General features: G+C 32.2%; 6 protein-coding genes across 7 annotated transcripts in view; all 6 read left to right on the top strand.

Annotated features, from left to right (window-relative positions):
- The window catches only part of LOC143082782 (fatty acid-binding protein type 2-like), a 4628-nt gene extending 3402 nt beyond the window's left edge, over positions 1-1226 (top strand). The window contains exons 3-4 of the mRNA XM_076258636.1: positions 128-241; positions 987-1226. Of these exons, the coding sequence (XP_076114751.1) occupies positions 128-241; positions 987-1043 (171 nt within the window). The 3' untranslated portion in view covers positions 1044-1226. The remainder of the gene's footprint in view (positions 1-127; positions 242-986) is intronic.
- A 9779-nt stretch (positions 1227-11005) lies between these two features.
- Positions 11006-17673, top strand: LOC143082783 (fatty acid-binding protein 1, liver-like). The gene is made up of 4 exons (XM_076258637.1): positions 11006-11228; positions 14562-14737; positions 16281-16394; positions 17448-17673. The coding sequence occupies exons 1-4, from the start codon at positions 11153-11155 to the stop codon at positions 17499-17501; spliced, it is 420 nt and encodes a 139-aa protein (XP_076114752.1). The 5' UTR covers positions 11006-11152; the 3' UTR covers positions 17502-17673.
- A 2749-nt stretch (positions 17674-20422) lies between these two features.
- LOC143082784 (gastrotropin-like) lies at positions 20423-27236 on the top strand. The gene is made up of 4 exons (XM_076258638.1): positions 20423-20582; positions 23824-23999; positions 25603-25719; positions 27057-27236. The coding sequence occupies exons 1-4, from the start codon at positions 20507-20509 to the stop codon at positions 27111-27113; spliced, it is 426 nt and encodes a 141-aa protein (XP_076114753.1). The 5' UTR covers positions 20423-20506; the 3' UTR covers positions 27114-27236.
- A 6680-nt stretch (positions 27237-33916) lies between these two features.
- Positions 33917-37490, top strand: LOC143082785 (fatty acid-binding protein 1-like). The gene is made up of 4 exons (XM_076258639.1): positions 33917-34189; positions 35075-35250; positions 36161-36277; positions 37071-37490. Exons 1-4 carry the CDS (start codon positions 34114-34116, stop codon positions 37122-37124), a joined length of 423 nt encoding a protein of 140 aa, XP_076114754.1. The 5' UTR covers positions 33917-34113; the 3' UTR covers positions 37125-37490.
- A 4473-nt stretch (positions 37491-41963) lies between these two features.
- LOC143082786 (uncharacterized) lies at positions 41964-52047 on the top strand. Of its 2 annotated transcripts, XM_076258640.1 has the most exons (5): positions 41964-42342; positions 46105-46275; positions 47322-47454; positions 49311-49628; positions 51848-52047. In XM_076258640.1, exons 1-5 carry the CDS (start codon positions 42026-42028, stop codon positions 52025-52027), a joined length of 1119 nt encoding a protein of 372 aa, XP_076114755.1. In that variant the 5' UTR covers positions 41964-42025; the 3' UTR covers positions 52028-52047. The 2 variants fall into 2 exon arrangements, with proteins under 2 accessions (XP_076114755.1, XP_076114756.1); XM_076258641.1 differs by lacking the exon at positions 46105-46275 and having other exon boundaries at positions 41968-42342.
- Positions 52048-58860: 6813 nt separating this feature from the next.
- LOC143082787 (fatty acid-binding protein, liver-like) lies at positions 58861-64860 on the top strand. Its single transcript, XM_076258642.1, has 4 exons — positions 58861-59022; positions 60903-61078; positions 63024-63137; positions 64643-64860. Exons 1-4 carry the CDS (start codon positions 58947-58949, stop codon positions 64691-64693), a joined length of 417 nt encoding a protein of 138 aa, XP_076114757.1. The 5' UTR covers positions 58861-58946; the 3' UTR covers positions 64694-64860.
- Positions 64861-72089: the final 7229 nt, after the last annotated feature.

Here is a 72089-nt window from a genome sequence, read left to right on the forward strand (position 1 = left end):
TAATTTTAATGAAAAAGTCAACGCTGAATTTTCAAAAAATTATCGTATCTTATATATGCTCTTAAAATAAGTTTTGTTTGGTGTTAGAAGTAAAATAATGTTTTTTTGTCTTTTTATTGATTTCAAGTATACAATCACCGTCGATTCTGATACAAAAATGACAGAAGTGGAATCGGGTGAAGCCACTGGTTGGAAGACATTGACAGTAACACGGGTAGTTACTGGCAAGAACATGCTAGAGGTATAGTATTTTGGTTTCATAACCTATGATATGTCACAAATATCGTTAAAATAAAAATAAATTAGTAAATGAAGGATTTAAATAATAATACGAGGAGATTTTATTGGTTTTCCTACTGTGTTTCTAACACTGTATCGGTACCGTTGTTTGGAGTGTATCAGACCCGAGGGGTAGCAATCGTTTTATATGTCATTGCTTCGACAGTGTAATGAATATTTTTAATATATTCATGTATTTTGCCTGTAAATTACTAGTTCATAAAATTATCATATCATTTTGCTTGAATTAATGTCTTTTTCCATAGATGAATTGTCTGTACTCTTTAGGTCCTTTTTGGTTTATATGCTCTCCATCGGTTTTGCTTTTTAAATTTTGTTCTCGGTCGTACCTTATCAAACTTATTCCATAGGTTTGCGAATGATACAACAGTTATCATAAAAAATTTATCAACGAAACACTGTTAGGGACATACTTAAATCATAATTCCTCATTTCCATTTGATATTTCTAAATTCTATGTTGAGTAAATATGGAACGGAAATATTTTATTTTGAAACAGAGAAATGTCAAGTTGTAACTGAGAAATGTAAATTTTGAAATTAGAAATTTTAACAACAGAATGTCCCTACTGGTTTTTCGTAGAAATATAATTCTAAACCCGTCATCGTTTTCATTTGACTGTTTTTTTAAGCAAACAATTATCATTTTCTACACAATCAATAAATATTTTTATTATTGCTTTCCAGACAATCAAACTGGAAGATGGTACAGCAATGACAATGTCGTTAATCAAAGTATCCTAAAGTAAGATAGACCAGGACATGTTATAAGACGGCTGTTTTGACATTATAGGTTAATAAGTTGTTGAAAAAATTGAATAAAAGAACAAACTTGTCCTACGATTATTGTATATATTACTATGCATTATGATTTTAGCTACATGTATTCTATTTATGTAAACAAAATTAAATATATATCTTTTGTCATTATAGCTTTTCACGTTTCTTCGTATTTATACATCTCTGGATTTTAAATGTTTAGATTTGAGCATTCCTGGTGAAGGTAATTCCGGAAAAGCGCTTCATAGGCACGATATTTATTACGTGTTTTGTTATACCCCCGCTTTAAAAAAGGGGGGGTATACTGTTTTACCTCTGTCTGTCCGTCCGTCCGTCCGTCCATCAGTCCGTCAGTCCGTCCATCAGTCCGTCAGTCAGTCCGTCCCATGAAACTTTCGTCACATTTTTCTCAGGAACTACATATCCACCCTTTCTGTAATTTGGTATCAACATTTATATATGTCAGCCATACCGTGTGATGCGTTTTCAGATTCATCACTTGACAACTTCCTGTTTACCGAACACTTGTCTGATTTTACACATGATAGCCAAGTTGAAAATTTTCGTCACATTTTTCTCAGGAACTACAATACAAGGATTTCTGAAATTTGGTTTCAGGATTTATATAAGTCAGCTATACCGTGTGATGCGTTTTCAGATTCATCACTCGACAACTTCCTGTTTACCGAACACTTGTATGATTTTACACATGATAGCCAAGTTGAAAATTTTCGTCACATTTTTCTCAGGAACTACAATACAAGGATTTCTGAAATTTGGTTTCAGGATTTATATAAGTCAGCTATACCGTGTGATGCGTTTTCAGATTCATCACTCGACAACTTCCTGTTTACCGAACACTTGTATGATTTTACACATGATAGCCAAGTTGAAAATTTTCGTCACATTTTTCAAAGGAACTACAATACAAGGATTTCTGAAATTTGGTTTCAGGATTTATATAAGTCAACTATACCGTGTGATGCGTTTTCAAATTCATCACTCGACAACTTCCTGTTTACCGAACACTTGCATATTTTTACACTATTAATATTATCCACTTGCGGCGGGGGTATCATCAGTGAGCAGTAGCTCGCAGTTTCACTTGTTTATTCTTTAAGAAATTATACATTTATTTAGTACACTTACAATTTGTTGCTGTACTTTAAAAATGATTTCATACAACAACGCCATATACATGTACATTGTACAGTAGAGGATTGATTGATTGGTTGTTGGTTGCTTAACGTCCAGTGGCAAGTATTTCATGCATGTTCAGGACGAGAAAATTTAAAGTAAATAAGAATTAAGGTCCTGTAATAGAGGCCGTCCAGAATGAAGGTCGGGGGAACTGCCATGGAAAAATGAGGGTAAAATTGATAGGGACAGAAATTAAGCCTTGCAGCAGGCCACCAACGAACCCCTCAGAGAGTTGTTGCAAGGGTTATTAACGTGCAAAGTGCAAAGATTGTGGCACTCTCGAGGCATCAGAGTTAAAGGCCCTATTCTGACTGCACGTGACTGCATACTTGTACATCCCTCACAGTCAAACGGACAACCAACTTTGTCGAGGGTTTTCAAACCGGTCGGAGGAAGACCAGTGGTGACCATTTTTCTAGTCCCTAGTCACTCTTGAGCATAACAGTAGAGGAAGCCATGACCTTCATGCAATAACAAAATAGATTATGCAGAAAAGAATCATTTTAATATTGCTTCAAACTATCCATGAACGAATGATTTTTATCCCCCAAAATGCCAGACACAGTGACTGAACAATATCTTTATGGTTATAACCTTCATCAGTAAGAAGATATGGTGTGATTGCCAATGAGACAACTCCCACAAGAGACCAAATGACACAGAAATTAAATAGGTCACTGTGCGGCCTTCAACATAGAGCAAAGTCAATACCGCATAGTCATCTATAGAAGGCCATGAAATTACAAATGTAAAACAATTCAAACGAGAAACTGACGGCATGATTTATATACAAAAAAAAAAAGAACGAAAAACAAATATGATTTATACGATTGAAAATATTGCACATACGTCAATATGACAGCAGCCGATCAATAAAATTCCTCAAAGATATATTTAAGAATTGAATGCTTCTTTTTGTAAATTTATTGGGGTGTAAAAGCGTTGACCGAAGTACATTTTGTATGAAGCGCGGAAGCGCTTCATTCTAAAAATATGCGCACGGTCAACGCTTTTACAACCCTATAAAGTTACAAAAAGAAGCATTCAATACTTATAATTAATTGTTTTAGCTATGATCATGAAAAGCCGAATTTTATATATTTTTTTATTTAATTCACCTGTGCACTTTATTGTTTTACCACGCATATTATGAATGAAAAGTTGTATTGAGCAATGCAACTACTTACGGAATAACACGTGATGTGCAGTTAGCCAATCAGAATAAAGTATTATAATGAAACATACATCTAATGTAATTATTTTGTGATAAAATCAAGAACAGACGAACTTTATCGATGAACAAAACTATACAAAATTTGTTGAGCTATTCATCGTCCCGCTTTTATAAGACTTTTTTTGTAGCATACCGATTATCATGATGTCCTAAACTTCAAGTCCTAAAAAAAGTTTACATATCCAGTTTAGATAGTACTATTTCTGTGCCAATTTTTCGTGTTTTTCGATGTATAAATGTTTTTTGAAATGTCAATGTATACATGTTTAAATAAGCTCACAAATTTGTCATAGTGGACAGGGGTCACTTCATATCAAAATTTATAGTTTCAAGCCTTGAACTTTAATGCACAGGTACAAAACATAACAATGATAAAAACCTGTGCAACTACTAAGTTAACAAGGCGAAAAAAAAAATCGAATCGTGAAGCCAGTAAACAGTATTTTTTTAATCTGAGCATGCAAATTGAAGATTATGTTATATATTTTACATTAAACATATTCGCAGAACAAAAACATGTATTATGAGAGTCCCTTACTTTTTATTAGTCGACAGTTTTCCAATTAATTCCACGTGTTTTCAAGTGATAGTAACCTCGTAGTAGCCCACAATGAATTGTGGTTCATTGAGTCGGTTGGTAAGTTTTCAAGGCCATATTGGCCTTGTGTTTTGGAAATTACTATGCGAATATATTCTGAGGTCAGGAAATCTAGAGTTCTCGACCTGATAAAGGGTCTACATGTATAATGACGTATGTACCATCATGAAGAGTTTTTAAATTTATTTGATATATAATATCTAACTATATTACAAAGATTCACGAGAGCTATATTCCTATTGATCAGAAGAAGGAAAAATGCATTTCTGAAACTAAAATTGTATAAAGCCTATTGACTTCACCAGTTAGGTATTTTAATACGTGCATGAAGGATCATTTGTTTAACAAAACAGTAAAGAAATAAATGTTACGGTTGGATCGTCAGAGATTTATAAAACTTGATTTACTGTGTACACAGGTTAAAATCTGATAACTCGATGTCATTAAAAAAGTGTCATAAATGTACTAAAATGGATTGGTAAATATGTTTTGTCTAATTTTACACATTACCAAACTCATTTACCGTCGGTAATGTAAAATATCTTTCACAAAAGCAGACTGAAACAAAATGCCAAAATATTTGTTAACCGCACCAATGTTCAAACAAGAGTAAACACTTCCTTCTCCAAAAGTGCAACCATTCGCGTTGCTCGTGTCTTAAATAATAAGTACAGCTGGTGTTTAGTCATTAGTACGTTCCCTTGAGTTGGCGAATATACATGTATTTAACTATTATATGTAAATGCAACTATAATAATCAAATCCTTTTTAGACCGAAAAAAACTGAAGAAAAATACAAAGTGAAAAATTTACCATTGTCTATTTAGAATCAAATTATTCGATATTTATTCTATCGTTGAAATAATGAATATATTGAAATTATTTTTTAAACTGGGTTGTTTAAATACGACAGTCAATATTGCATTAAGAGAAATTTTATGTTTAACATTACTTTTGACCATGTGTAAAAGTTGCCTTGTTGGAGACACCGTACCTTCAAGGTCTAGCACCATGTCTTTAACATTGGACCACCTCGATTTAGCTTTCTTTTTGACTGACACAGCAATTAAACACTAGTATTTAATCAATATATCAATCAATCTTAGCTACTGTTTTCGAATAGTCAATGCTGTATACAACATTCTATAAATAGTTAACGTTACCAGGAGATCTAACATTAACACTACTATTGGCCCAGACAGTCAATAAGTACGATACTGTCTGCAAAATAAAACAATGCTCAATGAATTGTCGGTAATCCAATTTTATAATATGCCAGGTCATCGATTGTAAATTAAATACTTCAAACAAAACGATTGTGGTCGATTTAATGTTAAAGAAAACAGAAAACCTTGAAGTTATATTGTGTGTATTCGCCAAGTTTTCCGTTAATTTAAACATGTGAAATGCAACTAATATAAATTTTTCAAGATTAAGTGTCATATCAATGTCAGCTAATAGGTTATTTATGGAATGACTGTTTTTTTTTCTTCTTTATCTATGAAGAAATAACATAAAAAATGTGGCAGAGGCGGATTTAGGGGGGGGGCAGGGGGCCCGGGTCCCCCCTTTTTGGGAAAAAATTTGGTTGCTTACATAGGGAATCACTGAAGCGTGACTGGAGCGGGCCCCCTCTTAGGTCAGTCAGTGGGCCCCCACTTATGAAAATTTCTGGATCCGCCACTGTGTGGTGCACACTGAATAACCCGCGTACAGTTATTTCTAAATTCCATTTTAAACCATAGTAAATCATGAAAAAATATTGATGATGTCACGGTCACATGACTAAATTATGTCTATGAGCTTACAATTAAAAAACGTCAGTCAATCAGAAGACGCGTTACATCAAAATTTAAATTATTAAAGTTTAACTTAGTAATTTCAATGCAAAAGACAGTTTTAAAAGCCACGAAACTCAACATTTTGAAATTGAAAATCTCTGCATTTATAGGCAATGTCCATGTAATATCTAAAAGAGGAGCGAAAGATACCAGTGTCACATTTAAACGCATAAATCGAAAATAAACTGACAACGCTATGGAAAAGACAAACAGACGAACAATAGTTCACACGAAACACAACACAGACAAATAAATATTAAGCAACACGAACCCCACCAAAAAACTTGAGTAGATCTCAAGTGCACCGGAAGGGTAAGTAAATACCGCTCCACATGCAGCACCCATTGCGTTGCTCATATCAGTTCTAACCCGATATTAAGTCTAATTATGCAGGTCAAAAAATTGAAAAATGAACGGGATTGAAGTTGCGACATAAGGAACATATCCGATATCATCTGTAATACGTATGTTCCATAACGGTCAACCTATTCGTGATGGCGTCCGTAAAATTTTCGGAGGGAAGATTCCAACTTAATGGACACATGACTTTACAGAGAAATTTAAAAAAAAACTGCATGACGACTTCAATGTAAATTTGACATAAACCCAATGTTCTAAACAATGCACAAAGTGAGGAAGAAGTTTCAGAAATGGTCAATGGAATACAACTTTCGAAAGCGTTCCAAAAAAAACAACCCAAACAATATGCGACATGCTGACGAAACGAATTGCAATGCATATAAAAAAAATTAATCGCATTTATTATTAATATGGCGGCCGGTTAATATAGATCTGAGAGTTCTCGAGGTTACTGACAGTTAATTAAAAGAATCCGAACTGTAAAAATATAAGGGCATACACTACATGCAAGGCGACACATTCTACTGCATCCACACGAGTAACAAACCCTGCAGTAAATATACTAGATATATAATATAATTTATTTGCCTCCTATTGGAGAGTATGAAACAAAGCAAAGACAATTGCAATTAATCATATACAGACAACACGAGTTATGATTTACACAGAGACATTCAATAAAGACGGGATCACGACGAAAAGTTCAATTATTCACATATGTTCTTTACAGTTTGAAGATTGTTTATGTACTACTAGCAGCAGTTGCGGTTCTGTAACAATTTACAAGAATTGTAAATAAAGTTCACACACATGAAGTTAAACTGTTCACGTTCTTCATTCTTTAGATCAAAATCGGTGTCACAGGCAAGAATACAATTAACCAATTTATTGTCAGTCATATTTCCTAAGTGAACACTAAATGTAATCGAGTTTATGTCTATAACACTCCTCCAAATTTGATCTCGAGCATCAATTGTATAGTCACATGATAGTATTGCATGAGTACAAGGATCATCAAAAAGTTTACCACATTTATCGCATAATATTCTGTTGTTTTGTAAGTTCTCGCGTATAAGACAGCACGTTGATGTTACAAAATGGGCCTGTCTGTGCTTCAGTGCGTGACGTAGTGCTACTCTCCACGCCGCATGCGGTACACAAAACGAGTGAATTCTATCTGGCAAAAACACGAAAATGGAAAGTATAAAATATGATAGCATGAAATGAAACCATTTAGCTTTTTTTGCATTTTCGACTTCGTGTTTTCGCCCGATAGAATATGAACATGTAAATACGCAAAATGGCAATACTCAGCAATGTTATTTGCAATTGAAGATTAAATATTGCCTCTGGGGTGTGATTTTATCCGAACGGTGCCAAAAAGGACTATTGGGTAATGTTGCAAGCCATTTTCTGCTTTTTTTGTTCAAGGGTTTTGAAAGAGTGTCGTGTAGCTACATATTACATTTATTACATATCTATCATCGCAAAGGTATACTAACTAGTACAAATAAATCAATGTATATCTTTTTGAAGTCATAATCCTTGGTTTTAATTTAATAAATGCCAATAAACAATGCAGGAGATCTTAGATTAAATGTAACGTTGCCAAGATCTCTCTAGGAAAATGTGCACTGAATTACATGCTATCGACTTGGGACAGACATATAAAGAGTATAACGGGGTTAAACAAGTTTGTGAACGATCCTTCTTCTCATGATCTAGGGCAATGGTGTAATTGTATATCATACTAACACATTCTTGTACCTTTGGTAACTATGTTCTTGCAATTGTTTTCATGGTAAAAACAAATGAACTAATGTAGAACATTCCACTATTCTAACATTACTTTATGTGAGAACTGAACCATTTTTGATCAGTAGAAACAATGAAGATTATCCTCTGTCCCTACATTTTAGAAGAGTCTATAATAAAAAAAAAAAAACATACCAATATTTATTATAACATATTGCCTTTCTTCTTTACAAAATATGAGACGGTAGTATAAAGTTTAGCGTTTTTCAGTTGACAAAACAACATGGTAACTTACATGTAACCAATATAAGATCGTGCAAAAAGAATTTAAAAGAGATACTTTTGTTTAAACGGATCGCAGTGTTCGCTAGTCAGCTTTTATGATCACCAATCTTAATTACTACTTTACTATCAACAGGATACGTGTTCTCTATTGTGACAGTGATATAGGGCTTCAATACTGCAGCACCTACACGACTTATATCATTTAACTTTTATGATAGTTGTTGTCTATACCTTAATCTAATGAGTAGATGTGGTATAATTGACAATGCGACAAGTAAAGAAACCAAAAAGATCAAGGAACAGAGAGATGTATGAAATTGTAAAAGAGTAATATAGATGTTGCCAATTGTCGTCAGATTTCCCCTTGGTATCTGCCGCCTCATAAGACTCCGAGTTACTTAACACCTATAGCATGCAGTGTAGCTAAGTATGTACCAGTAGTACCAACACAGAATAAGTAGATATACGTGTTTGCTGTCTTCCTCCTCAACACATACTACTAACAAACTTAAAAAGGACCGAACTGATAAAGCAATTCATGCGCCAGACATACCACTACTATGATCGAGTTAAAGACATCATGTAAGCAAATAACTTATTATTGTGCGGATTATGTCGTCGGAGTACCAGTGATACCTGGAAAGCAATTTCACTTTTTGATAATCATTATTGAATAAATAGTACCGGTTAATATAGACATAGATGTAATACACATTACATCTATGATTTAGATTAAACGCTAAACATCAACAGTCGGTCATGCAATCATGCAGTTCTCGCCATATTCTAATCTATCTATATATATGTTACAGGCATTTTCTAAATTTAGGCATTTTGTAAAATGACTGAAATTTTTAGGCATTTTCTAAAATGCCTTGATGATTTAGGCATTTTACAAATTGACTATTTTTTTCAGGCATTTTATAAAATGCCTGAAAAAATTGTAAGGCATTTTACAAAATGCCTAAACGACTAAAACTGAATTGAATGTACTCAAAATTTAACGACTAGAAATATCAAATAGATAATTTTATTCTATCATAAAATATTGCAAGAAATTTAAACAGTAAAAGTTTAATAATTGTAATTAAATCATTTACATTAACACTGAAGATGACAATTATTTGTTGCTACATGTAATGTTTGGATGACAGCGACTGTTACACATTTGTCCTGACTTTTTGCAAAGACAACGTTTAGTGTTACATCTAGCACTACAGCCACATTTTGTGTAAGTTTGACCATCACACAAAGAAACTTTACTGACAGCTTTTCTAAAGGATATTTCATTATCATAATTTACACATTGAATAGCAATAAAGTTACTGTCAGATAGTTCAAACTGACTCCTGGTGTCCACGTACTATTCCATCTTAAATTCCAAGTTTATAACCATGCGCTTCCTTTCCAGTAACAACAGCCATAAGGTTACGCGGGTCTCCATTTTATCTCTTCCACCATGTCCAGTATTCAAATGTGCTCTCATTATAATGCTGTATATTTCCTCTGCATATTCATAATATAGGATAGGATCTGTCAATGACTGTTGCTTTTTAATCAATTTTTCTACATCACCACAGTGTACCACATCAAATCAGCAATTTCAAAGTATATGAATTTGTTAATTTGTAACTTTTCAATAGTGGCCTTATACAATTAGCATACAAGAATAATTTAGTAGCAGAAAAAAAGAAAGAAAAACAAAAAGTCTCAATGTTTTGATGTTTTGTCAATGAATTGGTGCATGCTAAATTTCCAGTGGCAAATATTTCATTCATATTCAATAGGCCTATGAGGCAATCTAATGAGAGTTGTCTCATTGGCAATCATACCACATCTTCTTATTTATAATTAATGTTATTAGAAGTTTTCATATGTGATCATGTACTTTTTTTACTTTTTTAAGTTATAGCTCAACAGAAGAAATGCACCTACCTTTGCATATGATAATAATCCGAAGAATGTCCTTTTAATCCATTCTTAATTTTGTTCAAAATAGTTTCATATTTTTCTCTGTTCCATATAATACTTTTCTGATTAGAATCAGAGTTTTCAATTAATTGGTTTGTAAATCTTTGTTCTGGTGTAAGAACAACATACCCTTCTGCCATGATGAAAAGAAGATTATTAATGAATTACAGAGTGAGTACTTACTCAAAGTTGTTGCTCTATGGAGTTTCTAATTATAGACACTAAAACTAGTAGAACATAAAAACTTTACCTTCAGGCTACATTTTTAAAGAATAATCTTAAATTTATTTTAATCAACACTTTTTTGTAGCTTTACAATATATTTTTATCATCTAATTCATGTATTGCATATTTACACAATTTGCCTGAAACAAATCAGACATTTTGTGAAATTTTCATTAAAAATTTCAGGCATTTTACAAAATGACTAGGTTTTTTTAGGCATTTTTAAAATGCCTGTCAACTTTAGGCATTTTAGAAAATGCCTAAAAATTCAGTCATTTTACAAAATGCCTAAATTTAGAAAATGCCTGTAACATATATATATATTTTATCTATTTTTTTTTTTATCTATATACATATAAGAAAAGATAGATAAAAAATATACACACATGGTTAATCATGTTTTCAAAATATCATATGTTGGATACTTATAAATCATCAAGTATTGTGACTCAGATTCGTGTATATCATGTATAATTATGTCCAAACTCATGTATTTATACATGTGCTAATATATCAATATTTACCATGATATCATGTAGGGTAAACTAACTACACCATGTACACATATTAAATCTGCTACAGATAATCTCAAGAAATAACAATTATGTCTAAATTTCTGGGGAAATGGAAAGGAGATGGAAGTTCGTTTGTAAATTTTGAAGCATTCGCCAAGGCGTCAGGTAAATTTTATTATCATAAACCACCACTGTCTTGACTATTTGACTCTTTTAAGTAAGCACACATTTATACATTTTCAACTTGATTACTATTCTAATAAAGATGTAGTACACACTTAAGTCTTATAACATGTGTAAACTTATGAAACTAACCGCCATAGCGAAACAACTTTTTATGGTGAAAGTTATTTCTGATTAAATTATTGTATTGTCTGCTAGGCTGTTTTATAAGGGCAAGTAAGCTATAGTATATAATATAATTAGTATTGTTGATATACTGACAGACTTTAAAAGCGTAGTACTTATTAGTATGTACTAGATTATCATTTTTAATTCTCATTTTTAAATATGCAATTTTTGTTAAACAAATGTATGAAAATAAATTGCTTTCATTACTTCTGTGTCCTAAAAAACGTTTACATACAGTTCGAAAGTTGAAGTGATTACTGAGAGTGATTACGTCATATTTTACATTCAAATCATGCAGTATGCACTGAAATTCTGGTTTCCCTTATCAATAGATGTGTCACCGTCGAATGCAATTGTCATCGTAGCTATTTATTAGAGTACAGTTATATTATGTTGTGCGTACTATATATTTACTACGTTCATTCATTCATTCATTCGTTCGTTCGTTCGTTCGTTCGTTCGTTCGTTCGTTCGTTCGTTCGTTCATTCATTCAATCATTCATTCATTGACGGACAGTTTGAAAAAGACTTACAAAAAAAAATTATTATGGCGTTCATTATCACTGGACTAGTATATATTTGTTTAGGGGCCAGCTGAAGGACGCCTCCGGGTGCGGGAATTTCTCGCTACATTGAAGACCTGTTGGTGACCCTCTGCTGTTGTTTTTTATTTGGGCGGGTTGTTGTCTCTTTGACACATTCACCATTTCCATTCTCAATTTTATTTATTTTAATATACTACTCTGCACGAAGTTATTATGCATGCAACCCCGCCACTTTTTCTAGCACTATATATACAGTGAACTCGTACTAATGCGAGTTTCACACACTTTAGCACGCATGCTACATAAAGGACTGCCTGTAACCAACACAAAAATGATTGTCAGAAAGTTCGACTAATATTGTGTTTGACATGTTTTGGGTTCCTTTTTGTACCTTCTGATTTTGTCTTTGCCCCACCCATTTCGATGTGCTTTGGCAATTATGCCTCTTACACTTTAGGGCTTTAAATGTTTTTCTGTAGTCGATTCTTTGGTATTTCAGTTAATGGGAAAAGTTTTCCCATGCATTCTGCAAGTTGTGGCCGTTATTATGTCTTACAAATGGCGTTTCGTGATCAAATTATATTAACGTGGCGTTGTATTGATCTGGTCATTGATGGTCATCATCAAATCCCGTCTGCTTATATCGTTGTACAGTAAGACGAGTTTCTGACGTCAAATCAATGCCTACAACACGTTCACGTTTTCCGACTGCCTACAATATAGTATAGGCTGATTCAGATTTTCGTTGCTCAATCTCTGCAATAAGAAGATGCAACATTTTAAAACTGATTTAAGTGTGAGTATGAATTGAAAGAATTGTTTCACGAAGAAAAAATCATTAAAAAATACATTTAGGGGTTTAAAGTTTCGCTTTAAAAAAATCGTGCGACTTCAATAATCCGGTATGATGAATAAAACTTAGGAAAGTCAAAAAGGAACAAATTACACCAATATGTCGTTATTTATATATTAGATACCCTACGCTAATTATCCTCTTTAATAACATTTTAATTATAATAGTTAAATCGCTGAAATATGTACCATCTTCTAAATCATTGAAAACTATCATCTTGCATCGACAATACTATATTGGCTTTGATCAGATACCCAGATCTGGCTAACGCCTTCATATATGCGTACACATAATGAATTAATTAATAAATATTGATAGGTTTACGGTCTTATAATGCTATAACGTTGTCAGCGTTGTCTTCGTCGTTGTAGTCGCCGTCTTCGCCCATAGATATTTGGTTTCCAGACAATAACTTGAGATTAATTGTATGGATCTGTGTGAAATTGTATAATACGGTTCAATATTACAAAAAGAAGGATGGGAATGATATTTTTGTTTATTGTGATAACTGTTAGGGAAAAAGAAATCTAAAATGTGCCAGAATCAAGCATTTTTCAGAACAATTACTTGAATGTGTATGAGTGTGGATCTCTATGAAACTGTACGACAAGTTCCAATACTTCAAAATAAAGGTAGGGCCTCAAGACCGAGATGTCTAAGTAGAAACTACTGTTATCACTAGCCAGTCAACTCTGAGGATGTGAGTTCGAACCCTGCTCGTGCGGGTACACTCAACTCCAATCTTAATTGACTATATCGAATTTCGGTTGTTTTCTCCGGGCACTATACGGCTTCTCCACCAAAAATAAAAAAATGGCCGCCGCGAAATAGCCATAAGGCGGTGTTTAAAAGTGGCGTTAAAATTAAAAAAAAATCAAATCAAATCAAATAAAAAAAAAAGTTTTTTTTTTTATTTTGGGTTATGAATGATTGGGGCAAATATGATCAAGCTGCCCTGATGGAGCATTTTTTGCTCACGATGCCTTGAGTTAATTTAATATTAAATAGTAGAGCACATCATGAAATCCTTCAAGGGCATCTTAAAACCAAGAACAGTTACAACTACCTCAGATGATTTTGGCAGCTTTTCGTTTCGCATGATTATAGATTATTAAAATATCATTGAAATCATTTACATGAATAGGAGAGAGAAAGCTGTAATTTTAGAACGCTTACATGCTTAAAAATTCGCTGTATCATTCAAATCATTATAATATAGGAATGCTAGAAGGGAATGTCAGTCTACTTGCTGGATTTTGCGGAATAATATACTAAATCAATCAATTTATCGAAAAAGTAATTAGAAATGCTACATTGTAATTTTTTAATAAAAATAATTCTGCTTTGCAACCATATCTTTAAACTGAAAGCGGAGTTATCGTGGAAATATAATTATGTAAGTTGAGGGTGTGTTACATAATCTTTGGAATAGTTATCACAAATGATGTGAATGAAGAAGTAGACTAGTGTAGATGATGGGATTTATGCAGAAAATTATACCCCCATGCTGAACGAAATATTCAAAAGCAAAAAAAGTGAATAGTATGCTGAAATATTGTAAAGAAAATTTGTTCGAATTGTTTTGAATCTTGATCGAACGGAAAAAAAATGATAAAGTATGTTGAAAATGTAATAATGACTTATGTTTTCTGCAATAATTACAAGATCTTTAATAATAGAATATACTATTTACTTTTATTTTTGTCATCCTATGTAATTATCTATCATCAGTTCTTTTTCCATTTACAGGTCTACCCGACGAAGTATACGAAAAACTAAAACAAGGCACGTATTCTTTAGAATTCAGTAGGAATGGTGATACCTGGTCTTATGAGGTTGTATCATCAATTTTACCAACAAAGACATACACATTTCAGCCTGGAATAGAAGTTAACACTACAGATCTGTTTGGAAAGGCCTCAAAGGTCAGTTATAATATACATCTTCCAGCGAGATTGTAAAACTTTAATTTTTGTCCTTTAAAAATTAAAAAAAGACGATTATATATCGAGAATCAAAAGTCAAAACACATCTCATATCAATAATGACCGTTAATAACCTACGGTTAGAAGCGGGTCAAGCCGCAACTAAAGCATTACTGTGTCTTTTGATGCATTTATTAATGTTTGTATAACAAGTAATCGAGCAAATTGATGTCTTTAATGCTCTTGCCTTTCTAAAGGTCCAAGCAATTTGGTAACTTTGACGATGATGATTTTAATGACGAGGTATATTGGTGTTTCTCTAATTCTATGGAAATATATTCCTTTCCGAAAGCATTGTATGAAAAAAAAACATGTGGTCACCGGTGATCTCAGAAGATGATTCGCTGAGTCAAACGGTCATAACCTTTCTCAGCCCTATGAAATGATCAAAATGTTCTAACAGGTGTTAATGAAATTGACAACTTCGTGGAAAATGGAAGGCACTCGAAAGAGATTTTGGTTTAGAAAAAAATGATTTTTTTCTTTTAATTATTAGAGAAACAGATTATTACATAATAACGTGTGGAGTATCGGATTTATCAAATCTCGATAGTTAAATTATAACCTCGCCGAGGCTCGGACTTTAAAATTGATAATTTAACTATCTCGATTGGATAAATCCGATAATCCACTTGTATCAATGTAATAATCTATATTTAACATCCCGTTAAATATATATATACATATTATATATATATATATATTTAACGGGATGTTAAATATAGATTATTACATTGATACAAGTGGATTACAATGTAGCATTTCTAATATACATATTATATATGTGATAAAAATATGAACCCCACTAAGAACCAGACTGCAAAGCTAAATGGCTGAGGTCAACTTTGAATATATAAGTTCACAAATTAACTTTCCGAGAGATGAGATAATACCTTAAATAGCATATTTTCGAATGAATTATAGAAGGTGGGTAGGAGAAGGGGATTTTTTGGCAGGAAACTAATTAAATTTCATACTTCTTTCTGTAAGAAGAATTGACCTGGTAATATTAACGAATATAATTAAGAAAACATATTTTGGAAATACATACCGTGATATATGATATGACGGGTTCCACACTTGTAGATGGATCTGAATACATACCCTTTCGGAGCATCTGATTTGGTTTTAAGGGTTCGTGAAGCTCATATTTAGGTCTTTATGTCCTGTTTTGTGTACGATTGTTTGTATTTTGTATTTTGGATCTTTTTCGTTTTTGCTATGGCGTTGTCAGTTTATTATGTATCGCCTCTATTGTGATAAATTTCGAATGCATATATGTATTTTTTACTCTTTTTAAATAAATTGTACCAAAAATCTGCGGTATACATTTAAGTGTCAGTCCAAATTTTATGTCGACCTGTTGCCAGTAAAATTCTTCATGAAGTTAATCATTTACATGTATATTGTAAGTTTTCATGTATTTAGTATATCAGCTATATGTTCGCGTATATGATTAATTTGTATTTTTTACATTTTCTAGTTCACTGCTGTTTTTGACTCAGACAGTAAAATGACCTTGCAAGAACAGACTGAAATGATGGACTGGAAGAACATTACAGTTACCAGGGAGATAAAAGACGACGTGATGCTGATGGTGCGTCATTAATAGTCGAATTGCAAACTGATTCGGACACATATCTATAATACTAAAATTACGAGGTCCAATTTGTCAGCCGTCATCACGTTAAAACGACGAATCACAGAATTCAACTTTATATATAACTAATATAGTACAAAGGTGTAGATTAAAAATTACACCACTCCAGGCCCTTTTGTTTTCCACGTAATTAATATTGCCAATAATTAAGAACTTCCGGGTCGAGTCCGCTACCGATACCAATAGTATATTCACCTGTTACCTATTACCTTATCTGTACGTTCCGCATCTGACAGGCGCACCACCAAACGTTGTATTCAGGACTAATATGCTATATACACGGGTCATAACCACAGGGTTGACACTACTAAATTGTCAAATTGTTACCTATTGTAGTATTTTAATCAGTAAGACTTTCTAAGATAACAATACGAATACTAAAAATCTGGACTAAAAATAAGGCGTATAGGTACAGTTTTCAATTTGTTAGTGGACATGACGTAAAACAGCAAAGCAAAGAATTCAACTTTATTTATAACTTATATAGGACAATGCTGTTGATTAAAAAATACTCCATTCCAGGACCTTTTGTTTTCAAAATAATTAATATTACCCATAACTGATAAGTTCCAGTTCAACGGGTTCAAACAGAAAGACTTGAAAGCAGAGAAAAACTGTGTATCTTATAATCGACGTGACTTTATCAGATGACAATACTAATACTAAAATAAGGCTTGCGCATAGTTGTATACTTTAATTCAGTCACGGACCCGTGATATCACGGGTGTGTTCTAGTAATCTATAAAGTGCTATTATAATTTTGTAATGGGTTGTTTGGATTTTGAATGCAGGGTTATTATCTTAATAATTGTACATTCTTTTCCAACGGTATCATTGATGTTATTCTACTAACAGGTTTAACCTTTGCTGAGCATAACATAAACATTACCACTATAGCATTTACCTTAATCAGTAAGTAACAATTCAGAAGGATAAATGCATTAAATTAAATTACAAATATATCATAAAGGTGCCTTTTTTTTATTGCAGGAAGTAGAATTGGAAAACGGAGTAAAGATGTCACAAGAATTCACAAGATGCTAGCATTTATATACAAAGAACAAACCTAAAATTCAGAGACTTGATTGTTGTAAAGTTATAGAGAGAGTGTTTATGTGGTGGATACACTAATAATCAGATTGAGTGACAGACAAAGAAGAAATCAATTGCTATGTGTTTTAAACTGCTAGCTAACTTATTAAACGTTTCTGTCAAATTTATTTTCTTTCTTAATTTTTAATGCTGATATAGTAACACAAACTTTAATAATTCTTTGGTATATGTATTCCTTATAAGGTTTACATCGTGATCATCTTGAAAATATTGTAACTACGATAACAATATAACTACGATGACACTTGACGTAATCAAATGACTTCATTCCATCAACGACCAGAGGAGTTGGTATAAATAACTGGTATAGGTTAACCTGTACGATGTGTCAGTGGTCTCAAATCTCTAGCGACACATTTTCGTGGTATATCTTTTAAGTAAATATTTGTCTGATCTGTTATTTAGGTGATCGTGTCCTTTTCTCGATAGTATACCGCTGTTCAAAAGTCGTATTCGATTGAGAGAAAACAAATCCGGGCTACAAACTAAAACCGAGAGAAACACATAAACTACATGAGGAAACAAACGGCACAACAGAAACGCTAAAGTTCAGCAAAAACAAACGCCAACATACATAGAAACTAACTATTTCTGTCATATTTCTGATTCGTTATTGGACATTAAAAAAAATTGGTAGGTTAAAATTGATTTTATGGTTAGCCGCAAATATGATAATGCTATCGCTTAAATGACAACGCTTTGTGACAGGAATACAGCACAGAGAAACGCAAGAAAAACTAAGCAGAGAAAAGCATATATAAATAACAAAATGTAAACCACAAAATAACAAGGAACATCTTCCACCAACGACAGCACAGGAAAAAAAAACACAGTGACGTATTTTTGCCATGAATATATTATCTTGAAGTTCATACAATTATTTTCACAATATCAGTCCAAACAATTATCATGATTATGACAGTATTGAAAGGCTATTTTAAACAAATGCTTTGGCCACGTCTTAATTATTTAGACTAACACAATACTTTATCTATGAACAAATACAAATTAACTCGACTGTGCTTACAAATAAGACATAATTATGTGAAATGTACCGAAAATACAGAATTCAAACCACAAACGATAAGACATTGCACAATATCTAATCGAACTCACAACAGAAACATCATTAATAAATACATGAATGTTGGATGTTTCAATACCAAAACACGTCGTATAATTCTGCAAATCGACACTCGGCAAAACAATCATATTCGGGAATATGTCACGTTCACGAATATGTTGGAGATGTGTATGAGTAAGAAGCACACACCGTGTCTGAAGTTCATATAGTGTAAACATGAACGAGCATAACGTATTAATTGAGATATGTGATCAGAATACGATGGATCAGAGAGTAAGTTTCTGCTGAGAAATGGGAAATTGATAATTGGGAAGTTAAAATCATCCCGTTTGTCATAAATTTTAGTGTGAAGTCGTCCACCTGTGTCAATATTGATGAAAAGATCAAGAAATGAAGCAGTCCTTCCAGTGTCAGTAGTGTCCTTAGCTACAAATACACTGGGACAAATGAGATTCCGACTGAAATATGGGTTATTCAGTGATAGGACATCATCAGTATATCTGAAAGTAAAATTAAAGAATTTTACAAGGTGCATTGTAAATATGAATATGTAATACATTTATAGCAGAAGACTCTTATATGCTCTTCACCTTCTTACTTTATTTGGACACTATATTTTTTCTATTCGAGGTAATTGCAATCCTCGTATCTATAATGAGTTCATTTGAATATCGTATATTAGTCCAGCATCAACTACATTTAGCGTAAAATTCAAATGAAAAACCAAAACAAGAGACATTTTCATCAACTCCAAGGTAAATTTAAAAAGGGGATGTCCATAACACATGACAACATTAAACCAACAAAACGTCTAGGAAATAACTGTCAGATCCCTGACTCATTACGACGAAAATGGTACATGAAGATGAAACCCGCTTTTCTAACTAGCAAAACCTGCCACTTGTATGCCGGTTGTTGATATTTAAGTTATGTTAGCAACATAGTGTGATCTACATTAACAGACATAATTGGTAAACATGACAACAGTTTTGATACAGCAACTAAAAATGTATATCCACGTCCACTTGTATTTTTGTGCATCTGTTCGTTCTTATGTTGTACTGTTATACCACTGTCCCAGGTTAGGGGGAGGGTTTGGATCCCGCTAACATGTTTAACCACGCCACATTAATTATGTATGTGCCTGTCCCAAGTCAGGAGCCTGTAATTCAGTGGTTGTCGTTTGTTAATGTGTTACATATTTGTTTTTCGTTCAATTTTTTTTTTTATATATATATATATATAAATAAGGCCGTTAGTTCTCTCGTTTGAATTGTTTTACATTGTCTTATCGGGGCCTTTTATAGCTGACTATGCGGTATGGGCTTTGCTCATTGTTGAAGGCCGTACGGTGACCTATAGTTGTTAATGTCTGTGTCATTTTGGTCTTTTGTGGATAGTTGTCTCATTGGCAATCATACCACATCTTCTTTTTTTCATATAAACATGCGTCACTGATGTACAACACAAAAGACCAAAAACAATTATAAAATAAACATTATAAAACATTAATTAAAATAAAAATACAAGGGTATACAAAATGAAACTATAACCATATTAAAACGAATTGCAATAAGCAACCTGAAAAAAAAACCGTTACAATATCTCCGACCTTACATTACAGAACATTTTCTATTTTAAGTTTTCTATTTTACACGACATGTAGTTTCAATTCGTGATCTATTTTTACAATTAGTGTGTTATTTGATAATTTTATACATAAATTATAGTTTAACCAATGAATCTCAAGTATGTGGGTAACTTGTAATCATCAACAAAATAAGCACCACGTAGACAGGTTAAGGTCATATTATTGTATTTTGTATTGATAACGGTTTTTTTTAACATCAACATGGCGAAATTTATTGGAAAATGGAAAGGTGAAAGTAGTGCATTCAAAAATTATGATAATTTTTCAAAAGCATCAGGTAAGCCTTCTTTACGTTAATGTAATATAAATATAAGATCCACTTAAAGTTGGTAAAGATATACACACACTATATCTTGAACATGTTGAAATACAATAAAAACTAAATGCTTATTGTTATATTTTTAGCACTACATTGATTTGTAACACACTGCATTGTTTTAATATTCATCTGCATCATATTATATCATAATATTAAGTTAATGGGTATTATTTTGATATGCATATATATTTTATTGTATGCACTGACTGTTACTTTCTCATGTTTATTATTATCTGTATAGTACTGATTGTTACTTTCTCATGTTTATTATTACCTGTATAGTACTAACGGTTACTTTTCCATGTTTATTATTACCTGTATAGTACTGACGGCTACTTTCTCATGTTTATTATTACCTGTATAGTACTGACGGATACTTTCTCATGTTTATTATTACCTGTATAGTACTGACGGTTACTTTCTCATGTTTATTATTACCTGTATAGTACTAACGGTTACTTTCCCATGTTTATTATTACCTGTATAGTACTGACGGCTACTTTCCCATGTTTATTATTACCTGTATAGTACTGACGGCTACTTTCTCATGTTTATTATTACCTGTATAGTACTGACGGCTATTTTCTCATGTCTATTATTACCAGTATAGTACTGATTGTTACTTTCTCATGTTTATTATTACCTGTGTAGTACTAACGGTTACTTTCTCATGTTTATTATTACCTGTATAGTACTGACGGTTACTTTCTCATGTTTATTATTACCTGTATAGTACTGACGGCTACTTTCTCATGTTTATTATTACCTGTATAGTACTGACGGCTACTTTCTCATGTTTATTATTACCTGTATAGTACTGACTGTTACTTTCTCATGTTTATTATTACCTGTATAGTACTGACGGCTACTTTCTCATGTTTATTATTACCTGTATAGTACTGACGGCTACTTTCTCATGGTTATTATTACCTGTAAAGTACTAACGGTTACTTTCCCATGTTTATTATTACCTGTATAGTACTGACGGCTACTTTCTCATGTTTATTATTACCTGTATAGTACTGACGGCTACTTTCTCATGTTTATTATTACCTGTATAGTACTGATTGTTACTTTCTCATGTTAATTATTACCTGTGTAGTACTAACGGTTACTTTCTCATGTTAATTATTACCTGTATAGTACTGACGGTTACTTTCTCGTGTTTATTATTACCTGTATAGTACTGATTGTTACTTTCTCATGTTTATTATTACCTGTGTAGTACTAACGGTTATTTTCTCATGTTTATTATTACCTGTATAGTACTGATTGTTACTTTCTCATGTTTATTATTACCTGTGTAGTACTAACGGCTACTTTCTCATGTTTATTATTACCTGTATAGTACTGACGGTTACTTTCTCATGTTTATTATTACCTGTATAGTACTGACGGCTACTTTCTCATGTTTATTATTACCTGTATAGTACTGACTGTTACTTTCTCATGTTTATTATTACCTGTATAGTACTGACGGCTACTTTCTCATGTTTATTATTACCTGTATAGTACTGACGGCTACTTTCTCATGTTTATTATTACCTGTATAGTACTGACTGTTACTTTCTCATGTTTATTATTACCTGTATAGTACTGACGGCTACTTTCTCATGTTTATTATTACCTGTATAGTACTGACTGATACTTTCTCATGTTTATTATTACCTGTATAGTACTCACTGTTACTTTCTCGTGTTTTCTAAGATATGTGCATTTATGAATTAAATAGCATTTCTTTTTATTCAAAGGACTTTAATCGAATCGAGAAACATAATTATTAACAATATATTATACCTTGTGAGTCAGTATCCAAGTAGATATGTATATATCAAGATTGTTGTACTCTTATATGTATATATCAAGTTTGTTATACTCGTATATGTATCATATGTACAATGTAACTATGTTTTTTTTATGAAAACAAGGGATATTATATAGATTGATAGTCAATGCTAAAAATTTTTAAATGCCCACGTAAATGTACTATGTTTTTTTTTTGTTCAACTTCTGATTTAGAATTTTTCAAACACCCTGTTTGTAATTAAGGAAAAAAGAGGACTCTTCTTATGGTGTCATAAAATACGAATATTGTTGAAAGATAACTTTAGTAACTCCATTCTGATGGTCATCGGAATATAGGGAATACCACTTCCATTTTGTCAATATAACGAAATTATCAACAACTGTCATACAAGTGGGAGATTTTTGCTAGCTATAAACCTTGATTTAAGCCACCATTTACTCCGGAAAATGCCTGTTCCAGGTCAGGAATATGACATTTGTTTGTCACGTGTTCCGTTGATTGATAACGTTTGATTTTTTCAGTCTTTCCTTTATATACCTATAAGTTTGGTATGTTTGTTTTTACTTTATTCCTCAACTATTTCTTTTATTCTTTTCGATTTGTAACTCTCAACAGTTGTTGTAGGGTTCATATTACTAATATTTTTGGACACGATCATCTCTAAAGAGATTATTAATTTAGAACTGAAGACTAATATACGGTATAAAAACGAGTACCGTTAAATGTTTATCCAAAAGGTTGTGTTTTTGTTTAGGCAACATGTTCTGTGATGTTTACCTTTCGTGTTGTTTCTGTAAAAACTAGTGCCCATGCTGGTGCACAGTGCTTGTTTCGTTAAAGGAAAACTATGTGTGGTTATTTTTATATTAAAACAGTGATAGAATCCATGCCTATATAGCAAATAAAGTTCTATAATTGATTAGTAGAGTCTGTTAAACGGCTATTTGGGACCGTTGAATCCAAGTTGACGGGTTCTACGTTTCAAAACATATATAGATTTCTATTCTGGTCCAATTCCTGTAAAATATTCAAAGTATTGAACGCCGACTGCGACTGCTAAGTAATTACCAACGACTCTAAAGGCCAATTGTTCTATAGCAGTTTAGTTAAACATTTTGAAAACTGATTCATATTCAATTTGACATCATGGACGCAATAAAGGTCAATTGATATATTGCAGTTTAATTAAACATTTTGAATACTGATTCATATTCAATTTGACAACATGGACCGAACCAAAACCCAGAATTATTACTCCATACAAAAATAAAACAAGTCTACTTAAAAGCCCCTTTTTGATATCGGCAATTACCACTGTATGAAATCGTTATTCATCAATTAAATCATGTTATTCATTATTTGAAGATAATTATTCATTATTTATAATTACAGGCATGCCTGATGAAATGATTGAAAAGTTAAGAAATTCTACAATTTATGTTGAATTCAAGCAGGATGGTGATGTTTGGACATTGGACTTCGGCAGTAATGTTGGACCAGACAAATCATATAAGTTCAAGTCAGGAGAAGAAGTTACAACAACTGACCCTTGGGGAAAAGGATTGAAGGTAACACATAATACAAATTCAAAACATAGCATATAGTTTGGTATACACATTGAATTGGCTATAAATCAATGGTTAAAAATCTTAAAATTTTAAAAATTAATACAATAATTATTCAAAATACCGATTACAAATATGTTGGTAATTAAAACAAACGTTAAGCAAAACGATTTTTGTCGTCACGTGTACCATGTTTTCATTAAAATTCTGGTTTAAAGTGAAATATTACAGTTTTGATATTTGTATGTATACCTATATGCCTCTTTTTTAATGTTTTTATGTTGTATTTAGTGTTCTATTGTTGGTCTTTTCTTATTTAGCCATTGTAACTTCGACTTATTGGCTCTATGCTATATGATTATTATTGTTTATCGTGTTGGCTAACTTGGACATATAAAAGATATATACAAAATTGTCTGTTTATCATATATGTTCTAGATAAAACTAATCATTCGACGGGTTTATTTGTTACTGATGCATTCAACATTTAAATTAGTAGTACGTTGATTTCCATTTATTCCTTTTTTTTCAGTATAAAAACACCCTCAACTTAATGCATCAAAATGCATTATAAAGTATCTAACATGTGTTATAGAATTAAGTCAAGCAATAATTTCCGGTATTTTTTTAATTGCATTTCCTTCCACTTTAGAATAATGATATATTTGTAAGTGTCGGACTATTCGATTTGATGTAGCTATTTTTAATAAAATGATTAAGGATGTTCACGTGTTGCAAATGTTTAGTTCAAATTAACAAAATGTGAAGTACTTATGTGTCTTGTTTAAATAACGTATAGTCTTGTAGGCAATATATGTCATGATTGTATAAATTAATTAATAAATTCCGAAGGTAAGGTAAAGAATCTTTGTTCCACGCCTCACCTTTAGAGTACAAGTCAATCCTAACTAAAAAGTCTATCTAAATATTCAAATAAGTTATCAAACGCAAAGAAAAGGGTTTCACACATGGTCTATACAAATAATCTCATCACAGATACCAGGATTAAAATTTTGTTTTTGCGATACTGATCAGTGACTCTCGAATGATAAAAATAAAAGGCTAAATAAGTTCAAAAGCATCAAGGACCAAAAATTCCGAAAATTTCGGCGAAATACTGCTAAGGTATTCTATTCCAGAAGGGAGAGGGTTAAAAACAAATTGTCTTGTCTTCAAGTACCTATGACTTTTGATCCCTTTCCTGAATTTCTTCAGTCATTAGATATTTTGCAAAATTTCATCAAACAACAGTTTACATATATACATGTATTTCAATCACGCTCTAACATGTCTAAATGCACGCGATTTTGCGAGTGTGTTGTAGTATGTATAATGTAAATTAACTCATCAGAGATACCAGGATAAAATTTTGTATTTACGCCAGACGCGCGTTTCGTCAACAAACGACTCATCAGTGACACTCGAATCCAAAAAAGTTAAATTCCTAAACGTTTTGCCAAATACAGCTAATGTAATCTATTCATGAGGTAGAAAAGCCTTAGTATTTCAAAAATTCAAAAGTTTTTTTTAATTTATAAATATGCCAATTTCAATGATAATTCATGTCAAACATTTCTTATGGTTTATTTTTAATTTTACATTTTAGTTTACATTTACAATTGATTCGGATGAAAAGATTACTCAAGTAGAACAGTTGGAATCGATGGGTTGGAAAACTTGTACTGTCATAAAAGTAATGCAAGGAGACGACAAGTTTTCTGAGGTAAATAAATGTACACCTTACTACTTAGTAAAATGGACAAATGAAAAAAAAAAAAACATTAAAAGAAATGCAGATGTATTATATCACTCCAAGCAAAATTTGATGAAAACTATGTGCGTCAGGATTTTAATACAACAAAAAATGTTTTTATTATACTAGCAAAGCCCGGAATATGTAAACAAAAATACTCAAATCAATAACGATTCTGAAAAATCCTGATCGAAACACAATTAAAAAAAGTTGGAGTATTTAAAACTTAAGATTATGAATAGAAAATCAAGTGTACATACATCTGAACTATAAAATATACATATGAAACTTCAACAAAATTCGATTGTGAACTGAGAAAATAATATTGTTGATCAATCCAAACACCTGAAATAACACTATGCATATGTCCCGGGGAGTAGATTTGTAAATACAGGGATGATGTACAACGATTATCAATCCACCGTTAACGCAAGCAACGACAAAATACCAAAACGAATTACTAAAAGGGAACACATATATATGTTTTTCGTTCATTCTTTTTATATGAATAAGGTTGTTAGTTTTTTCGTTTGAATTGTTTTACACTGTCATTTAGGGGCATTTTATACCTGACTATGCGGTATGGGCTTTGCTCATTATTGAAAGCTGTACGGTGACCTATAGTTGTTAATTTCTGTGTCATTTTGGTCTCCTGTGGAGAGTTGTCTCATTGGCAATCATACCACATCTTTTTTATAACAAGATAATATAAAGTCACGTATATGTCATACTGAGACTTTTGTATATTTTGGGTGCATTTTGATTTTTTTTCTTATATCAATTTGTGTGTAAGCTTGTGTTTTCTGTAGACTGATAACGTAAATATTAAAACACTCTTTTTCCAGCATTGAAAGAACTAGACAGCTCTATTTTGAAACAAATACACAAACTAAAGGAGTAGTGTTGCTCCTGTTTACGCGCGTCACCCAATAAATGGGTAAATATTTACGTTTGAATAACAATGTTGTTTAAAGGTTTATTTTGAAATCACAAATTTTATCACAATGTACTCAGATAATCAACACACTAGTATCTTGAGTCCTAATTTGCCAGATTTATTCAATGAATTTTTTTTGACAATCTACAATAATTGACTATTTAAAGAAGAATAAAAGTTATTTTGTAAATGCAGTGTTGAGTGTATGAGAAATATATGTAGGTCACTATGTCCATGTCTAACATTCGTGTTTACCGTGACCTATATTAAGAGAGTAAAATAAGAGGTAAGCCTAACCAGGCTCTTGTTAACATTTGATTAAAAAAAAATGAAAAAAAATGTAGGATTTCTTTTTTATATATTTTCTTAGAGATTAACGCTTGAAGACGGTACTGAAATGACATGCGAGTTTACCAGAATTTCGTAGGGAGATGGAACCAGTTATCTTGTGTCACCAGGGGATAAATGCAATAGACATGTTTAGGAAACCGGAAATGCTTTATGTACTATTTGAATTATTTAACCAATATAAATAAAATGTGATATTCTTTTGAGTAAATTTATATACATTTCGAGACCATATCAGAGGTTCTAGTCAGGTAATTAAAAAGGGTTTGCCTGACTTGTGACCAGAAGATTTTGGGATATGACTAAAGGACCAATACACCTTATCGCTATTCCCGGCTGACCCGGCCGCTTGAATTTTTGACGTCGTACAACAATCACTTTTCCATTGTGAAGTCAGATATTTTGTTTTATGACGTCAAAATTTTACGGGAACCTGTGTGATATCCAGTAATGGCTAACACATACCGATAATGTGTATATGATGTTTTTACATTTGATGTCTGTAATGTGTCATCGCATCACGTCTGCCGTCTTTATTTATATAACTTTGAAAAAACTTAATTGGTCAATTAGACAAAGTTTCATACTCACGCATTCATTCAACTGTTTCCATGTGCAACCTTCATCCCATTGCGTATACAACCTTTCTGTATTTTACACGTGAGTATAAACATTTTCGTGCGGTTTTGTAAACTGTTATAATAAATGTTGACGATTATTTCGAGAGAAGATACAGTGTGTGGAAGAAATCGTTTTTGAACCGATATATAGAAACGAACCGATAGTTAATTGTTTTACTTTTGTATCTTTCAACTCACTTGTGAATTGGTGTTAAAGTTATACAATAATTGATGAGGACCAATTAGTGCATTCTTCAAATTTTAACTGACATAATTGCATCAATTTCCACTTTGCCCCATAAATGATATATATTAGTCACCTTTCAATGTAAGCAAGCCCCTCCCCCTTTCCCATGCAATTAAATGTAGTCGGTAAGTTTTTTTTAAACATACTTTTCCGTTCCGTTGATAGTTTTCATTTCGGGTTTTATTTAAACAGGAATGCATGTCCAATCCAGTCATATCATTGAGTACAACAGACGCATATAATAAAAACATCTGTTAAAATTTATTATTTAAGCAATACGTTCCGTTTGCCTTAATATTTTGCAATTAATAACTTATGATTCCTCTTTAAGAAAAAAAAAAAAAATATTTAGTCATGCCGGATCATGATTCACTTATGTCCATTTTATTTTTGTACAGTCTTGTCGGCATTTTTTACGAGGATCGTCTACAATGCTTGTACTTGAAGTATTTATATCGAGATTTGTTTATAATTCATATTTGGGTTTCTTTTCTTTCAATACTATGAATTTACTCTACAATATGTAAATACGGCATGATGTGTACACAAGTTGTGTTGGTGTTTATACCCCAGGAACAGATTACCTTGGCTTTATTTGGCAAACTTTCCAGAATTGTTGGTCCTCAATGCTCTTCACTTTCGTACTTTATTTGGCCTTTTAACTGTTTTTGTTTCGAGCGCCACTCCAATCATAGTATTTGTTTATGGCATACATAGCAGGAGACGCTTACCCTGACAACGCACACGGTCTCGATCCATTTGAATGTAATCCAATTCCCTCAGTTTTTGTTTTCTTTCTTAGATTTGTCTCTACATAAGGTAGATTCATGTTATACCGCCATCTTGCATTATACAATCTCAGTACACAATCAGTCTAGTTCTTTGCCAAATCTGCGAATTTGCATACAGATGTGCAATTTTTTAGTACAAAATTAAAAATGGACTGATAGGGATTTTTTTGTAGCAAGAAAACAAGTTTGATGACATCATGTTTTCTTTTTATTTTCTTAAAACATATTACTAAACCCATCTTCTCTCAATTTATTTCAAAATACAATCTCATAAATTTCTTTTTATGCACATAAATGTGTGTTTTCATGATCATTCTAAGCAAATTTAGACAATTGTCAACGACTCATATCGTCAAAAATAACACGGTGACAAATCAATTTCATTATAATTTTGAAAAGAGCATAGTAAAATCTTCATTTTTGCAAGGTATAAGAAAATTCTATCTCAAGAAGCATATACCTATCATCTACCTTAATCGATTTATAATATTTGCGAACATCGGTCAACTATTGCGGCCTTTAAAATTTGTCAACAGGTATCAGTGTGACTGGTTTTTAAAAAATAATATTATTCAAACTTTTTTTAGTTTATTCTTTTTTTATAAGTTCAATGGTGTTGTGAATGAAAAGAACACTATATAACTATCAGCGTCAGAATCGCACCTCTATATACATCTGCATTAAGAAGGCAAAAATCCAATGCACGAGTACTGAACCACGTCACGATTCATACGTTATGACTTTAGAAAAGTATACTACTGTTGCCTTTATACGACCAAAAGGAACACAATAGCATAATGACAATACCGCATACGATAAACATCTTGTAAAATATAAATGCAGGGGTATACCATACGATCGAATAAATGAGGGCACAGTTGAGACGAAAACACATTATAAAGTCTCTTTTTCATTTATCTTTTAACATCGATTCGGATGTTAAAATAACTCAAATCGACAAATCGGAGTTATTTGGTTAGAAAACCTCTAAATGTCACTTAAGAAGTAAAATTGAATTGAGTTTCTTTTAGGTACATTCTATTAAAGAGCGAAAGATACCGAAAAGAAATTCAAACTCATAGATCGAAAACAACCTGACAACGGGATGGGTATAAAAAAAAAAGGCACAGACAAATTATAGTACAAAAGCTTAGACACAACATAGAAAACAAAAGACTAAGCAACATGAACCCCACCAAAATCTGGGGGTGATATCAAGTATTCCGGAAGGGTAAGCACGTGTATCAATACAAATTATATACAACATATTGTTGATCAGAGTTGCACTGGTAGATGGTACCAAAATGATGTGCAATTTTACGAGTATTTCATAAAAAGATGAAACCAATATCTACGTCAACTTTAAATATATTCAGTTGATGGATAAAGGAGGCATTCACAGTTTCAACAAGAGGGAATACATTGTGTTATACTGAGGCTATTAAGCCCAAATCGATTTATCAATATTTGATGTGCCAAATCATGTATAATATATCATAATAAGAATCAAAGAGATTTCTTCTTTTAAAGTAAAATTAACATATTCACTGTTTTTAAAGGATAGCAGTTGCATTCAAATTGTGACACGTCGTTGGTTTTATTACATGTAGTGTTAGGAAGGTTTGAACTTAAATAATGTCATGATTTAGGACTATAACTGAACTTCAAATAAAAAGAAACACTCCCTTATATTTCAACAGCATTAGTTAATAATAATAACATAGCATCAAAAACTATTATCCCTACTGCTGCACTAGATTTAACTAGTTTGAGACAAATCTATGTTTCTGTGGAGTGTCAAAAGTTTTGAACATCGACATCGAGTGTCTTATGTAATTTATGTATCTAAATAATTCAATTGTATTTTAATTTAGTGTTATTGGCAGATCTTTAAAACGTAACATATTTGATTTTTTAACATCTTTAATGAGTTGTCACAATGTGGTGAATTAAATCATGGCATATTGTAAAATTAGTGGGGGATGATTTAAATTTTTTGTTTGAAAAGTCTGATTTAGTACAAATGGATAAAACGGTTCTGTGACTATATCTATAGCATGTGAAATCAAGAAGGACTACTTCGGATAATAAAAGTCAAAGTCACGATAACTTGTCTGGCACAAAAAAAATCAAATTTTGAAAGTAAACAAATCTGCCATAACATTACTTAGGTATAAAATAGGTTTCTAGGGATTAATAACAAATTTTCAAAATTGTTCAGTTACCATGGCAAATTCTTGATTTTCTTTGTCTTTTAATATCATTAAGTATAGTTTGAATTTTGTAGATTAAAAAAATATATACACACACTAAACAAACAATATTTGTAAGTGGGGAATTATAAAAATGAGTTGCTTCTTGATTGTGTACAATGTTTTAAAAGAAAAATTGTGTGTACATACTGACTTGAAATCTTTTTTTTTTCTTAATGGCGGTCAGTTTTTATGGGTGGAGTAAGACGGAGTGCCCGGAGAAAACCATCGACCTTCGATAGGAAAACGGACCTAGTTAATTAAGACTGGAGTCGAGTGCACTCACACCATGGAAGTACTGATTGGTTAATCGAATTTTAGCAAATCTACATGGACGAATTGAATCCATTCGGTACATAAATTGAGACCCGTGCCATATTGGCAATGACATATGTTACATAGTTACGAACACAACTATCGGTATTAAGAAGCCTTACTTTAAATGGAACATTTGTTAGTTTATCCCCAATTAAATAACAACATATGGAGTTATTGTATGCACATTGTTGGCCTTCGGCTGTTGTCTGCTCTATGGTCGGGTTGATGTCGCTTTGACACATTCCCCATTTCCTTTCTAAATTTTACAGTCTATATTAAAGCTTATATTCCTTTTTTAATCAATCTTTAGCTTTGTCTTAAAAACTGAATTAAATTTCCACAGTGGAGAAATAATGTCAGAGTTTGTTTATTCGGCAACCATTGTTAAATTTATCTCTAGCGTAAACATAAGAAGCACTGCTGTATTTGAATACCGAAAATTACATAATTTTTATTTAATCTTACTTACACATATATTATACATGTACAGGATCAAAGTACCTTTAATAGTTTACTAGTCCACAAATATTGAAAATAAAATGTATATATAATGATAGTACGTTTTAGTATTATACTAAGGTCAAGTTACTATTTAATGGCCACGTCACAGATGTTTGTCCAAGACTGTTCTAGCTGCTACATGTATTAAACTTAAATAAAAAAAACACAAAGGTTACTGGTTCGATTCCCGTTTGGGATGAAAATTTCAGGAACTCAATTTTCGGCTCTCCCTTGACACCATCTGCGAGTATGGTCTTGAGGAAACGATGATAGTCCGTCGGAAGGGGACGATAAATGGCTTACCCGTGTTAAGAGAGAGCCATATCTCTTGCACGTTAAAGACACCCTTGTAGATTTCGAAAAAGAGTAGGCTAATGCCGCTACAAGGCAGCACTCGCACCCGCAAAGTGGAAAGGGATAAATATAAGTTGCAAAACTTGTTTCCCAATCCACTATAAATAAATATGTTTAAACTAAATGTTTAAACTAAACTTAAATTGAAAATCGAAACAAATAACGATTTATTTATCTTTCTTTTTATTATCTGAAATATTAATGGAGAAAAAGGTGTCAGCTCTTTACAAAATCATCAAATCTCCAATTATCAATGCAAAGTAATCTGTAACGTAGCTTGTAATGTAAAACATTTTAAAAACTTGTGTTTAAACCCGTTTGTGTATTGTTGGTCTCGAGGAGCAAACCTATTGAAAATAATTCCATATTCGTTTTAAGTTGCGATCATTTGTTTAATACCGCAACAGCAAATCGCTGGTGATATGTCAGTCCTCGTGGATTCTATGATTAAGATGACACATTATGACAGTTGTTATCCATTCGTTTGATGTGTTTGAGCATTTGATTTTGCCAATTGATTCGGGACTTTCCGTTTTGAATTTTCCTCGGAGTTCAGCATTTTTGTGATTTTACTTTTTAGTAATGTTTATGATTGTAGATGGTGTAACTGTATGTGATAAACGTTCCCTCTGAAAAAGTTGACCCTATAGTTTGGATGTTTTATGGATAATGCTCATCCAATAAGAGACATACCCGAGTCAAATGACTTAAATAATGCTAGTATATAAGTGTGGGCTGGCGTGGCTTAAGACTAGCTGGGAATTTTCGGTACAACTTTGGTATAATTTACAATGCACTATAAAACTACATTAAGAGTATGTAATATTTATAACTTATGCTTTTTCCGAAATTTATATTGTTATTGATTGATAATAAATATGTATCGCACAAGCAGCATGTTAAACAACACAATAAGTATTAGATACTATCAGGTCAAGGTCCGAGGCGATAGCCGAGGACCTTGACCTGACTACAAGTGCAGACAAACTATACGGCAGGTTGTTTCCGGCCCTGCTTTTTTGTTACTTTTGTTTTGTATCTGACTTGTACGACGTTTCAATAAAGTAGTAGTACATTTTACAAGACTGAACATTTGAGAAACCTAAATGGCCATAAAGCAGTAGTGTAAGTTATATTGTAAACACATGTATGCTTAATTTCCCTTCAACCGAAAGTTTTTTTCTACGTAAAAAAAAAAAAAAAGAATCAAATGAGTTTGATAAAAAAGAACCGTTTCAAGAAAACGATGAATGTTGTACACTTTTCAGACCTTTTTAAAATCAAAATACTATTCATGTCCATATATATTGAAGAAAATATGTTTAATGACCTTGTTTTGCTTCATAAAAAAGGGGGTATATATTCTTTTGTGAGTACATTAATTATTTTGTTTTCCAAAGTCATCACCCAAATTTATATTTTTTAACTTATCACTTTACGGTATTCGGAAAATCAGGAATAATGTAGAACATTAATTTGTTATCTGCTTCACCATAGTAATATTTTTTTTTTAATCTAATTGAAAGTTAAAATGCTCTTGAACTCACTAATCTGCACGAGTGATTCTATTCATAAAAAATATCCGTGTAACAACTAAAAAGAGTCCGTGTAACACCCGTTAATGTACTGTTTTTTTCTATAGCTCTGCGGGGGCAAAGTCGTACAAACTGTCTCAATTACAGATTTTTCACTGAGTACGTGTCCTTGTACCCATACAATATTGGATACCCACCTATTTTTAGCTAGTACAGGTGATAGCTTGGTGATTTGTATAAATAAAGGATTTATATTTATTGGTCAATGATTCACTAACAATACCTATGTAAACGGATGATTATTGACAGTTTAGAGTAAATATTTGTATTTCAGCTTCAATTTAGCTTACATAAAGGGTTTATAATTGCTACTTGAAACAGGTTTTCGTAAAACGAAAGCGTTCTATTTTTTGACGAGCTTTCAGTCTGTGTATTTTAATTTTGCTACAACGTTATTAAAAATGGCACAATTCATCGGAAAATGGAAAGGAGATGGAAGCTCATACACAAATTATGATGCATTTGCAAAAGCGTCAGGTTAGTCAAAACTATATATACTATAGGTTACGTCTTCATACAGATGATTTCAACCTTCTAAGACATATGTCTGATAGGGTCGCCTTTGATTGATATTATCCAGTTTTATTTCAAGATGATAATCTTTTTCATTTTGAAAATGAACTCAATAAAACGAGTTTAAGATTTTATATAGCTACTTGGATTAAAATTTCTTTTAATATAAGATATCTGCATAAGTGTTTAAATTTTAGTTCTTACTTCGCTTTGTCGTTTTTTATGTTTGATACTAGGTTTTTTTCATGTTTTTAAACTAAAAAAACGAATAGAAAAGAAGAAAGAAATTAATGAATAAAGGGACTTGTTTACACGTATAACAATACCAGTATTTGCTATATACATTAAAGACGATTTGGATAATTGAGTGAACCAGCTTGCATACTAATTTCGCATTTAGGATTGGATAGGAATTTGATTTTCCTTGAAAAATGTCTTTTTGAAATATGCGGTTTTCTTATTTCATTGGAAAGAGGTCGTTGATTGATGCTTATTCACTCACCATTTGGAGCTTACTCGGTAAACTTTTTATTTGTTACTCTTTCATATTTGACGAAAAGCTATGAGAGTATACTCTACTAAAAAAGTTAACATATCTTATTGACATCCACTTAGTACAATGATCAACGCTGTAGTCATGTAGTCGAAAACCAAGTCAGGGATCAATTTAGGAAATTTATACTAATACACATAACTTATACTCATCGAATGCAAGTGGTTAACCGCAGTCACTCCAGTTTCTTTCTTCTATATAACTACCCGCTGTGTGTATAAAAAACAAACTTAAACTTGCAATCGAATACTTTTGTATATGAACATCATGTAAAAAATCAAAATTTTGAATTTCAGGCATTCCAGACGACTTAGTGGAAAAATTCCGTACTGCCACCACTGAAATGGAATTCAAAAAAGATGGTGATTTCATGCTTTGCGACGTAAAAACTAGTGCTGGTCCAGATAAAGTTTATAAATTTAAATCTGGAGAAGAAGTATCAACGACTGACCCTTGGGGAAAAGCAGCGAAGGTTATTTGACTACATATATAGTTATCTGCATATTAATAATAATTAAATAACCTATTGGACGTAAACTTAATCCCTCTTTTTATCATTAGTTCAGTTGAACTAATAATTTCAAGACTATTCGTTTCTAGATCTAAATTGTGATACTTAAATAGGAGATTTGATTACTAGGCGAGAAGTTTATATAATTACTTACAATTTTAAATGTAAACATAGCCGAATTATTGAATATTTGAAAAGTAAATACACAAAAGTTTAGAAAAATCAATATGTTGATATGACATGATACAGCTATACATGCATATCAATAAACATTTATTGAAATTTTTTTCTTTACACCACTTTATAGTAGATAAAGTTTTTGTGAATTTGTTCAATGTACTGGTAAAGTAAAAAGCAATACAAGACAATGCTTGCAGATGCCTCTCCTTATAGAAAGAAGATGTGGTATACGATTGCCAATGAGACAATTCACAACAAAAGACCAAATGACACAGAAATTATCAATTATATGTCACCGTAAGGTCTCCAACAATGTGCAAAACCCATGCATCGTCATCTATCAAAGGGCCTGAAATCACAAATGTAAAAAATTCAAACGAGAAAACAAACGGTCGAATTTATGTACAAATTAATGAACGAAATATAAATATGTTACGCAGTAACAAACGACAACCACTGAATCACAGGCTCCTGACTTGGGACAGGCACACACAGAATGTGGCGGGTTTAAACAAAAGGATTTTAAAACTCCTTAGATTGTTTTACACCTGTTTGAATGTCTAGGATTTTTATGGCCTTCCACGTTCAATTTGTCCACTCAAAAATTGTAACATGTTAGAGTCCATTTATCCCTCAATATATCTACATATTTTCATTAGAATTGTAAAACTGATATGAATTTGTTTTTCAGTTCACAATTACCGTCGAGTCGGATACAAAAATGGTAGAGGTAAACAAATCGGAGATGATGGACTGGAAAGAGATGAAAATGACACGAGAAATCCAAGGAGGAAATAAAATAATAGAGGTACAAATTAGTTTGTAACATCAGTAATAATGGTGGCTATGCATGATACAATTATAGACATGACATAACATTGCATAACAGGCTGAATGAAGACACCTTAGCACACTATCATTTTTATATCATCAATTTAAATATCCAAGTACATGTTAGTTTAATGATTAAGATAGCACACTGGATCGTCTAATCGTCTAAATTTATTTATTGTGAAGGTAAACATGTAAGAGGATTAATATCACTATGCTCAACAACAACAAAAACACACAATAAAAAAAAAGAAACCACTGCTCTTTGCATGAAAAAAAGAAATATAAAGTTTTGTCAATCAACAGCTATTTTCACTGTCGGTCTTCCATGCGAAGAAGGCACTTACACATTAAAATATCTGACATACCCGATCCTAGTCGTGAAACAATAACACTTTTTTGTTTACTTTTAATTGGGATATAAGCATATTTATACGCTTTTCTTATGGCATATAAGACAAAGATGGAAATTAGTAGATGTATCATTTTTCTTCGTCTTAAAGCAAAGAGAACATGTATGCATTTACACCATTTCATTTGAAAAATATGCAGTTTAAATTCCGAAAAGTGACAAGATTAAAAATATCACTACAGTTATTTTTTAAAATATGAACCAACCTAACTTACCACGCTTTCATTCAGACTTTGAAATATCGGACTCCTGGTTAAGCATTCATCCTATTGATATACAGGTATTACTTTAAAGTATACTTTTAGATGGAAAGCGAGAAAATCGTTCATTTTGTATTTCAAGTGATTCTTTATTTCAGACAGCAGAGTTACCTTGTGGCACTAAAATGACAATGGAGTTTTCAAAAGTTTAATGGGCGGAAAGACTGAACATCAGCGTGGATGAATATACTTTATAAACGCTTCTTTAAAATAGTTAATACATTGATTTTATTTTCTGCATTTTACTTCTGGTAAACCAACATTGTAGTTTGTTTTATGCATTTATATTAAATGCCTGCAAAACCAAAAAAAACCTGCTGAACTGGACTGAATAGATGATCGCAGTACAGAGCACTGTCAAGACAATAGTCAACATAGTTGTAATAAATTCTATAGAAAAACCAATTACTGATAAAAAGTAAAACAAAGGATACGGAACACCAGGCATGATAGCAAATTATGCAGTTCAGTTAACTTACTGGCATTTACATACTGTAGAATAAACATCATCTAAGTTTTACCTTTTTTTCTTTGATTATCATAATTCATAATCATACAAAAACCAATCAGTGTGAGATGTGGTACTATTGCTTATGAAACAACTATCAACCATGCAGTGGTAGTTAGCAATTATAGGCTACCGCAAAGCCTTCAACAATGGAGAAAATACTTACCGTATAGTAGTCCAAATAATTATGACGTCTTGAAAGAGGTTCATTCTGGCTATTCCTACATTTTGAATTTTAAAGGTAAAATAGTAAAATTTTATGTAGGAGTTCCCAGAATTTGTGTGTAAACAATGGGATTATGTAGGATTATGTTGTAACAACACTAAACTAATGAGATCTAATGAATCAAGGTAAATCCAGGTAATTCTTGTAGAAAATAAAGAAAAAGAATAATTTACATCACAATCTTTTATTTCATTGCACAGTTTATGTAAATAATATTCAAAAGCACAATATGAATTTATAGCTATAATGGCATGCACAAGTAATTCCAATTATTTACAATAATATATACAAGTAAATAATATCATTTGAAATATCAATGTTTTAAATCATTCTTTAAATCAAAGAACTAATTTTTTAGTTACACTAAACAAAGCACTGTACTTCCTCTTTCTTGGAATACGTTTCCCGCCAGCTCTGTACTGGATCAATGTGAGAGCATGGAAGGCTTCTTCTTGTCTTAACAAACTAATCATACTGAAGATGTTTGTGTGAGCTGCCTTAAATAACTTCTTTAGCTTACTATGCCAACCTTCTAAATGGTTTGTTGTTCTAGGACCTCTAGCTGTTGTATAGTGATTCCACAGACTTTGGTTGTTCTCTACCAAGTAGCTGGTTACAGTAAAGTTAAGTGTTGGTGTAGTAGTATCTGAATCATCAATTTCTTCAAGTGCATTAAACCAAACATCTTCAATTGTATTGGGTGGTAAAAGTGGCAGTACTGAGACACTAACACTGAGCACAAGTTAATAGTTTTCAAAGCTAATCAATGTTCAAAGTCATTTGGTTTTGCTTAATCTATTAGGCCAATTTATACACTTATCTACTTTTGATATTATATTCATTTTTCAAAATCATAATTTGTTAAAATAATTAAATTAATAAATTCTTTGAGGCTGAAGTTGAATGTGTGGGTAACTATTAATTTTGTTTTTAAATACGTTTTGTTCAGACTTTCCAGACTTTTAAATACTTTTTCTTTCATTTTATTTTTATTTTTCCAATGCTTTTACTTCCTTTTCTTTCAATTAGTTTTATATTTTAGATATACCTTGGTATTAAAATACTTACAATTATTACTTTATGCATGTTTTCAAACAAAAAAGTCTCATTTTTTACATATAAATAATCATTTTTATTTAATTTCCACAGGAAAATTTACCTTGACCAAATTAGACACTAATGACTAAAACAACATATTTTGCAATAACAACATGTATTGTTCTTCCACTAATCCCCCATGTAGGAAAAGCCAGAATAGTAAAATACAAAATGTAGGAATAGCCAGAAGACACCCTTGAAAGGCTATTTCATTTTTGCTTTGACGCGTGTCGCAGTATTTAAAGGCACCAAAACAAACAAAATAAAATAGCCTTTCAAGATGTCATAATTATTTGGACTAACCGTATAGTCGCCATACAAGCCCCGACATAAAAAATGTGAAACAATTCAAAAGAAAAAAAACCGGCTTAATTAATAACAAAACAATTTACGAAAAAAACAAATATGACAGATATGAACCAACGACAACCTTAACCTGAGTACGATTTCTTTTAAAAGTACATTATATATTATATATAAATTCCTTTTACTTTTAACATACTTTAAAAGGACCACTACACACTTATATCTATAGAATAATATAGGGACACATTTCCATTTTTTTTTCTTGATTCCAAATAGACTTTGTTGTATGTACGACATGATAACTGTACTACTACCAGTGAAACGGTCCTTGTTGCAGTGGTTAGATAAGTTTATCTTTCATTTGCTTTCACGTTGAGATGTCCCATTCTAGATGAATTAACATAAAAGCCGAAAGTTTCAAGAAAGATATTGATACTATTTATATACAAATAAGAAGATGTGGCATGATTGCCAATGATAGCTCTTCACCAGAGATCAGTTGGCACATAAGTTAACTATTACAGGTCACTGCCTTCAACTCTGACCAAAACCCATACTAAACTGAGCTTTAAACAAATATATTAAAGGGCCCCAAAATGACAACTATGAAACAATTCAAACAACAATAAATGAAAAACACACTTATATTCTATAAATATGAAATAGAGACCAAATATCTCGTATTCGTGAAAAAATATATGAAAAAAGTCTTATTACCTTCTATGAGCTGCAGTTTGAAAAAATCTGAAATCATGCACTTTATCAAGAAGTATATTTTCATATTTATTTTAAAATCTCTATCATTTAGTTTACCTTCTTTCAAAATGACATTTAGATGCTTTTCTTAGTATAATCCATCATGGATTTTTTTATATTTTATTCTAATATGACGTGCTTCTTTCGCTTTGTAAACAACACTGTGATAAAATTCTCGATATATCTATACTTAGCGCAGACTCGGAGATATACATAATAATGGCTGTTACAATATACTTCCCACGTAAATCTACATGTATTGGAAGCTATTTGCAGACCCTTTGCCGATTTTATTGATTTAAAAAGGGCAATTAAAAAAGACAAAATAACTTATTCTTATTCGGATGCATAATAAAAAGCAGTAAATGCACAAGAGCTCGGAGAAATCAACAAAATAAAAATAAAATAGAATTCCGCGAAAGTCTATTATTTTTTTTGGCGCATTTAAGTCCTTTCAAAACATTTAAGGAATGACTGTAATATTTGTTCTTTCTATGAAGAAATAACATAAAAAATTTGGTGCACACTGAATAACGCGCGTAGCGGGTTATTTAACAGTGTGCACCACATTTTTTATGTCATTTCGAATAGACAGAAAAAATATTACAGTAATTTCTTATAATTTAATTCTAAATTCCATTTTAAACCGTAGAAAACCATGAAAAAACGTTGATGACGTCACAGTCACAGGACTAAATTATGTCTATGGGCTCATAACAATATAACGTCAGCCAATCAGAAGACGCGTTACATCCAAAACTAAATTATTAAACAATGAACAAAGCCCATACCGCATAGTCAGCTATAGGTGTCAGACCACCAATTACTCCCTCCAATTTAGAACGTATGTAAAAGTAGTTCTTCTTTGACACAAAATAGTGCTTTTGATGTCATTGTTTACTTAAACTAACCAACAAATTTGCAGAAATGAAACTTTTGGTGAAAGGGAAATATATTTAGACCATTTTGAGCCAAAATTCAATTGTCTATGAGTTTGCATTAAAAATTTAGGATTAATGCGCTACATAGTACACTAATTTAAGATTTCCAGAAAACCAGGAGTTATTTTGGTAGTACCTGTCTTTTCAAAATCAGAAATTTGTTACAAGACTTTAAACATTGGTTGAAAATTGGCATGTAGGAAGGTGATACATGTACCATTCAGGATATACCTGGTTTCCTTGAAGTTAAACTTAAGGTAAAATATTTAGAAAGCTGTGAAAATTGCAAAATTTGGTTGAACAGATAGGGATTTTTAATTGGTGGTCTGACACCTATTATAGTTCATTCAATAATTTTGCCTTTAGATGTGTGTTGAAAATAATTGATACCATACTAGCTTGTTGTTCTTTCCTTGTGCTGTTCAACTATAATATTTCTATATCTGAAGGAAATTTAAGACTTGGTTTTTTTCTATTTTATTCAAACCATCATTAAATAATAGTGGACTCTTTGTGTATAATTTGAAAGGTTAATATTGCTCCTAATTAATCTTCTGACTTTAAGATATGGAAGTTTTGCCTTGTGTAAAAGATTCAGTGATCTTCATACAAGTTGTCATAGTCCTCATTAATGAAATCTGAAGGCTCTCTCTTAATCTTTTCCATCTTCATATGAGCTATCAAAATCCTCATAAATAAATCTGAATGCTCTCTCTCACTTGATTTTTCCCTTCTTAAATGGGATTTTTTTTTTTTTGGGGGGGGGGGGTTATTTTTCACTACAAAAATGCTAGCGGTAACTGGGCAGTACTTATTTAAGATAAAACAAAATACCAAGAATGATAGATTGTTCGACGACCAAGTCTATTCAGGCCTTGAAGGCATAAAACTTTGCTCAGTGCTCGGTTGATTTTTCGAGTCTGAGTAGGCCTACAAAAATCATGCTCGAAAATTCAAATTTGTTAATTTTAACTAAAATCTATTTTTTTTATTTTTATTAATCAACCAAATTAACAGTGGTATTGAGTTGAAAATGTATTATTGTGTTACACACACTTAAACAACTGGTAAAATAATTTCGTGTTCTCCTGAGAGAGGAGGGATTTATAGAACGTAACAGATAACATAATTATATTAACATTTATACTTGCGTTACATTTCCTCTCCCTCTGAATATCCCCAATTTGGTAATCCCCTAGTTTTTGAAGCTGTACAGAAATGTCTAAGCGTAAAGCATATTTGGACCATCGAGGTATACAGAGAGTTGATTTACCTGACAGTGTGTCTGAGTGGGAAAGATGTCATCTTGAAGACCTGAACATTTTTTATGCCGAAGACTTTGCTAATGACCCATTAGAAATACTAAAACAGATAAACACTCTGACAGATTTCGACGAAGATCAACTATCATATATTCATTCTGTGAAAGAATTGTTGAAGTTTAATGCATCAGTGTTAAAGTTAAAGTTTCAAAGATCAGTGGTTGAGTCAACAATATCTTTATTATATGAGAAACTAACAAAAGATCCAAACATGTAAGTATCACATTCTCGATCACATTTACGTAGCCTCACCGGACACAATTACGAACGATTTTTGAACTGTGATTAATATTTTTTTTTATATAGACTACTTTTCTTGAATTGTTTATACCATAGAATTTAAGATGTATGAAGGCTTTCCGTTTTGCATCATATTCCACATAAATTTTTATTCACATTAGGATACTTTAGTAAGATTTGCGTGACCTCGTTTTACGGGTCAAGAGAGCCACATATGGACGCAATTCCGAACAGCACTATATTGATATATCTTGCAGTGACAGAACAAGGGGGGGGGGGGGGGTTCCGGGGGTTAGAACCCCCCCTTTTTTTTGGCCAATCAATGCATTTGAATGGGAGCATATAGTTGGAACCCCCCCTTTACTCTGGGTTTGGACCCCTCCCCCTTTTTTTTAAATGGCTGGATCCGCCACTGTCTTGCAGAAGAAATCAATGACAAGAGTCTAGATTGAGAAAGCATACATTAATCTTTATCTCTAACACATTTTCATAGGAAAATAAGATGCACAAGTTTGTTTTTTACTTCAATTACTTCACTAGTGGTTGCAGACGAAATTTCGGTCATGTGTAAAGGAAAGATTTCTGATTTTTTTTGATTTTATGTAAGTTCCTCCTTTAAAGGAGCACTAAATTCAAGTTTATCCATTTCGGTGGTGTACTTATCATTCATCTATGATTTTTTTTTATATAGGTCAACATTTCTTTCGGAGTTCTCTGCACTTTTCAATAAAATTAACATAGTTTCTTTTGACCATAAATATGGTCACAAAGAGTCTAAAAAACGTCAATTGTGGGGTTATTAGGGCAAGATAAAAGGCATCACGCATATGAACAGAATCAGGAGATATTTTTCTTTCTATATATTAACAATAAAAGGCAATATATGCACTTATCTTTATTTTTTTTTATATAACTTGCAGGCCAGATTGCCGTTCTTATAATATTTTCAGAATGATTTTGTCATTGTCATCAACATTCACCAAGTGCACATAAATTGTATTATCATGAAAACAAGGGAATTTTAATAGGGTTTTTATTTATAAAAACATTTATTGATAAATATAAATAAATATGATCTCAGAGGGCAAACATTGGAAATCGTTCGTAATTGTGTCAAGTCGTAATTGCGTCCTGTGGGGCTACTTCATTTTTTTGTACTTTGCGGAAAAGCTCCAAAGAGTTTATATCTATACCGTTTTTACAGGTGTTGTCAACCATTTTGGTAGTGCACAAGCAAAGACATATATATTGTATTATATGTCTCTGGCGCAAGTAAGATTTAGTTGTATAGTTTAGGATTACACATCTTTAAATTAAAAAGGAATTTATTAGTGTATACATGTAACATAAACTGGGGCAATCAAGTCACTCACAAACATCACTTATGGTCTAGGTAATATATAGGCACTGGCTACGGTTACATGTAACAATAATAAATAAAATCATCATATTTGAGTCTGCTGTTACATTGTGTTATCGTTACATATTAATGCACTTCAATGTACGCTAGATTTATTAAACATGTTAAACTTAAACCCTATAGTTTTGATGCTTACTTTTTTTCGCCAATAAGAACGAAATTACAATCACATAATAAATGAAATATCTGGGGTTGAAGTCAGGGGCAGATCCAGCCATTTTAAAAAGGGGGGGTTCCCAACCCAGGATAAAGGAGGGTTCCAACTATACATGTATGTCCCCATTCAAATGCATTGATCAGCCAAAAAAAGGGGGGGGGGTTCCAACCCCCGGAACCCCCCCTCTGGATCCGCCACTGGAAGTCATTGGAGTGGAGCACTAAAACCATTCTCGAAACATGAATTCCAGTATTTTGATTGGTTGAATCTTGAGTCTGAGTACAAAAATCGTGCTCGTGTTTTATGACTGCAAGGCCTGGACTCGAAAAATGAAAACACTGATTCCACCAGGTTCAATATATCTTCAAATGTTAACATCGCTGTATTGCCTTCACAATATAATTTAAACATCGCAAGAGATAAAAACTATTTTAATGCCCCATTTATTATGGCCCTTTTATGGGCATTATGTTTTCTGGTCTGTGCGTCTGTTGGTCATTCTGTTCATTCTTCCGTCCCTCTGTCCTGCTTCAGGTTAAAGTGAAAATTGGTCGAGGTAGTTTTGATGAAATTGAAGTCCAATCAACTTGAAACTTAGTATACATGTTTCCTACATTGTATGATATGATCTTTCAGTTTATTGAGTTTTTAACCATTTTTACGGTCCACTGATCGTAAAAAAAAGGATAGTGGGGATGGGGCATTCGTGTACTAGGAACACATTCTTGTTTCAGATAAGTCATGATAGACATTGAAAATTCTTTTACGTTAACTTTATAAAAAGAGATAGTGCAAAATGGAATTTTACAATATGCAAAAAAGACATGCACATTGCTGCATCACTCATTTGGAATGGTTGCAAGTTAGTATGGTTTCACCAAAATGCATTGGACTAACTTCCTTAAACAACATACAGGATTTGCAGAAACTGACATTGTAGATAAAAAATAAAAAAATTGTATGCAACATCCATGAAATCGCAAATTTCACTTCAATAAATAAAATTTTTCAAGTTTTATTTTGCATTTATGTAACAATAATGCAATGTCACCGTACACTCTATTATTATTGTTACACTCGTTATTAATTGGTTCCTTACCCAACACTGCATTTGGGCAATTAATCTCCAATGTAACAATGATTATTCTATTGCTACATTTTCATGTAACCGTAGCCAGTGTCAAGTATATGCAACATCTAGGCTAAATCCATAAAACCGAGCATCAAGAGCAGCTCTTATTGGATGTTACCAGGTTCCTAATTATTATGACAGACATAAGGAAAATTTCATTCTACCCAAAATCCATACATGCAATCTATATAAGGGAATGGAATGCCTTACCACTTTAAACAATCACTGCCCCAAGACTTGAACATGTTGAATTCTTCAAGGCCTGGCCTACAAAATAGACAAAAACACTGTTTTAACATGTTTAAAAAGCATCTGAATATATAGGATTTTAACTTTTAACTCTCACAAAATTGTATATATTTCAATTTCTTTGGACTTCAGGTGCAACACAGTGGCAGAATAATCACTGCTGCTTAACTGGAAGAAGAAAATATAAAAGTCAGTCTGATTAAAATCAAACCTCTCAGCACTCCCGACATATCAGAAACGGGAGCGCTGAGAGGTTTGATTTTAATCAGATTGATATAAAAATCAGAAAAATATGTTTAATCCTTTTTATTTTTTAAATTGGAGATAATATTAGGAAATTAATTTCCCCACTGCCAAAATCTACCACATTTAAATTGTATGTTTGTGTCATACTCATTGGATTGACTTATGAATTCTTTATAACCAAGTTTGTCTGCATTCCCAATGTTAGTACATATATTTGAGAATGGAAATGGGAAATGTGTCAAAGAAAAAAACAACCCGATCATAGAGCAGACAACAGCCGAAGGCCACCAATGGGTCTTCAATGCAACAAGAAACTCCCCCACCAATAGGCGTCCTTCAGCTGTCCCCTAAATAAATATGTACTAGTTCAGTGATAATGGACGTCATACTAAACTCCAAATTATACACAAGAAACTAAAATTAAAAACAAACAAGACTAGCAAAGGTCAGAGGCTCCTGACTTGGGATAGGTGCAAAATTGCGGCAGGGTTAAATATGTACATGATGTGTATCCTCTATGTTTACTTTCAGGATAATTACAATGAAAGAAGCTTTTGTTTTACAAAAAGTAAAGCGCTTTATTGCTGCTTATGACAGACTTCTATCTGATATACAAGATCATCATAGACAATTAAAATCATATGAAGGAGTTTATTCAAAATTTATTTGTGGGTTTGCAGATTTATGCTGTCTAGAAACAGTGTGAGTATTTTGATAGGATTGTCTTTCATATATGAAAAGAAAGAAATGTTGTATGAGGCCAAAATTAAGAATAAAAATTCAATATGTTTGTTTCCCCTTCCCCCACCCGGGTCAAAAATAAGCCCCCGGGTCAAAAAATTATTTTCCACAAAAAAATCGAAATTATTTTTTTCCTGAAAATAATTTGTTTCCATTTTTGGAAAGTGCTTGAAAGCAGAAGGATTGATAATTTAAATAAATACACTCAAATTGAGCACAAACAACTGATAAGTGGCCTCCACTGGACAAGTCAAACCATTCATGTGACCATGCTATGACATTCACATCCAGTTAAAAAAAAAAAAAAAAAAGAACCTGCCTTCCTGGTCTGTTTACAAAGAGTAGACCCGGGGGAGGGGAAACAGACATTCTTTTAAATGTGATCTGATTGCTAATGTGACAACTGTCCACAGTGGCACCAGATTTTAAATGACATGGATTTAAATGCCCAATGCATGTAACATGTGTAATGGTAAAACATGTAAAATGTACATGTTATAATAGTTTTTTCGGCTAATTTCACTTAGAACAGCAGACAATATTGGTTTTAGAAAGATTTGTGAATGTCTTTGTTTGTGTGTAGATACATGACATCCTTATTCTCTATGTAAGGGCAGTTAAAGGCCCTAATAATTTTCATCCCCCATACTGTAAATTCAGAAATTATTACGTGCATTTATTATTGCGATTTTGTAATTTTAGACTTAAATGCGATTTTAATTTTTACGATTTTGAAAAAAATCCTGTTTTATTCATACATGTCATATAAAATAATTCAAAATGCAAGTTTAAATAATTGCGTTTACACCTCTGTCGCATTATTCATAATAATAAAAACATTGCAATAATTTCTGATTTTTCAGTATACAGATATATGTATATGCATATTCTAAAAAATGTCTGGGTAAGAATCACCACAACCAAAATTTCAGTTATACTAAAACAGTAGTTATTTCTTAAAATATGTACATGTAAAGTTGAAAAAAGGGATTTATTTTCTATTACAGGAATATTTCTACAACTGAGCAGACAACATGGACCAATTTGAGAGGAATGACAGTCAGATCAGATGCAGATCTACATCTCTTCAAACTTGGACTTAGACAGGAAAGAACAGACACATGTGTTTCAATTGTAAAGGTACAACTATTACTTGATAGTACTTTCTGTCCTATATTTATAATAATGGACCAGTGTTCTCTCCAGTATTTCAAATTACACTATGGAAGTAAAAGAAAAAAAAAACATTTCGCTAAAATTATTGAACATGTACAACATTTGCAAAACATTCTATTGTAGGTTAAACATTTATACATTTGTATATATAGTTAATTGTATTGAATTGATTTTAATTTCTCTGCACTTAAATGTATTGTTAATTGACAACAACCTCTAGTCCAAAAAATTATGACGTCTGACAAGGCTATTTTAATTTTGTTTTGTAGCTACTGTTGATATTTTTGAAGGTTCCATTTGGTTGCTATTCAAACATTTCCCTTTATTAATACTAAAACTATGCATATATCATATATATTATATAACCCACACAGTTTTTGCATCAGATATCTATACTTATGCTATTTTTTTCATTGAGTATAAACGTTTTTAACGACTCTGTCTGTCAGTTTTGCCGACAGTTCTGTGATTGTCATCACAACTCCTATGAAAGCGCTCAATAGAAATCATGAAATTTTAAATTTAATCTGTACATAGAATGTAAATGTGTATATGGACAGAAAATAATGTTGCAATGTTTGTTCTAGGAGTTATGCCTCTTTGCACTTTTTAGGCTAGATATACTACTGCGATTTTGTCATCGCAACTCCTTTAAAACTACACTAACTTACACAACAGGATTTCATTGAACTTTGTAGTAAACATATTATGTAGACATGATATGAACAGGAATTTAATATATGATTGAATTTTTTTCTAGGAATTATGGCCGTTTACACTTGGCTTAATATACTACTGTTATAGGTTGTCTTTGTAACTCCTCTGAAACTACACAACAGAATTTAAGAAACTTTATAGATGATAGCTTAGGATATACTATGGTTACATTCATATGGACAAGAAATAATGATTCATTTTTTTCATAGGAGTTATGCCCCTTTGAACTTTGGAATTTTTGCCTCAATACACAACTGTTACTCATGGCAACTCCCCTAAAACCTGACCATAGAATTTCATGAAACTTTATAGCTAATAAATACATAGTATGTAGATATGAATTTAAAAAAAAAAACAATTTACCAAAAACATAAATATGACTGATATAACCAATGACAATTAAGAGATAACTGTATTGTATTTGAAGCTTTAAGGACGTCCATCGGTAGTTTTACTGTCGCAAATTTAGTTTACCTGGCGACGCGGAGCGGAGACAGGTAAATGGGTATTTGCGACAGTAAAACTACCGATGGACGTCCGCAAAGCTTCAAATACAATACAGTTATCTCTATTCTAATGCAACACAAGTTTATAATTAAATTTCAATCATTATTTCAGTGTAAAATGTTCATTAAAGAAAATTCCGCGAAAAGATGTTATGTTCTTTGGTCCCTACACTAGGTGACGTCATAGGTATGCTTCCGGCGTCAAACACAAACAGCGGGCGTTTTCTGGCTTCTGTGACGCTTCAGAATGTAATAAAATTTGATAAAAAGATTTTTAGGCGCAACAAGTGAGTTTTTTTGTTTATTATTGTAGAAATAACATGTGAATACATTCCGAAATTAAAAATGTCGGCTTCCTTAGTTACAGACAAGTAGATAGAGAATTTTACGCTTGTTGTTATCCAATCAGAACAATTGTTACAAACTAATTGCATTAGAATCCCTAATCTACTGGCTTGTTACTTAGGACAGACTCATAAAGAATATGGTGGTGTTAATTAAATTCCTGAGCACTCAACCATCCCCTACCAGAAGCATTGACTGTTAAGTAAACATTTAAATAGGTTATCACAGGGTAAATTACTTCTTTTTATGTAGGTAAAGAACATAAAGACAACAAAAAGAAATCAAGAAAGACCACAACAAAGAAGAAAAAGAATGAGAGGTTCCACATTGGACATTAGCGAATCATCTTCTGATACCTCTGACAGCAGTACTGACTCAGAAGGGTACAACATAAGGAGACCAGTATACAGCACTGAAGATAAACATGCACCACCCCTTATACTTGATATAACAAATGAGAGAGCAATAGGACAGCATGGCGGGGAACTTCTTCTGAATCTGAACAAATTCTATGGAGATTCAGAAACTGATACTCTCAAACTATTTGGGATGATTGTTATTGAAACATCTGTAAGTAATTGAATGCTGAAAATAGAAAAACTGGATTTAAAAACACAGCTAAAATGACTTAGGGAAAGACCATTTAATTTCAAGGAAGGATGAAAAAAAAATTCCAATTCCTGCAGTGATGGAAAAATTACTCTGTTCCAGCAGAGTTTAAAAGCAGAATATTCTGACTCTAGGTTTTCCTTGTACCTTATATAGTGCTAAATGATTGATAGAACTAAAAATCTCAATAAAATTATTTGTGCTTTGACTGAAAAAAATAATTCTGACTCAATCAAAACAAAGAATCATAACACCCCCCTGTTCCCATCATGCTTCAGTGATTTCCTATTAAAGCAATCAACATTTGTTTTTTTAAAAAGAAACAGAGGGCAGGCCACTATAATGCCATAATCTTTGATTATTTTATTTGACAGCAATTTTCACCTCACTAACACTCTGGATCCATATAAAGATATTGACAAATATAATGTTAAAATAACATACATTTGTAGAGTATTGCATGACATAATTATTTCTAATTTAATTTTTGTCGAGCCTTCGACTTTAGTCGAAAAAGCGAGACTAAGCGATCCTACTTTCCGTCGGCGTCGGCGTCGGCGGCGTCCACAAATATTCACTCTGTGGTTAAAGTTTTTGAAATTTTAATAACTTTCTTAAACTATACTGGATTTCTACCAAACTTGGTCAGAAGCTTGTTTATGATCATAAGATAGTATCCAGAATTAAATTTTGTAAAAATAAAATTCTATTTTTTCTGTATTTTACTTATAAATGGACTTAGTTTTTTCTGCGGGGAAACATTACATTCACTCTGAGGTTAAAGTTTTTAGAATTTTAATAACTTTCTTAAACTATCCTTGGTTTGTTCCAAACTTGGACAGAAACTTGTTTATGATCATAAGATAGTATCCAGAAGTAAATTTTGTAAACAAATAAATCCATTTTTTCTGTATTTTACTTTTAAATGGACTTAGTTTTTCTGCGGGAAACATAACATTCACTCTGTGGTAAAAATTTTTAAAATTTTAATAACTTTCTTAAACTATCCTGGGTTTGTACTAAACTTGGACAAAAGCTTATTTATGATCATTAGATAGTATCCAGAAGTAAATTTTGTAAAAAGACAACTCCATTTTTTCTGTATTTTACTTTTAAATGGACTTAGATTTTCTTCCAGTGAACATTACATACAGTCTGCAGTTAAAGTTTTCAAAACATTTATTAGATTCATTAATTATTCTAGATTTTTACCAAACTTGGACAGAAGCTTCTTACAATCATAAGATAGTATCAAGAGGAATATTTTTATTGATTTTTTTCCTCATTTTTGTTTAGCCTGTGATTTACAGCAAAAGTAGGCGAGACACTGGGTTCCGCGGAACCCTTACAAATTTTTTTTATAAATGAACTTTATCATATACTTAAAAGAAAAATGAAATAAAATATGGTGTCACCGTTCATTTAAGCTCACAATCTGCCTCTGGAAGAAGCATACATTTTTGTAAATGTCCTTTTTTTCTGTTGAACAAATAGGAGAATTAGAGGTAATATCGAAATAAAAAAATAACTTATTACAGAAATCGCTCAAATTTTACAATTATTTACTTTATGTACAGCTTATATGAAAACAATAATAAAGAATATAGGTCACCATGAGTTAAAAAAAAGATATTTCAAATTTAATGCAAAAAAAATGGCATTTTTGCACCAAAGGGAGAGAATTTGGAGCTTTTTCAATGATATAAACATTTTAAAAGTCATCTGGGGCCAAACCGATTAGATTTTTTGGGTTGATTTTTATACCATATCATAAAGTAATAACTAATAGTGTAATAAATAAAATTTGTAATGAAAAATAAAGGTTCAATTTTTTGCTGAAATTTTTGTACCCACGAGCCACCTTAAGTCTTTTTTGTAAACTTTTCAACTTCAAAACACAAACAGTTACAAACTCGCTCATGAACAGTATCAAGTTTATTGTGAACTCATTAAATGGACCCTGTATCTGTAATAAGGGTTAACTTTTTAAGATTGTCTTCATAATAGATTGTAATAAAAATTGATAATAACCATATGTCCGGTTAAACATTCACATAAGAATTGCTCATGATTTGGGCATTTTCATGTTTATAGAAGTGAGTTTGGAATCTTTATGATAACAGGTACATGGTGCTGATAATGCTAAGATATAATGTTAAATTTTACTTCTATATTTGTAGGTAATATTCACCCTTTTAGAAATGTCAAAGAAACATTTAGAAAAGCTGAGAAATAATGAAGAACTTGACAATCAAGATGAGGCTACAATTTACTATTCACCACCATATGACATTCTCTGTGAAGAATCTCGAAATATCTTAATAGAAAATTTTATGAGACTCAATAATGTAAATGTTTAAGTAAAAAAAACATACATTTATTTATTATTTTCTTAATCTATTGTTGAAAACAGCATGCAAATACATTTAATATGTTACCTTAACTGTAGGAGTGAGGATTAACTGTAATCATCACCTAATCTGTTAAATGACTGTTGTCCAACAATCATTTTTTCACATTTAAAGAAAAACAACTTCTAAACAGAATGACTTAATAATTTGTCAGCAGCTTAATTGTGATGATGTATCATGTGAACAACTTTCTGATCTGTCATGATCAGACACCCACTTCCTGTTAGTTCATATTTTTAATTTTTCAATATATTGAATGAACTTGTCACACTCTTCTGAAGTACTATTGTAACGAAAGACTTTATATTTATTTAGCATCTAGACAGTGATGAGTTGTAATGTGTGACCATTTTTCTTTATCTGTCAAGTTGTATTAAGCTTTATATTTAAGAGCATAGAAGTCCTGGAGGCTTCATCCTATGTATACTTAGCTTTATGTAACAAAGTGTCTGTCATATTTCAGTTGTCCTAGACCTCATTTTCATTGTTAAGTGGCTGCATAAAAAAAGTTAATAATTTTGTCATGTGAATTTCTAACTCATTAATCATTATTAGTAATATGATCCATTAATTAGGTCAATATGTCCATAAGTCCTCTACCTCAAATCAAGGATCAAGGTTAAAGTTCGTTTCTCAGATACTGCAAGCAGTGAGTAACTATATTTCGTGTATGGAATGATTTTAAGGGTGAAGATTTCAGTTTGGCAGGTTTTATTTGAACTTGATCTCATTTTCACAGTTGATTGGTGAATATTACGTTTTTGTGTTTTGGTCTGTTTTTCTATAAACTGTTATTGGTCAACTATAGATGGTGTATGGAATGATTGTAAGGTGAACATGTATGTCTGGCTTAGTTGATCTGAGTGACCTTATTTAAAATAACCTCATTTCCATGGATTATTGATAGCATTAAATCATTGTAATAAAAAATTAATTTTGGATGATCAGCCTATTATGAATCCTGGTATATATGCAGAAACAAGTGCACATATTTCCCAGCTGATTAGAGGGCAGAAAACCAAAATTTGGAATGACATGTACATTTTTTTTTGTACAATGTATACAACCAACACAAGACTAAAATTTGAAATAAAAATTCAGACACATACTATTATTTTTTTTATTGGTTCATGTGGCTACATGTACATTGTAAGAAAAAAGAAGTCTTAACTTTTGGATAAATGTAGGTCTATCTCTAGTTGGCCAATGAAAAAAAAAGCAATAGTCAGTTCAATTGAATTTCAGGTATTTTCTTCATTTGGGATATTTTTAGAAGTGTGTATGAATTGTGTAGAATATATACATTTATAATTAGACAGTCAGATTTTGAGCGGATTGTCCCTGAAACTTTTCTCCTAGCTTTTAATTGTGTAGTGAATCCAGCTGAATGAATTTTCAGTAAATATTAAGGTAAATGTGGTAGTTTGTTGTATTTCTGAATAATTCATTAAACATGGTTTTCTGTCGTCAAAGTGAAATCTATATTCTAGGCCACTGTTACACTAAACATTCAGAAGTTGAAGCATGTATCAAGATGTCATGTTGAAGGCTGTACAGTTTCATGTACATTTGTACCTATATTGTTTTATTGGCCATCATACAAAATCTTCTTTTTGAATTTACAAATGTATTATGTGTTAAAAGTAAGAAAAGTTGCATTTGTTAAATGGAAATGTGTAAATCTTGTACTTCTATTGTACTTCAGTATTGCAAAAGTTAAAAAACTTAAAGACTTTATAAACCTTAATCAACTATTTTTGAGGAAAGCAGATATTTATACATTTTGTACAATTCACACTGAAACCTGTCAAAAAGATAAAAAAAAATCAACCTTTTTTGACAATTTTATTCACAGCTGGCAGTACGGAATAGAGTACATATCGACATTGTGTCCATTTTTCCCACATAGAAAAAATTACAACTTAAAACGGGTCAAAAGAAAAAAATAAAGACCCTGTTTCACATACTTTTTTAATAGAATTGCATTGATCCTATCAATTAAATGAAGACAAGGGGCATTTACAGTTGTCCTGTGACGTTGTTACAACCTCTTATGATGGTAATAAATTACGTCACAAATTACGTTGTGCCAAAGTTGTGTGGATGGTTGTCAGCACGTGCCTGAGAGTTCACAAAATTACGTTGTACCAACGTAATTTTACTACGTCGTCACAACGATGGTATTACGTTGTCACAACGCAATGTCAACGTTGGTTTGTTTACTGGGTAAGAAGTTATATAAGGCAGGAGAGACATTCTGCATGTGCAATCTATTCTTGTTTAAGAAATAATTGTTGCAAGCTATACTTTATTGTAGTTTTAACATGGTTCGGCATTATATTCGCGATTGCTTTTGCCCGAGCGATAGTGAGTGTTTGTGTAGGCTCTTCCGGGAACCCCCCTTTTTGTTTTGTAAACAAGCTAACGGCAGGCAATGTGATTTTTCAGAGAGTATAGTTTTAGTTTAGTTTAAACATATTTATTTATAGTGGATTGGGAAACAAGTTTTGCAACTTATATTAATCCCTTTCCACTGAATAGTTTTGAACAGCCAGCAGGAACGGTTGTCGTATCTAGGTCAAATATGTCTATTTCGAATTGCAACACGTTACAGTCTTAATAAATGAATTACATGTAGTAACAACATGGTCATCATTTAAGGAATGGAAGTGTTTTAAGTTAACCATATATATTAAATGCATGCTAATTTGATAAAATTCATTATTCTGCAGTAGTCAATTTACGCATGTGCAAACTAATTTTATTAGATTTAGAGCATGGGTTTATTCACAAAGTGAATGAAGCACATCATATTCAATATAAAACTCAATGCCATTATGATCTTGTAAAAAGAGAGGGAAATGAGTTAAGTAAATGGATTAGTGCATCCCACACATCTATGCCTATCCCTCTAACCTCATCTATTCCCCTTTTAGAAACACTACTACAAAACTTTATTGTGCTGTGCCACTATATTTATAGGTCTGTATGTCAGTTAGTCAAACAATCAGTTTGTTCATTTCGTTTCAGGAGCAAGTTATTGGTTAAGATTGTGACTAGTATTACAACTTGAAATAAATGACACGAATTAAAATAAATGGTGTGTGAGTGATGCGTGGTTTCGTATAGGTCATATGTACGTATAGAATATAATATGACTTTTTCCATATCACATCCGTATCAACCCGAGACACCAATATAATCCCAAGAGCTCTGCTCGAGGGATTGTATTGGCTAAGGGCTGATACGGTGTGTCTGTGTTAAATTATGCTCCTTCGGAATCCGATCTAGACTTTACCTATCTATTTTAAAAACATTTTTGGGATACGATTGCTTTCAAGCAATCTGTAGACTTTTACCGTTGACTCGGGGCTCATTCCCTCACGTCAACCGTTTTATTCTAAACATTCAGCAACATCTCAGATTCTTATGATTGTCTTGCTTTAAATGATAAAAAGAAGCAAAAAAATGAACATAAACAACTTTCCTGTAATGTTCTTCTCATAATCTTCATGTTTGATATTTCCCTTGACTTATATGCGTGTTTTTAACATTACGGAAAATCAGAATTGAGCAGTATTTATATTTAGTGTTTTTATAAATTTAGAAACACGTCAGAGGGAATTCCCCAGTTTAGATAAATGCGAGAGTTCTCTGAATTCCGATAATTCTTTTTCTGTCATATAAGAACTGAAGTGGAGTTTTTCTATATTTAACCGTAATGAAGCTGATATTTGATACTGTACTCTCATAAAGAAATGGAGAATCATTCATCATATCATTTAATAAACGTTCTTGATCCAAATCGCAAGTCGGGGGTTTGTTTATGTATTAATGCGCATGCGTATAGTTTTCTTGATTTCAAGGGGTATGAGATTGAGTGGTTCCTCTGGATTCCCAACTTCATTGATTAATTTGAAACTCATGGGATTCTTTCTATGTCTGTCTGCTATTGAGGGTCATTGTTTTTGCATAATTTTAAATCATATGCATCATTTAAATTAAAATATTTACATTTAAATTATATGTTTACCTATAGCACCCCTTCAGCCGAAATGGAATCTTCCATATTATCGTTTCGAGTTGTCTCCCTTCTGGCCTTCTGGAAGTATTTTCCGTCAACGAAATACACTACGACTCGTCAAGAAAAATTAACTTGTTAGATGTCGATAAACGTCGTATCATATGAAAAATGATCTTAATTTAAACAGAGGAGTGTGTACGGAAAGGAGTCATGCCCACTGCCCCCAAAAAAATAATTTTTAAACGTTAGAAATTGGGTTCCTCCTAGAATTAACGATGATAAGATACGAAGTGAAATACCTTCTTTCACTCTCACTGACTGCTGTGGAAAGTAAACTTGGAATTGATAGCATACATGTGAACCTCCCGACTCCCGTTTTCAGGGGTCTCCTCCCGTCCTCCCGTTAAGGAGAAAAAAATCCCGTGTATGAAATATTTCATGAAAGAAAATTTTCAGCTTCCATTTTTGATAATTTCTTACTACGGTACAGGTAAAATTTACACCTGTGTCAAATTTTACCTGTAAATCAAAGAAGATGTGTAATTATATGGCTTCTCTTGACAGTTTGGGTGTCAAACATACTGGTAATCAACGATGCTTACGTCTGGCTAATGATCGTTAATTGCCGTTGTGTGATAAAAACTTTGTGTATTAAATTTTTGAAATAAATTTTGGTTACTCAAATACTTCCCTTTGATTTATCCTATTATAAGTTATTTATCGTTCAAAAATGTAAATTGTAAAATAAATGAATTATATTTTAATCAAATAACCATAAAAGGATGGTAATTAAATGAACTCAAATGTTTTGGACAAACAAAATAATATAAATTTACAAAATATTGTGGGAATCTAGACTTCTTTTCAAAGATTAAATTGAAATTTATATAAGAATTCTGACCTTAAAATATTCTGTTAATATGCAGAATTGTACATAATTATAGACTGAGAATAAGGATAAAAAAATAAATAGACTGAATAAAACTCTGTAACCCTTAAACAAAAGGTGTAGAAATGTCTCAATAATTTTGGTCAGTAAAATAGATTATCAGTCATTCAACTAAATAAAGCAAAATCTTTAACACAGAGTCTCAAGTTTCTAGAAAAATTACTTTTATAATGCTAAAAAAACATACAATTTACTATAATATTGTTATTGTTAGTTATTTTTTAATTAATTTATGATGTTTAAAATATACATGTATAGCATATTTCCTTCTTTTTGTATATAATCATTTATTTGCAAGCAGTGAACAATCAATTTTCAAACACAACACCTAATAAGAATCAGATTCTTCTCAATATATTTATTTGATAATCATTCAGATAGATTCAATAGAAAGGCAACAAGGGTACTAGGGTGTATAAACACATTACATTATGATGTAAATGAAAGAACACTTTAAAAGACAATTTCTACATTGTACGGTTACATTAACGACAAAATTAATGTCGATAAAAAAACCTCCTGATCTGAGTCCCAATCTCCTGATCAAAATTTCCCAATCTCCTGATCTGAGTTTCACAGTCCATCACATGTATGTGATAGTACAAAAATAAATCACAATAAGTACATTTCTCATACAGGTGTATCCGGGATTGGCTACTTTTAAAGTTGAGTAACTATTCAGATTATTACATTTTGCATGTGCAGTTGAATTAGTTTTGAAAATAATACTATACAGCTGTACCAGGGCTGCCAAAAATGCTTGAGACTCATGCATGTTCATGCTTTTTGCGGCAGTATCCTTTGATCTATTTTTTTCCCTCTTTGATCTTTTCAATTTTGGCCAAATCTCATACATTTGCTTAATGAAAAGTTGGCAGAACTGCTATACATGTGTCAATGAAAACTATGGCAATCGTATCCCTCAGAGCATTCTGCTCTTTGATTAGTAATTGCTCCTCGGTATTCAGACCCATCCGTGGATTTCAGATCGAGATGTCCGAGGAGTGTACGGTATGATCTAATGAAAATTACGTGGACAGAAGCTAATTCATGATTCATTGACAATTTCCTGATCGTTTTGTTTTCAATAGCTTTTTCAAAACCTTCGTAATATTTTTTTTGTCAAACTTGGACAAAATATTCTTGGTGATCAAATGACGGTAGGAATAGCAAAATTTGAAAATAGTTTTATTTTTATATTTTTCTGTGTCTAAATTGACTTATTTTATTTATTATATGCCGTAAAAATTAGAGACATTTTGTGTTTTGAAATTTAAAACTTGATTTACCAGTTCAAATCTCTAAAATTTTCAAACTTTGACCGAGGTTTATTCATAATCAAGAGATAGCACCATGTGCAAAATTAGTTTTCGTGTTCACAATATATCTTTCAACATGCGACCAAATTTACTAAAAGCCTAAACTGGCTTTTAAGGCTATCCTATGTTATATATCTATATCTTTTATCACATTACTACGGCCTGTGATAAAAATCGTTTGTATTTAACTTGACGAAAGTTCTATGTTGAATTTTTAGCTCATCGTGGTTTATTTTTTGTATATAACATTTTGAAAGTGATTCACATTTAAAATTGAGAAAGGAAATGGTGAATATGTCAAAGCGACAACCACCCGACCACATATATTTAGTCAATATAAATGAGCTTGTTGGGGATATCTTTCCATGTCACCGTTGATATTTTATATATACACACAATAAGATTATTTTGCATGTGCAAACATGGGATTCAATAATTTAGACTTAGTATTATTGATTTTGATAGGCCCTGAACTATTAAAGGTTAGAAATAAAGCGTAACGATCAAGATATGTGTTGAACTATCAGACGGTTTATTTAATGAACTAAGCAGTAGACGTTGACACAAAAAATAACCATGGCACAGTTTGTTGGGAAATGGAAAACTATCAATTCAACAAGGAAAAACTATGAGGAATACTGTTCAAGTTCAGGTAATTCTATGTTTTGCATTATAACTTTATGTTTTAATGAATAGGCTGCTATTTAACAAACGACTGTTAAAAATCTGCTTATCCTTCCGAAGCACCTGCTATCACGTCACTTTTTGATGATGTTCGTGTTGCTCAGACTTTGGTTTTCGATGATGTTGTCTGTGTATTATTGTTTGTCTCTTAGGTATTTTTTTAAGCCATAGCTGTGTCAGTTTATTTTCAACTTATGAGTTTGAATTTGCCTTTGGCATCCTTTTCCTCTCTTTGAAGACAAACAACTTTGTTAGTTTAGTTAATCATTGATGGTCATGCGCCAAGAGGAAAGCATTTTTGAGTATATATGCTACAGCTGTCCTCAGTTTTCTATGTGATTGGGTTGCCGTCTCATGACGTAAACCCATATCTTATTTTATCCATAACGGCATGTAACTAGCTAACAATTTCAATATCAACGAGTAAATAAGCACGGATGTACTAAAATATAGGACAAAATGTGTTAGGATCTTATCGACGAAAGAAAACAAGCATTATATCGCATATACTATAATACCTTGTACCCTTAGATAAAAGTAGCGGATATTACCTGTACCTAGATATGACATGAACAATATCTCCACTACAACAGATAATAAAAGTTATTAAAATAGTCAAAGTATCCTTTATAAAATAGTTAATAATTTGTGTCGAACCTGCAACTTTTGTCGCAAAAGCGAGGCAAAGCGATCCTACATTCCGTCGTCGTCGGCGGCGGCGTTGGTGTCCACAAATATTCACTCTGTGGTAAAAGTTTTTGAAATTTTAATAACCTTCTTGAATTATCATGGATTTTCGCCAATATTAAACAGAAGCTTATTTATGGTCATAAGTTAGTATTCAGTAGTACATTTTGTAAAAGAAATCCTGTTTATCCGTATTTTACTCTTTAAAAATGGACTTATTGTTCTCTAAACATTAAATTCACTCCGTGGTTAAAGTTGTTTTTTTCAAATTTTAATAACTTTCTTAAACTATCCTTGATTTTTTTTTTATCAAATTTGCACAGACGCTTGTTTATGATCATAACCTATAATATGCAGTTTTTAAAATATCTATTAGATTCATAAACCATCCTTAATTTTTTCCAAACTTGGACAGAAGTTTTTTACAATCAAAAGAAATAATCTAGAGGAAATGTTTTAATAGTGTTATCCCGTTTTTGTTGAGCCTGTGACTTACAGCAAAAGTAGGAGAGACACTTGGCTCCGTAGAACCCTTACAAATTTTTAAAACAAATCTGCCTGTTTGACAATGTTGTTTCCCAATTAAAGTCCTAATTCCCCAAGCAGTGGCAGCATATGGTAAGGGAAGCTCCAAATTCTCATAGCAGTGGTAAACCATTTAAACAAATACGGGTGCAAATATATCCTATTTCCGATACAATTTGAAGGATATATTGTTATCATCATTATATGTTATACTATTTATATATAGCAGAAATTAACTATTTATTTCATTTTTGTTCTAAAAAAAAGTTGTTATGTTTTCAGAAAAAATGGGTTGTCATTTGTTATGTTGACTATCGCAAACGTTATATATGTATGTTCATGCATTCATTTAAGGAACCGTATCTCTAAATCTTAAAAAAAATAATGTTGTTGCAAATACTTAAATATTTGATGTTTATTCACTACGACTAGGTAGTTGTTATATTTCAATACTGAAATACTTTATCTTGAGTAAGATTTTATCCGACAACATTATAGTAAAGCTTTTGATCACAAAACATGCCCTTTCTTTGACATTTTTGTATGTTAGATAATACAATGCGATTGATTGATATTTCAAGGTATTCATTTTGGTAAAGAAAATTGATCACGATGCGGGCATTTTGTTTTCTGAAGGTATACCAAAAGATCTAATTGACAAGTACAGAGACGTAGTAACAGTTATGGACATGAAACAGGATGGAGACAAATGGTTAATCACATATGACACTGGTCTAGGACCTCCACAGTCTTTCACATTTATATTGGGACAAGAATTAGTAACAAAAGATCTTGAAGGCAAAGGTGTAAAGGTAAATATGCCAAAGTTGCTGTATCCTTTTTTTTACTCCATGCATATTTGGCCTTTGTCAAAGTCGTCACGTCGTTCTAGAATATGAGTTTTATAATGCTCTTTAACTTATTTGGCCTTCGGTTTGTTTTGATTCGAGTGCCACTATTTAGACAAATAGAAACGCCTCACTTATATGCCGCACTTTGTTGTTAATTACTTTCATTGTCACAGTCAACTTTTTAGTGCATTTGTCATGACATGAAATACAGTTAAAAACATCCAAAAATATCGATGAAGGTTTATAACTATTCGATCCGTCGGTCTAACGGTCGGAGGGTGAGCGAGAAAGCAAATACCTTATACTGCTGAGCTTATCGTAATAATATTAATTGATATTTGTGTTGGATAAAATAAAAATATGTATAGTAGTATTGCCAATGCAATAACTCGCCAGTAGAAACCAACTGACACAGAATTTAACAACTGTAAGTCACGTACCAAGTCAGGAATATGACAGTTCTTGTCCATTCGTTTTTGATGCGTTTTGTTATTTGATTATGCCATGTGATTATGGACTTTTCGAATTGATTTTCCTCTAAGTTCAGTATTTTTGTGATTTTACTTTTTACGGTTCATCCTTCAACAATGACAACACCTCATACAGCAAAATCAGCTACAAAAATCCCTGTGCTGACCAATTTAAATCAAATAACGGCCTGATTTATGAACAAAATAATGAACGTAAAACAAACCTTATACATATAGCAACAGACGACAACCACTGAAATTGGACAAAACACATACAGTGGAGGGGCTAAGCTAGTTGTCTGGCGCCAATACCCCTAACAAATTTGGCTGGGTTATAGGTTTGTATTTTTTATTTATGGCTCTCGAACTTTTTTTATCAGAACGTCACTGGTTTGTGTTGTGTGGACGAAAAAAGTAAAATCACAAAAATACTGAACTCAGAGGAAAATAAATACGGAAAGTCCATAATCACATGGCAAAAAACAAATAACAAAACACATCAAAAACGAATGGACAAGAACTTTCATATTCCTGACTTGGTACAAGCATTTTAGAAACGCGCGTCTGGCGTATTAAATTTCAAACCTGGTACCTTTTGTTAGCTATTATTCGTGTTTCCCTGTCCTATATGTTCTCCCATTTATTTGTATTGTAGCCCTATCAATGATGTCATTGTAATGTTATATTTAACATTGCCATAAAAGCGGGAGGTTTAGCATGTCACAAAACCAGGTTCAACCAACCATTATTTTTATTATCAAAATGTCCTGTATCAAGTCAGGAAAATGGTCATTGTAATATTATAGTTCGTTTCTTTGTGTGTTCCATTTTAATGTTGTGTTTCTGGTGAGTCTCTGTTGTGTCGTAGTTCTCCTCTTATATTTGATGTGTTCCCTCAGTTTTAGTTTGTAACCCGGATTTGTTTTTTTCTCAATCGATTTATGAATTTCGAACAGCGGTATACTACTGCTGCGTTTATTTAACAGTACAACATAAGAACATACTATAAAAAAAAACAGTTGAAAAGGGCATAACTAATCAGATCGACATGAAGCAGATAAACATCTAACATAAACACAGACCTTGCAGACGTAGCAGGGGTTTTATACATCTCCGTAACAAAAGTACATTAAGTACAGATCTGAGAGTACTTGCAGTTACTGACAGCTTATTCAAACCAATATTAACTAGAAAAAAACTATCATGTATCGGAGACTTAAATATCAGTACACATTCATCGTACAATGAAAATTCAGGAAGTGTTAAGACGTCAATAACAGTCAGGGAAAACTTGATATCAAGCAATGCCAAGACATAGGTATTGACGATTCGTAAAACCGTACATGTGCTTATGTATATAACAATAATGGTTTTTTGCTAACTATATCTAAATTCATTTTAAACCTATGCAATTTCTAAACACATCCATTTTGCAGGCTACAGCAACTCTAAGTGAGGATGGCATATGGACTGACAAAACTAGTCATGAAATAATGGGATATAAAGAAACAATCACCACAAAACGAGTTGAAGGAAATAAAATGATTGCTGTAAGGTTTTTTTTTATTATTAACACGCACCTGAAAGAACAAAATCCTACTGCATAGCTACACACACACACATATATATATATATATATATATACAACTCGTCTAAACATCAACCCAACAATGTTAGATCTGTAAATTTGCTTTCGCAAATTTTTGGTTCTTCCCTCGCCGGGATTCAAACCCATGCTACTGTGATATCGTACCACCAAATCGCCTGCACTGCAGCCGTCCCGCTAGACCACACGACCACCTGGGCTCTCAAAAAAAAGAGCTTTCGCTGGCCGTGTGTTACCTTTCCACGTCAGTTTTTAGCGGCGTACTACAGTACATGATATATAAGGCATGAAGATGTTATTGTTACAGATCAGCTAAATTATCTATAGTAAAGGATCCTACAAATTAATGTATTATACAGTCACAGAAAATAATTATATTTATAAGTAAGTCTGAGTCAGTGACAACTCTACAACAGATGTATCCATCGGATCGCCATCAATGATGGTGATACATGGCTGTGTACATAATGTATATACAACTCGTCTAAACATCAACCCAACAATGTTAGATCTGTAAATTTGCTTTCGCAAATTTTTGGTTCTTCCCTCGCCGGGATTCGAACCCATGCTACTGTGATATCGTGACACCAAATCGCTTTGCTATTTGTATTCTATAAGCCTAGATTTCATTGATACTCCAAACTTAAGAATTTCAAACATTTTATAATTGCCTTTCGACATAAAACACACATAGATATGAAAAAAATTATTGTCCTCTTGAATGATGATAAAAGTTAAGGGAATAAGAAAATGTGTGATTGCCAAACGAAACAACTTTCCAACAAAAATCAAATGACAGAAATGCGCCACAAAGGTCATCATTCGACCTTCATCAAACGGCAAAACAGTTTTTTAATTCAAATTAAAAAACCATGGGCCTGAATTATGTACAAAACGAAAAACAAATATGATTTACTGCGACCCAATGACAATTACAGGCGACTGATAAAAAACATACATTTGTTTGAATATGCTGGATATAATCAAACGAGTCAAAACACAAAAACATTAACTATCAAAAACAAAAATCCCCACTCGGCAGATAGAAGTCAACACATTGCAAGCTCAAAGTTCTATTATAGTATATAAAGACACACTTTTATTGATAATTAGCCGTTCTTACAAAAACAAATCATATAACAGCTAGAACAACAGTGCAAAAAATCACGATTTTAATCAATTTTCAAAGAAAAGCTATGCACATTTTTAAAATCAATATTGCCGGTCTATCGTATTTAAACTCTTGCTTCTCAGTTTATTTTGAAATAAGAACTTTATGAAATATTTCAAGTGTGCGATTTATTTTAGTCCTTAATGCTTATACTTAGTGTTTTTTACTTGATGCCTGTGCCATTTAATGAGTGTTTTTCAATTAATTCTTATGCCAATTTATGATTGTTTTTCCCTTAATGCCTATGCCATTGTATGAATGTTATTCATGTTTTTTAGTCAACAACATGTGGTGGAGTGACTATGACCTATGAACTTGAGAAGCAGTAACTAGTAATCTGCAATAAAACAGTAGTGCCAAAGATTTTAGAAACATGCTTCTCGTTTTATTTACTTTCTATGTACATGCATAGTTGCTTACATGGACGAAAGGAGAAACGAAAAACCAATGTTTAACGTCGCTTAATTTCCTACTAGATTAAACTAATATGTTCTTGTTTGCGTCGTTGATTTTGAAATAATAATATACAATTATGGCCCGTAGAAGAGGTGAATTTCCAAAATTGCCAACACGAGAAGGTTATTTCATTGAGGGCGCAGCCCGAAGTGAAATAACTTTTGAGGGTTGACAATTTTGGATATTTATCGATTCTAAGGGGCCACACTTGGTTTATTACAAAGAAATAACAGTGGAAGGGCATTTCGAACACTTACTAGTCTATTTTTTTTTAACATAACAAATAGACTGACGTTTGAAAATACATTTGTTTTCGTTTTTCTCGATCGTACAACAAAAGCCCTAGAATCTTTTTGTAAAATATTGATGGCCCTGAAAAGGACCGTTTATAAGAGATATCATCGTCTGCTGGCACTACCAGCTCTATTTATTTCCAATGCTATATTTCCTCGTCTCTCTGCCATTTTGTTTATTTACGTCGGTGACGTCATTTTCATGGTGGTAACTCAAGTACAAATAAACAAAAAAGGTTATTCATCGCTTGTGTAAATTTTTAGGGTTATTTCTCCTTCCTTGCAAATGAATAAAAATTAACTGAATTATTCTGTGTCACGTGATTACGTTTCACCCAATAGAATTGTTTGAAATATATGTAATGTATAATATTACACGTTGTTCAACATCAGTTTTAAATAGAATAAAAAAACGGACGACTATAACCGTATTGTAATGCCATATATATATACTGTATTCACAACGTAATGAAAATATTTTGCTCAAGATAATTGCACTCCAAACATTGAAAGAGAACTATAATAATAGCTAGTTATGCCTTCAATCATGTACATGTATTAAATTTAATTTGACGACCTTATTTTTATCAGTGCATTATTGAGACTAAGTTTTATCTATTTTAAATGTACTTGAATTTAAAAAGGTTTAAAAAACGTAACGATCACGATATGCGTTCAACTTTCAGACGGTTTATTTAATGAACTATGCAGTAGACGTCGAGACAGAAAATAACCATGGCACAGTTTGTCAGAAAATGAAAATATCAATCCAACAAGAAAAAACTGTTTTTTTTTTTATCTACATGCCAGATTGATGTTTGACTTTTCAGCATGCGAATGATTTAAGATTCGCAACTTAAGAGTAGAGACAACAAACTCATGATTTGTACATGATATATACCAAAACCACGGTGGGTAAGGTTGTCCTGCGAGAGAACGTTCTGTGCTGGTGATTCGGTCCTGACGGGCACTGGTGGGTCCTGATTCTGTGCTGGCGTGCTGGTATCAGAACGGCAATAAAGCTACTGTTGTGTTGCTTATTTTCTTTATACGTCTTGGGTACCATGCAAAAAACAATATAACATTTTTTATTGCAAAAGTCGTGCAAGTTCGCAAGACAAAATTGTCCTGACGATATGCTGGTTATTAGAAAAATTGTCCTGATACTGTGCTGGTGGGTACTGGTTCTATGCCCTTATATTTTAGTTAAAAGTTGCAAATATTCAAGATCATTGATGCTTAACTGTAATTAACTAATGAGCTGTTATCTGTTTTCTTTTTTAAATTGACATTGTAGTGAATCTGATTACTGTTATTATGAAACAAAATACCCCTAATTTTTTATTTTACTGTTTTTTGTTTTCTTATTTAAGATTATTTAAAATGCTGTTATCGGTTTTCAATATTTTAAACGTACTGCATTCTTCTTTATTGACCTGTTAATGGAAGCCCTCTTGTCTCCTTTTAAGATAAGAAAATGTTTTTTTGGGATTACGATCCTTTTGCATTTCACCATAATACGGTGTAAAATATACAATACCTATATAAAAAATTGATGTGGAATGTTTGTCAATGGACAGATTTCAAAACAAAATGTAATATAGTTCAATGAAAATGGACGTCACACTCAACTTCATATGTATTTTTTATTTGGTTTACTTTTTGGTATATTAATATTCTAAAATTGCCTTGAATCCAATGTAGCGTGTGAACCAAGTTCACACATCGTTTCAAAAACAATTTGATGCGACTGTCATACAAGTGAGAAGTTTAGCTAGCTATAAGACCAGGTTTATTCCTACAATTTTCTACATGAGAAAATGTCTGTACCAAGTGGCAAGTCATGAATATGACAACTGTTTTCTACTTGTTTAATGTGTTTGAGCTTTTTTTGACATTTGATATGGGGATTTTCCAATTTGAATTTTCCTAGGTGTTTAGTATTTTTGGGTTTTTTACTGTTTACTCCTCTGTATCATGATTCACAAATAAAACATCGCAAACAAGAAATATATTTTCAAATACTTAATTACCATTTTTACATGTTTCATTTCCTGAAATTTGATTAATTATGTTTCATTTCAAATTTAACATGAAATTTCTTCTTTTTACAAACTAATGCAGTTTTCAACAAGTGTTAAACAGAAAACTATGTTAGATAGGATCGTTTATGAACAAGAAGATACTTCAACTTACCCAAAACTTTAAGACTGTGAGTATGTTACTATTCAAAACTGAAGAGGATAAAGAAGTCTTCAGTGGAAAACAGAAATTCATTCTTTTAACAACAAAACGTGATTAAGAAACAGATCTCCAGCTATATAATCAGGGCTTGTATGTAAAAAAAAACGTGATTAAGAAGCAGGTCTCCAGCTGTATAATCAGGGCTTGTATGTAAAAAGCTACTTTGGATTGTTTTTCTTAGTCATGCTAGTAAGCACTTCATTTAAGGAAACTCCGACCTATTAGTGATATTTCGTTGGTTTATTGATTTAAATAAACGATCATTGTTATTTTCTAAAATCCACTTACCCACACATTGTCACGAGATAGCAAGGGGTAGTGATATAATTTCATGTTATTATTATATCTTAATCTCGTAAGTGTGTATACCAAAACATCCTCATAATTTCTATACGCATGGAATACATGCTAATTTCGTGTTATTCCTCTGTTGCGTACTTACAAGAACATAGAGCAACTACTCAGACTTGTAAAACGTCACCAGTGTCTGAGCAGAAAGTTAATGAATCAGGAGTATGTCAAAGAACGTCCCGTCTTTTTTTCTGAAAGAAAGATCATCGGCAGGTACCAATACCTTGTTTATAAATATCTCGTATCAACTTCACAAATAATACATGATGGTCTTGAAGTATAGATTCACCAACATCTATAAATGATCAAAACAATCTTTCGTACGGCTGCAAACATGCTATGAAAAAACATATAGCATACGGTAATTAGATAAAGGTTTATTTCCTCTTATATTTGAGTGTGAATTCACGATACTTTTCTATCCCAAATGCATGTATTTAGTTTTGATGTTATATTTGTTATTCCCATAAGATTTTGTCTAATGCTTCGTTCGTGTCTGTGTGTGTTACATTTTAATGTTGTGTCGTCGTTCTCTTATATTTGATGCGTTTCCCTCAGTTTTAGTTTGTAACCAGGATTTTTTTTTCAATCCATTTATAAGTTTTGAACAGCGGTATACTACTGTTGCCTTTATTTGACACTTATGTAGTTGATGTATCCAATACAGTGATGGAAAATCCAGTTCTCCATCGTTGGTTGAAATGTCGAAGAAACATACAGTTGTAGAAACATACAGTTGTTGTTGGTAAGTGTCGTAATTATATGTTGAGTTTCCAAGTGAATTGTCAATACCTACTGTGGATTCATTACTATTCGTTGGATATCAATTTTCGTGGATTTCCTGGGTACAGAGGAATAACAAATTTAAATATTCAACTAATTACAATTTGTTTTTAAAGAATAAATGCAAACTTTACGAATATGCATGTTTATCGTAATTCGCGAAAATTGGTACATTTTACCAACAAAAATAAATAATCTACAGTTATTTATTTATTCCGTAGTTCATGTAATTAGAGTTCCACATACACACGATGTTGTTTGGGGCTTTATAAATGGGGACAATAACATATTTATCATAGAGGTAGGACAAGTGTTTTGCAACATTTGGGTCTTTGAAGATTGACTTAGCAATTGTTTATATAGACCTATTCAGTTTCTTAATTCTGATTTGTATCAACGACCTCACAGCCTTAATCCATTCGGAAAGAATATCTAAGTCTTCTCTTTTTCGTTTACTCATTGCCTGGCATAATGAATCAGTAATTTGAAGTTGTAATTTCAATTGATGGTATTGGCCGCCCAATTTTTGACCATTGGACAACACATTTCGCAGGGAAGAGTTATTAGTGGAGTGATCAAGCCAACAATTTTTCAACTTTAATGGACCACCCTACCTGCAGGCTAAATTATGATTTTTTGGAAAGAGAAATGTTTATTCTTTAATTTTTGCTTGGTCGTAGAATTGAAATATGGTGCAATTATTTTGTAAATGAGGTCAAAGGTTAGTGATTGAGATTTTCACTATAATAATTGTCAATTTATTTCACAAGAGGTTATAAAAAGTCTCCAAAAAATATTTGAATTGTTACTAAACAAGAAATTCATAATGAAATAAACTGTTGCACTTCATTTTCAACTTAATTTGAAAATAATGAAACCATAAAATGCACATTTTATAGGGAATTCAGACTAGCAACAAAATAGCAGATGGAACAACCGAATCTCAATTCATTTTGTTACATCGCATGTACTTCTAAAGATATATTTCTAAATTTAACGGCATTTATAAAAAGTCGAAGTCAATTTGGATTTTGCTTTGATGTATATTTATTGCCAGTCACAAATATTTCACAAGGCAATTAAATCAAATGAGTTTAATGATAGACTAAAGTTTCAGCGTATATTCGAGCTCTATAAACTTTTTAGGTTTTATGTGCCTTTGCCTTGCAAAAGCACACATGAACCCCTTAGAAAGAGTGGTAGTATGGGGTATTTTAACAAACAAAGGGCATGATAACTTTCGAAAACCTGACATCGGTCATCGTTTTCATCGTTGTCTTCTTCCAATATTGCTCGGTGAGTTAAATAATTTCTACAACCATCATACCCTTTACATGAACAAATATTGGTAGACACAGATTTCTGTTAGTTGCAATCACAGTTGTTATTGCAAGCTGTTTTCCCTTGTCCGTATACGTACAAACACGGTCTTGAAGGAAATCTACTGACATAGGACCCTTAAAGAAAACCGAGAGCAAATTGTGTTTACCCTCTTACAAATGTTCCAACCAGAGTCCTTGGAAAGTATGATTACTGGTTTAGCAATATGAGAGTTTATCGAAACTTGCGTTTGAAACATTGCACGTGGGATGTGCTGTAAAAACGTGTTTTCACATGGGGGGATTTTCACAAGAATGGCATCCTTTATGGCGGCAAACTCCACCCTTAGCTTGTTTAGATCATTTGAAGATACATGAACTTTCCCTTCGGATCATACAATGAGGCGATAAATGCACTTCCAATGTTAACGGCGATTCCTAATCTCCCGTTTGAAAACTTATCGGATTTAGCACAACTTTAAGGAATTTTTGTTCTCAACGCTCTTCAACTTTATACTTGTTTGGCTTTTCTAACTATTTTGATCTGAGCGTCACTGATGAGTCTTATGTAGACGAAACACGCGCGTCTGGCGTATCAAGTTATAAGCCTGGTTCCTTCGAAAACTATCATCATAACTTGGAAGATTGAAAGAAGAGCAAATTTCCTCTTCAAGGAGATGAATTATATCACATTTACAACATTTCCACATGGTACCATCATCATGGAACAGAGTTGAAGGTATGGGACCAATAGGATATGCCAATATCCTGACTACAGTCTCATTCTCACGAACATTAGTAAGAAGTAAAGCACGGCGAACTATTTTTACTGGGTTTATGTGTGCCTTAACAAAGTCACCTCAAGTTGAGTTTTGAGGTCTTGGTCGTATCATCGACAGTATTGAGACTGTAGAAGACGGGGGTTTCTGACTCATTAGCGCAGCCTTCCACAAAAAGATTTAACCATCTGGTTGTCACGTTCAAGAGATTTTAGAAGAGAATCATGAACATTTATTGAGGCTTTCATTTCTGTAGAAATACTAGTATTTATCAATGGCTAAGGATGATCGGCAACGTTAAATGGATCGGTCATATTTGAATGCATATACCCTATCAAATCAGAGACATTCTTCTTGTCTCGTGTCACTGCCGTTGGCTTGTTTTCGTCGTGTTCAATTTCTAAATATGTGGCTTATCCTGATCTTGATCTGATTTCAGAACTAAAATGCGCAAGGATATGTCTTGTAAGCATCTATCGAAGTAAAGCGGTGTTTTCCTTGTCAGTTTATTTTTGATGCCTATATGATGCCTCTACAACCTTTCGAATCTTTAATAATAGTTTTCTCTGTAGCCATATCACTCCAGATACTATTTAAACCTCCATGTTTATGCCTGATTGAAAACTCACCTTACATAAAGACAGATTTTACTGTTTCCGACAGATTCAACATATCCAATATGTAAGCTGGTGTCCACCTAGCATAGTTCGTCCGATTGGTAATGAAAAATCATCGCAACATTGCAGCTACCATTTTCAAATGTAAAAGCCACTACCCATTCCGTTCAGCCCTAATGTTCTGTAACAATATCTCAACTGCACAAAGAAACATATCTCAAAATGCGAAGGTTGGTGATAGTTTACAAGAGTGTATTCTGAATTCTTCAAACAATGGCAACATATGTTTTTTAAAATTAGAAAAACAACCTGTGCAATACCTTCAGCGCTTTTGGGTGATTCAGCAACTGAACTGTGACATACATTTAGTTTTATATTAATTAACGATTTTCGTCTTAACACCAATTGAAGAATGCTTTTACATTACACAAAAGAGCCATGAGAGCTTGCCTCATATACCAAAGTTCATCCTCGTACACGTCTGGAATAGACTATTTTACATTTGGTCAACAGCATACAATTATTTGTCAATGTATGCACAGCACATTGTTGACCAGCAGGTTTTGACATATCTAAACATTGTTCCATAGTTGTAAATACTATTGCCATGTCGAGGCATGGCATCTATAACTGGAGCATAGGTCTCAGACGAAATTTCAGATTTAGCTTTTTGTAAGAACCGATCCAAAATGGAACAATTTGTTTTGTGATTTCTGAAGAAAATGGAATCGAATCTAAGTTTTGACTCGAAATTAGTCGCAGAAATACCAAAGGCAGGACAGATATATCTCGGTTTTCGATGAAACAAGACTCAATCTTCCCATAAACATTAGAATAACGAGCAGGTTCATAACGTTCTATTGGCTTGTCGAAGGGTAAACAT

This window comes from Mytilus galloprovincialis, chromosome 7 (genome assembly GCF_965363235.1).
Source record: "Mytilus galloprovincialis chromosome 7, xbMytGall1.hap1.1, whole genome shotgun sequence".
In the NCBI taxonomy this organism is placed as follows: Eukaryota; Metazoa; Mollusca; class Bivalvia; order Mytilida; family Mytilidae; genus Mytilus; species Mytilus galloprovincialis.

Excerpts from the sequence above, each read along its gene's own strand:
- LOC143082783 (XM_076258637.1), top strand. The coding sequence starts at position 11,153 with ATGTCTAAATTTCTGGGGAAATGGAAAGGAGATGGAAGTTCGTTTGTA. Across the intron at positions 11,229-14,561 it reads AGCATTCGCCAAGGCGTCAG|GTCTACCCGACGAAGTATAC; the intron begins GTAAATTTTATT and ends TTCCATTTACAG. Across the intron at positions 16,395-17,447 it reads AAGACGACGTGATGCTGATG|GAAGTAGAATTGGAAAACGG; the intron begins GTGCGTCATTAA and ends TTTTTATTGCAG.
- LOC143082784 (XM_076258638.1), top strand. The coding sequence starts at position 20,507 with ATGGCGAAATTTATTGGAAAATGGAAAGGTGAAAGTAGTGCATTCAAA. Across the intron at positions 24,000-25,602 it reads CTTGGGGAAAAGGATTGAAG|TTTACATTTACAATTGATTC; the intron begins GTAACACATAAT and ends TTTACATTTTAG. Across the intron at positions 25,720-27,056 it reads GAGACGACAAGTTTTCTGAG|AGATTAACGCTTGAAGACGG; the intron begins GTAAATAAATGT and ends ATATTTTCTTAG.
- LOC143082785 (XM_076258639.1), top strand. The coding sequence starts at position 34,114 with ATGGCACAATTCATCGGAAAATGGAAAGGAGATGGAAGCTCATACACA. Across the intron at positions 34,190-35,074 it reads TGCATTTGCAAAAGCGTCAG|GCATTCCAGACGACTTAGTG; the intron begins GTTAGTCAAAAC and ends TTTGAATTTCAG. Across the intron at positions 35,251-36,160 it reads CTTGGGGAAAAGCAGCGAAG|TTCACAATTACCGTCGAGTC; the intron begins GTTATTTGACTA and ends TTTGTTTTTCAG.
- LOC143082786 (XM_076258640.1), top strand. The coding sequence starts at position 42,026 with ATGTCTAAGCGTAAAGCATATTTGGACCATCGAGGTATACAGAGAGTT. Across the intron at positions 42,343-46,104 it reads CTAACAAAAGATCCAAACAT|GATAATTACAATGAAAGAAG; the intron begins GTAAGTATCACA and ends GTTTACTTTCAG. Across the intron at positions 46,276-47,321 it reads TTATGCTGTCTAGAAACAGT|GAATATTTCTACAACTGAGC; the intron begins GTGAGTATTTTG and ends TTTCTATTACAG.
- LOC143082787 (XM_076258642.1), top strand. The coding sequence starts at position 58,947 with ATGGCACAGTTTGTTGGGAAATGGAAAACTATCAATTCAACAAGGAAA. Across the intron at positions 59,023-60,902 it reads GGAATACTGTTCAAGTTCAG|GTATACCAAAAGATCTAATT; the intron begins GTAATTCTATGT and ends TGTTTTCTGAAG. Across the intron at positions 63,138-64,642 it reads AAGGAAATAAAATGATTGCT|TCAACAACATGTGGTGGAGT; the intron begins GTAAGGTTTTTT and ends CATGTTTTTTAG.